The 72,089-nt window shown below is 36.7% G+C and overlaps 1 protein-coding gene across 1 annotated transcript; it reads left to right on the top strand.

Annotated features, from left to right (window-relative positions):
- The first annotated feature begins 45,455 nt into the window (after nt 1–45,455).
- On the top strand, nt 45,456–50,167 carry LOC113526198 (complement C1q tumor necrosis factor-related protein 3). Its single transcript, XM_026913032.3, has 4 exons — nt 45,456–45,755; nt 47,698–47,799; nt 48,958–49,092; nt 49,649–50,167. Exons 1-4 carry the CDS (start codon nt 45,551–45,553, stop codon nt 49,927–49,929), a joined length of 723 nt encoding a protein of 240 aa, XP_026768833.3. The 5' UTR covers nt 45,456–45,550; the 3' UTR covers nt 49,930–50,167.
- The last annotated feature ends 21,922 nt before the right edge of the window (nt 50,168–72,089 follow it).

The raw sequence follows: 72,089 nt of genomic DNA, 5'->3' as shown, positions 1-72,089 counted from the left end.
TTAGGCCACAGCGCTCTCATTGCTGTAGCCTGGGTTCGATTCCCGGCCAGGGAACCAACCCCAACCCCAGCCACTGGCTGCGTACAACAGTGCTCTCTCTCAGTGCCGGTCCCAAGCCCAGATAAAATTGGGAAGAGCATCCGGGTTAACAATTGGGCCAAATCAAATACACAGACCAATAATCTGTAGTGGCAACCCCTAAGGGGAGCAGCTGAAAGAGGAACAACAATATAAATGTATAAATAATTAAACAAAAAATATATAACTATGTAAGCAGGCATATAATAAATAGTGGCATTTATTTATTTATTTATTTATTGTAATAAGTAACTTGCATGAGGTTAATGAACAATATTTACTTTTAACCATGTAGTTAGTTGACTAGCTGGATGCAGAGCAGCACACTCACACACGTTATTGATTATTACATCTCACATCTCATAGTGTACAGCAGATGGGAGTAATTACTGCCTGTAAATTTGGAAATTTCTCCCGTGGAATCCTGTTCGGTGTGTCTCTGCTCCTCTGCTCCTCAGCAGCTGTGGAGATTGATGACTCGAGGGCAGATGGAGAGATTTCAGCCATGTTTATGCCTCAGATCAGGCCAGAGACAGAGATACTTAAATCAGAGAATTAAGTCACTGAGGTCTGAAAGGAGGTTCATTCTTCTGTCTGTGTGATTTTCCTCACTGACGTTGTGACTGGGGGAGGCGTGCGGGAACGCGGCCGTGTGCTGTGATGAATTGTGTGTGGATTGTGTGCTGGTCAGACGCCGCTGTACTGGACCGATAAGAGCCGCTGGCAGCAGATGGCATGTATCTGCTCTGGACTCCTGCTTCAGTCAACAAACTGAGGCATCATGGGGGATTTGAAAGTTTGTGCAGGTTTATGTGTGAATGTAACATCTTATTGTAGCTTGTCTTAATGTGCACGCTTTAGTACTTTTACTCGCTCACACGAGCCTCGTTCATGCCACCTGTTAATGACCAACGAGCTAACGAGGACTCTGTGGAGCAGAACTTATGCTGCGTTCAAATACACTTTTGTGTTCACAGGATTTACTAGGGTTTAAAAGTTTGAAAGTCAAAATTTATAAGTTGAAAGTCAAAAGTTTAGCTGTGTCACAATGTTAAGGTTCCTAAATAGAAATTGGTTAGCAGTCGATACTAAGTGTATTCACAATTTCATTTTCACATCTGCAGTGTGGTTCTTCAGGCAGGTGAGAACACAGCAATCGCAATCAAGTGTGGACCAAAACATGCGGTTTGAGAATGTCTGAGCGAGGTGGTCTCGGGCTGCTTACCAATGAAATCTAGCATGATTCCATTTGCAGTGAGAAAGTGATTCAACTCAAGTGCAGCAAATAAATCAAACATGCCATGTTTTTTGCATTATCTCAGCTAATGTTTTTTTTTTTTTTTCTATTTTTTTGTTCATTTAATTATGAGGATTGTGAAACCAACCCAAACAAAACAGCAAATGAAACATGAGTGTCAATTTTGCTCTGATATAGACTCTGACTAATAGGTGTGAAATTACCCTTCGTTGTGCGCAGTCTTTCGAAAGTAATTTACCAATACATTTGTGGAAAATATTTATCTTCCTGAATATTTTGTCTCATTTCTGCTATCACTGTGATTTTACATTGTTTGAATGCAAAAAAGACTTAATGGCTACACGTTAGCTAGCTTATGCTCGGCCTATTGCCTAGCAACACTACTGTTTTTACTTTACTTCACTTGACCTGCAAATGTATAGTGATGTGCTGAAAATTCCACACATAATGTAAAATGTGAAAAGTAAAATAGCAGGCATATCCAAAAAACACATAGACTAATTCTTTTTACTAGAGGAAATCTTTTTTTATGTTTATGATAGTGAGATTATGTTAAGATAATTTTTCTTTTGAAATAAAAGTGTTACAAATGACTAATGTCTGTAAATCTGACACAAAAATGTGATTTTAGTTGCTATCACATCGTCTTCATCTCTTAATTACATTCCCACCTGTGAAACACACACGAGCCATTAGGATGCATACCAAACATGAATTCATGAGATTTACACCAGTTGAATTCTGGATTCTGATTGGTCAGAAGGTGTTGATTCATTTCCTATAACCGCAGCACTGACAGTAGTGTAGCTGCAAATCACACGTTTATATGAATGCGCTCATTCTAATACAATATTGTTTCTATAGTAACAGCTCATTCACAGGGACCTGTACAGCAGATGCTCCATATAACATTAAATTGTTACTTGGTAATTGTTGATATGGTGAGATTTTCTTTAAGGACACGTTTATTTAACATTTATGGAAGGAGTCTCCAGTGTCAGTGCTTTGTAACAGTCAGAAATAAAGCTGTAACTTTAGGGTTTCCTGTTTATAGTCTATAAATTACAAATAGATAATAGTATGATATGTTAGAATTTTATACACAAAATTGTAATCAGTTGTAACCCTGCACAATACCCTGTCGTTTATTTTTTTCCTATAACAGCATGCCTCCAAGTTTTTTATTCCTTAAGTAACCTTTTGCTATAAAATCAGTTGCTGCTAATGAACAAAACATGAAGGCTGAGTTCACGGAGAAAATCATTTAGAAGCAACACATGGCTGGTTTCAGACAGTAAACAGACCGAAATAATAACGATCACTATGGCGTTACATTAGCGCGGTGTGGGAAGCTGCCTCCCCCCACACACACTTATGTCTTCACCCACGATACACTTAGCTCACAGTCCACATGCTAACGCTGTTCTTATTAATGCTCTGTGTGACACTTTCACCACTTCATTCGAGTGTCTCATTGGGGGTTTTTAAGGTTTCAGAGAGTATTGCACTCGATGCCTCGGTTAAGTTTCTGACCACACACACACACACACACACACACACACACACACACACATACACACACTAACTGTTCATCATGTTTCCATGGCGATACGTTAGAGAAGGAACAAAACACCCTGAGCCTTTTCATCTAAGACAAGACAAGCAGGTAATTTAATAACAGCCCAGATGAAGATCAGGCACGAATCAGGAATACGTGAGTTTTCAGGACGCAGGCAAACAAACATAGCGAGGAAAAAAGCCTGAAGTTTGTTTATTAATAATGTGATATGAATTTGACTGAATCAGAAAAGAGTGTCATGGTTGTTCACAGCAGCAGCAGGGGGCAGAGTTACAATAAATATTTAAAAATAACATAAATGTGAGCCCTACTGTATCCTCTATTACTTTGATTGTGTTCTCAAAATTTTCATAGTATTAGGAGGAGATATTAGGAGATATACATAGTAGGAGATTTTAAAAAAAGAATTATTGTAATGAAACTGACTTTTTCATCATCTGTTGTTTTTCTGTCCTCATAAAATTCTACGTGGAATACGTGGACATTTTGTCACCATCCACTTATATTCTAAGGACCGTATACAGAGTCTGCAACTTAAATACAAATGTTGTGTCAATACTTACATGGGGAAAGTTATGTGTATTCAGACTCAGGTTATGCAGTAAGTTAAGCAGTAACTTGATTTTCTGGGCTCCCTGTTTTTTTATTATTAAAATCACTTGCATGTATTTCATCAGTGGCTGTTTTTTATTGGTAGATCTCCCCATAAATAGATCATGATGTCCATCAGCTGTTAATGCAAATGGAGCTTTATGAAGAGGCAATCGGAGCTGTTCTTTAAATACAACAGGCTTGTGAACCCCCCCTTCCCCTTACCAGCACCTTATTATAGATATTAAAGCATGTAAGTTTCTTTAAGAAGCTTATGATCACAATAACAGTCTTATGTTGTAGTATAAAACATCACTTAAAGCCTCTTTAAGGCACTGAATGGATGAATTTTATTGGATATGAATTATTGTAATTCCACTGATTCTACTGGTGACATGTCATAATTATGTCTTGACAACTCTGTCATCATGATGTGATTTTTTTCCAGGCATGTCAGGTTGATTCGAGTTAAGCTGCCTTTCTAATCGAACACTGCTAACTCCTCCATCTCTGAATGTGTAACTGGATGATTCATCAAAGATCAAATGTGAAAGTGGGTGGGAATGAAGCAGTCAATAATAATATAGTGCACAGAATAAGAAACTATCTTCCATTTAACCAGCAAATCTGTTCTTTTCTCCTTCATGGATGGAGCTCTTGTCATGCTGAAGTGGCTTGTGTACTTCAGTAAAATGGAAGGCTTTGTCACCGGAAGCTTCATGCCCCCAGTAGGGTCACCCTTGGTAAACAGATCTGTTGGGAGAAGTCAGATCCTAAAAACCTCTGGGAAAGATACAGAAAAAAAGATTAGCCTGCTTTGGCTCAGCTGGATATGGTGATGTGGAGCCATCTTGTGGGCTCACCACCTGCTAGATGACACGTGGGGCTCAGGTGATTAGGTCAAATTCCTTACTTGGTCAATACAATTTTAAAACAGGTCTCATGAAATAAACAAGTCCCAGCATCCCTCAACAACCACCCCACCCTCAGAAGTGTGTGTCCAGAGCTCTGTCTTGCCTGAAAATTAACAAGCCATTTCCCAGACAATTAAGGACTCTTTAAATGCTAATAAATGCTTTTGTTATTTGATTGCCTGTTCTGTGTTCTTGTTGGTTTCTGTTCAGTTTTACCTCCTTTTCTGTAAACTGTCTTGTTGTGGTTGTTGAAGAAAACTGCTAAATCATCTCTTGTTTGTCTTTTCTACAGAATGTTGCACAATCCAACAGACGCTGAGGGAAACCAGACTGCTCAACAGTTGGAAGCAATCAGCTTGGAGGCTGTTCTCAGTAACCAACAACACCAAATCCAACAGTGACAACAACAAAAAGAGCAACTTGCATCTATGCTCATGAAGAGAACTGACTAACCCACCTGTGAGTTCAGGCATGGTACAGGAAGTCGAAGCCAGAAAAAAAACCAAGAAGACAATACCTGTAGAGATTCTAATACATGCTGTGTTCCTTGTTCATCACTCACACCACATGCAGTTTCACTACGGAAACTTTCAAGGTGGCTTTCGGGTACATTTCTGTCCTAATGGTATAACTGTCCAGATATCACAACCCTGCACTCGTTGTCCCATCCCCACTCAGCGACCCATGGACTAAGTGACAAACCACCTGAGAAGGATCCTCAGTGCACACACATCTGTCACTACTGGACATCCAGGTTGGCCTAGTCTGCAAGACAATGTTCGGACATCTGTCTACATGCCTAGTTGTCATTATAATGTTCAGAAAATATTGGCCCTGGAGATACCTCTAAGTGTGTTTTCCTCCCAGAGTCAGAAGGTATAATCACCATACTGGTTGTGGCCATTCATTTGTCTAAAGCATCTTGACAGATTCCTGAGGAACACTGAAGGTCCTATTGATATGTCAGAGTGTGATATGTCACTTTGGCCCCCTGAAAAACACTGTTTCTGCCTGCCACCCTCAGTTTACCTCACCAGTCAGGAGAGCATTCATGAAAATCTTAGTTGTTAACATTAACCTCCAGCCATCACTCAGAGTCCAACAGACAGGTTTAGCGGCTAAACTGAGAATCTAACCTGCTATTGTGGAGACCACCAGGGTTATTGGTGTAGATTTCTCCCTTGGGCTGAATATGCCCATAATTCCCTCGTTCTCACATCACAGGGTGTCACACCATTCCAGGGTTACCTCAGCTTCCAACCACCCTTGTTTCCATGGAACCCAGCTCATCGGCTGTTTTTGTACAATGGGATGTATAGGATCCTGATCATTTCCAGCTGGAGAGAGGCATAATGCTGATCACTATACTAATGCCATTATTGTTTTGTGGTTTTTATCCAAGCAGAAAGCTACTCCAAAGGAATCGCATAACAGTTATATGACCCTGTGATATTGCTCCATGTGTTTTATTAGAAGCAGCCCAGGCAAGGTTTTATTGACACTGTAGTTTGATAGTTTGAACCCTAATCTGTAGGAAATAAACTAACACGAAGTGAGTAACTATTTACCCGAGGGAGACACTGTGTATAATCTGAGGAGTCAAGTGTAGGCTTCGTCATTGACAGACAAGGACATGGCACGCCAGGAGGAAGTGGCTTTGTTCCTCCCTCAGCTGTCTGGTGTCAGGGTGGATGTTAAGAGGCTTTATTCCAGCATGATGTGGTTTGTTTAGTGTCATTTTGTTGACATATCAGTCAGGCAGGGCAGCTTTTGACAGTAGGCACAGGCACTGAGACTCATCCTGACAGAGTGTCTGTGTACCAAGTGCCAGCCACTGACTGGTGGAGAAAAACACAGGCTTGGCTTGAAATCCTGGTGCCTGGATACTGTACATGCTGAAAAGTGTTGCAGTGGAAAACCAATGTTTCTGAAGGTTTCTATCATCCTACATGTGTGAACATCAGGAGAGGTTCAGTGCTAATGGACCATAGAAAACCCTACATGACTTTAAAACACAGTAACAGCACTGTGGCAAAGGTTTCAGTAAACGAGTAAACAAGAAAATAAATAGACATGGAAAGCAAGGACTCACTCTTTGATACACTGCAAGGAATAAATTTGCAAAGGAAATCTGGTCCTCATGGTTGTGTAGGCACTAATCCTCCCTCCACACACTTGTGCAATTATCTACCAATCACAATCTACCTACTTTCCAAAAAAGTCCTTACATCTGTTAGAGTTAAGTGCATATACATTCATACATACGTATTGTGATTTTTGGCTTAATATCAATTTCTTGCATTTTTGTTTGTATAATCTAAAAAAAAGACAAATTTTATGACTATAGTCATCACACAGTTTGGTTTTCTGGGCAGATATTTCATGTAGGAAGTGACAAAGTGATACCCTATGTATCATAGACGTTGCCATTTGTCAAGTCACATCTGGATGCAAGCATGCATTCATCATGAGGCATGATCTAGAATGGAAAATGAAGCAGATCCAGATGGGTTCATGGGTGTAGAAATCAATCAATAGCACTGACAGGCTATTGCAAGCCAAAACACTATAGGCAGGGGAAATGGAGCATACATTGGCATGCACTATAAGAAGTCATGTGTGTTTCACCCAGAGAGGTGGAAGGATGCTGTTTTGTGCCCTTGCAAAAGTATCTACATGGTCTTATATTTACAGATTAATAATTAATATGTGATATGTGACAATGCAATTTAAGTTGTATAGTTACATTTGGGATGAGATTAGGGTTTATACCCATTCACAGGATTTCCCTGGTATGAAATTAATTTCATTTACATTTGACACCTGCCTTCACTGTGAGTACTGAATGATGCTGTATGGCCTGACCAATGCCTGCACTGCATTCCATTCACTTTTGAATGAGGTCGATTCATTAATATGAAATTAAATACTATTCCAATCCATTTGTTCGAATTTGTCTGAATTACTTATGAGAGGTTCAAATGCATAATATGGCCTGTGGACTAGCATACTATAATGAAGTATTTTCCTCTGATCCTGCTCACGAAGCATCTCTACACTGTACACCTGAATCAATCTGCTCATTAATAAGCCCCTTTTTGAGGTTTAACCTTTAAAAATCCAGCTTAGTTTTCAGTTATTCATCTTAAAATGACTATCAGGGAACTAATATGAATTATTCAACTACTGAATTATAACTAATAGGAAAAGTGTGTATTTATGAGACTGAGTAATATATGTCCGGATGCATTGATGGCTCCTGGGAGATTGAGGGGTAAAAGTGGGTTTGATAGAGCACCTCCGGGTGAATTAAAGCTCTAGGGTGACAATTTTTCCTACATGGATTCCTGAGATAACTGGGTTGTTGAATTTTTCTTATTCTACAGCACTGTTCAATTTTCAAATCTGATTGGTGTTGAATAATTTTCTATAACAGCAGCTTTGGCAGCAGTATGTTATATTTTCTATAGTAACAGCTCATTCACAGAGACGTGCATAGCAGATGCTCCAATTTAAACCTAATAATAAATTAATTAAAAATATGTTATTTAGCAATAAAAAATGTGTAATCGATGATATGGTGAAGTTTTTTGTAAGGAGACGTTTAATTTAATGTTCATGGAAGGAGTCTCCATTGTCAGCGATTTGTAACATTCAGTAAGTTTTCTGATAAAGGAAAGTTGTCAGGGCAGAGAAGTTTACACTTTCAAGGTTTTCGTTAAAAAAAAAAAACAAGCTGAGTTTTTTGTTTCATTAACAAGAGTGATGAGATCTGTTTATAGGCTGCTATATTGTAAGTAGTAACAGGAACTAACTTGTCTTGTGGAAGTTCCGCAACATTAAATGTAACTATAAGCGGTTAAATAATCAACTTTTGGGTGCTAACAGCAAGGCCACTTCCTTACACCACTCAGAAGTTGATTATTTTTCTATAACAGCATGTCCATAAGTGTTTTATTCCTTACGTAACTGTTGTCATGTCAACAAGTCCTTACGGCATAAATTTGACATAATATAACAAGAAATTAATGTTAGTGAAAGAAATTTGGGATGAAATCTGATTTCAAAGTCCCAGACCCATTCAGCTAATCCACAGTGATGTTTATTGGAAGTATTTCAAGTAGATCACCTTAAAATTTGCGTTAGGCTAGGACGCTAACAAAATTAATAAGTAGAGTTGTCTAGTAGAGTTACATCACCTCACCAGAGCTGTCAGCTCAGCTTCATTTTGCCGTTCTGATCAAGGTGATTATGATTATGAATCAATATCGCAACATTATTTCCAATATGAATGCATCAAATTAAGCTAATCATCACTGCTTGATGAACATCTGCTTGTTTGTAGTTGTGGCCAAACCAATTTCTATCTGCAACAACAGCATGTGACCTTCCTGTACTCCCACTAGAGAGCTCCTATTGAAAGACTGTTGAAAAAAAAAATCTCTCATCCTAGAGTTTTCTGAATCTGCACCGCACCTGCAGAGCTTGGAGAGGAGGGACGATACAGCAGCAGGTGGGGAAGAGACTCCATGTGTAGTGAGGATTCCTCTTTTTGCCAAAAAATTGTATTTCACAGCCAAATCGGAAAACCAAAAAGTTTCACGGTGGCACTATGCCAGTGTAATCATAACTGCTGTGTTAACAACTCTGCAGCTGAAACCTGGACATTATTGTACTTTTTTTTTTTAAATGAAAAATATGTTACTGGTCTTTTTATAGAGCGTATGTGGACAAATATTGGATAGTGATGTCTGTCTGGTGCAAATCTTTCACAGTGAGGTGGAAATACTTCTCTCTTTTGTTTGTTCCCAAATACTTGAGGTTTTATGTAAATTCATGATCTTGCATGGATAGAAATTGTATAAATCCACTCACTGTTAAATTGACACAAGGCCTGCAATCAATTTATGTGTATGATGCACTTCATAACACAGTTATGCATTGACAAAAAAGTCATAAAATTTTATGTATTTGTTATTTCTGTGACAAAATAATGATGTACATATAATTAAATTGTGTTTTGTAATGTATAGTTTAATATACTTTTTTTATATTGCATTTTACCTGGCTATACAATTAATTATTATTATAGTAATAAACAAAGTTGATGAGTTGATGGAAAACCAAGTAGCAAACACTGTGATGGATTTTACTTTATTATAGTTATTCAAATTTATCCTAAATAAATGTGGTAACAATGAAGTTGCATCATTAATAATGAATACTGTACAGTACATACTTCTGAGATACAGTACTGTGCATTTGTCTTAGACACATGCAAAGAAATGCTGTAGAGCAAAGATGCCTTCATAAATAATGAAACTAAATGTTTCTACATTAAAAAAAATACTATAAAGAGCAGTAAACAGTAATAAATGAAACAAAGTCAATATTTGGTGTGACGATCCTTTGCTTTAAAATAAAAATAGCAGTCTCAGGTGCAGTGTGTGCAGTTTTCTAAGGAAATGAGCTGGAAGTGTTACTGAGCATCTTGCAGAAGCAGCCACAGTTCTTCTGGAGACTTTGACTGTCGACTCGCTTCTTATTTCTGCAGCGAAACCCAGCAGCCTTCATTATGTTTTTATCTGAAAAGTGTCTCTTATGGAATTAGCTGCTTTCTTTACTGATATACAAACATTTTTCTGTAACATTTAATTTTGTGCTGGAAAACTAATGTTTGGAATCTAAAATGTTTTTGTGCTGAATCAATAATGTAGAAGTCAGAAAATAAAAAGCTATAACAAAGTTTGTACTAAAAGAATAGGGTGCCTTTTGCACAGTACTGTATAAACGTGTGGAAGTCTCAGTACTACTTGAAAATGCGAAGGACAACACCTCTTGGACAGTGCCATGCGTCCTCGTGTCCTCACGCTTGCACTGAATGACCTTACACCACTCTCAACAAAATGACTAGTGCATTTATATAATCAGGTTGATCAATTAGACACAGAGTTCAAATGCATTACAGATGAAGAGAGCGCTAAGAGCTCAGTCCACTCTCCTCTCTCAGTGTGAATATAGCCTGGATAACCCCTTTCATTTCTCCTCAATTTGGGCTTTGAACACATCTGTATTTCCACTCCACTCCGTTTCCTCCACGTCTTGCCTTTTAAGTCGAGCTGCTCAATTCATGAGACATGTTAACTCTTTCTGCTCTGATTCACTTCTGAAATCAAATTATACGCCCAGGCCTGCTTCGGTTTGACTCTCATCATCTTTAAATTTGATCCTCTATGAACTCTTCCATACCACCTCAATATTTTCAATCCTTACTGATAATGATACAGTATAATTAGCTGCTTTCTCCAGTAACTTTAACTCTTATCATTAGAAATAATTATCAGGAGGACGGGTTTCCATGTTTTTTTTTTTCCTGAGTTCATGATTTGAACTCACTTTCTTAGGACGCTGCTGAGGTGAAATAGTGCTTATGCAATAAACAAAACAGTCCATGTTGTGCTTTTATAGGAAAACAATCAACGACTGGGTGGTGTGATGAAGTGGAATTATTTCCCCGAAGTTGATTATTTTCCAGTAACAGACTACCACAAAATGATTCTTTCTTTTCATACAGCAGTAATTTGTCAACACTTACAAATTTTAATTCATTAAAGAACAACACATCATATTTTTAACCATTTATAGTTACATTTAGTTAAGTGGAACAGCCATGAAACAAGTTAGTTCCTGTTCTCACTTATGCTATAGCAGCTATAAACATTCGTCCCTTCACCAGCCTTTCTTTTTTCTCTCTTCCAGAGTTAATAAGACAAAAAAACAGCTGGTCATGTTACAGAGAAATAGTAACTCCACCTAACATCTCCACCCCACCCTGTTGTCGATTATTTTTGTCTAACTGAAAATAGTCTAATGTGTAACTGAAGCCACTGCATGTCTTAGTCCTTACATATCTTAGGTTAGATAGGTTAGGTAGTGAGTTTAAGTACTTCATGGCCATGACATAGATCCCAAGAAACTGTGGTTTCAATATATTATCTTATGGCTATGTCTTATTAAAAACAACCACCATGTCACCTCAGAGGCGCTCTACATTCTCCATCTACTCAGACTATTTACTCTCCCAGTCTCCTTTTCTGTGCAGATCCTTGGGTTATGTGAGGAGTGTTTGCACCCTCCTCCTCATCAGTTTTTATTCCCCATATGCTCGTGAAAGCATCCCTGTTGGCTGTTTGTTGCTGTTGCGTGTGAAATATGCGTCAAGGCAGAACAGCTGGAAACCAAATTGGTGCATTTCAAAAGATGGAGCTTCCTCTCCTCTCCTCGCAAATCCAGTAGAGACAGAGACAGAGCCATGGGGGGTGTTATAGGTCTACAATTACATTCAGCTTACTCACATGACCTCTTTTTATGAGCTGTGCCAAAAGCCTGATGCTGGGTTATTTGCAAATGGATGAATTTAGCTGTGCAACATTCAACTATTTGGCTCCGTGAAATGATGCATTATTTAGACTAATGGTGCAAAACAAAATCATGGAACCACTGAAACGTGACCGTTCCTCTTTATTTGAACCTTAGCTGCATGTTGTTACAGAATACAGTGATCATATGAAAGATTTTCTCAATTCCTTAAAGACTTAAATCAATGCAATAGCTATGAATGATGCAAAATATTGTATAGACCATAATGCAAGCATAAAAATACCACTGGAGTATCAGTATGGAAGGATCAATGTTGGTATGAGGACTTTTTACCCTGCTTCATATACAAAAGATTGATCATGTCTAATAAAGAAGAATCCTAAAATACATTAACAAAATAACTTTGATATGTGAGAGAGATGTAAAATTGATGTGCATTGATCAAAACAAGAGGAATAAGCAAAGGGCCTCAATCAGTAAACAATCCTGGAGAATCAGAAACCAAAGAAAGAAAAAAAAAAGAAATACCACAGGGTATATACACTCAGAACTGCAATCAAAATGATGGCAAGACTTCGCAATGAGATGATGAAAACCAGAAATATATGAACTGTGAGTAAACTAGGAGGTAATGAGGGACAGTGAGAGTGAGAGTTCACATGACCCAGAAGTGGCTTAGCACTGTCGTGTCAGGTAGCATTGTGGTGGCTTAGCATTGCGGTGGATTAGCATTGTGGTGGCTTAGCATTGTGGTGTCAGGTAAAACCATGACATCTTCAAAAGCTCTACGTGATTAGCTAAAGGTTTAAACCTAGTAGTGTGGATAAGGGCGTCTGCCAAATGCCATAAATGTAAATGTAAATGTAGTGTGTATGGTTCTATCAAAACACTACAGTTAGAGACTTTTTATTTACATATTTAAAATGGATTCAGACATAGACTATATTCTGTCAATCTGATGATCTATTTTCTACAGTATCAACCATGTTTTTCCTTTCTAAGCACATACCGTAACCCAACTGTGACAATCATTGATTTTGATAATGCTAATAATTAAAAACTTCACACAAAGATTTCAAACTACTTAAAAACATAATTCATTTGCCTAAAATTTATAGACATCAATGCCCAACTTGCTGTGCTGGCAGCATCACCACTGCTGTAAACTGACAAACATGTAGCAAGAATGAGGATGCTCTTCAAGAAAAAATAATCAAGATAAAAAAAAATAATAATAATAAGCATACCCCATTGCTAAAGAGGAACTGTCCTTAAAAAAAAAAAAAAAAAGTCAATCTCTTTCAAACCTGTCAATGTTAATCTACGGAGATCTATGTGTATATAACCATTTAGAGTTTTGTCTTTAGATTTAGATTTCATTTCTCAAAAAAAAAAAAAAAACCAAAAAAAAAAACAAATTTGTTTTGATGAATGGTTTCCAAACTTGTATTTCATTAGTCATTAGCATTTTCTAAATTCTCAGATATATATTTATGGACCTAAATATTTCAACAGGTCATTTATTTTTGAATAATAATAATAATAATAATAATAAAATGCTTTTTTAAATCATTTCTTAAATTTCTTTCATGTTATTGAACCAATGCCTACCACTTTAAAAAGTTACCATACAACCTTGAATTTTTCAGTGTTACATTAACAGAAGTGTCAGCTGTAGTGAATCATCTTTTCACTAAGGTATTGACAGAAAAGCTGAAAAGTTGGAGCATAATCTGTTCACCCAAACATCATCACCCAACTTGCAGATCATGAGAAATGTTCACTTACTTTGTGTAAGTACATCTGTCAGAATTTATTTTTCCAATATTTCAGCTTTTACATCACAGCTTTTTTTTCTCGAAGTGCCCCATGAGAACCACAGTCCTGAATGCATTGTGTTTGAGGAGGATTCCAGCGAAAGGCGAAACAGGATGAAACTTTAAAAGCCATCGTTTTTAATCATTGAGAAACTCTAAAGCAGTGTCTTTATTAAAAAAAAAAAACAAGAATGATGAGTCTTGGGATAGAGTTTTAAAGAGTTAGAGTTTAAAGCACATAGAAGCTACACATGCTGCTCCTGAGATATCAATGATCATGATCCCTTCTGCTCTCCATCCTGCCTGATCCATCGTGACGCCCTGCTTCTGGTTGGAGTTCTCATCACTTGGAAATCACTCGCTGCTGCTGAGGATGGATCCACACAGACAACCTGAAGATCAATGAGATTACTGAGGACTGTATCACTTAAAAACCATGAATATGGCTTTGCACTCAACTCTCCATCAGTGAACAGTTGATAACTTCAACAAAATAGACTTCCTGTGAAATCTATAATGAATTCCCTGATTACACAGTTGAACTTGTTGTCCATGTAGTACACAGTTAGAGAGGGATTTATTTATAATCGCACTATCCGGTGTCACTCAGATGAGGAACGGTTCCCTTTTGAGTCCGGTTCCTCTCAAGGTTTCTTCCTCATATCGTCTCAGGGAGTTTTTTCCTCACCACCATCGCCTCTGGCTTGCTTATTAGCATGTTTAAAATTGATATCCTGAATTTTTATATTTCTATAAAGCTGCTTTGTGAAATTGGAAAAGATGAGGATTTTCTTTTTTTTCCCTTTTTCCCCCCCACTCTCTCCTCAAGGTTTTTCAGGGACGATCAGGGAACAGATTCTCTGACGACTACGCTCCCTTGATCATTTGTCCTGATCCATAGCTGACTTTGGGCCTTATTCCCTCATCACTGTGGCTGTGTATTATTGAATTAAGAGTCTTAATTGATTCTTAGAATTTTTGCCCCAAATTTGATTTAAAGAATATTTAAGATTTTAAGTTTATGAGACTGTAGATCACTGTATGTTTATTATTGTGTTGAAAGATCCATTTTTTGTCAAGTCTTAGCCTTTTGTCTGAAGCAACCAGGAGAATAACCCCAACGTAATAATGATCCAAGGGCAAATTTACTAAATGATTTTGAAACTTGACAGTTGCAAGAATGAAAACTGCAATACTGGGGTTTTCTTTACCTCCTCTATAACCTTCATATCTTTTTCTTTTTCTATGTAAGCATTTTTATGTAAATTCTGTTTTATGTCACTGGACAGTCATAAAAAAAACATTTCCCTGTATGTGATACTGCGTATAGTTGTATGTTTGACCAATACATTTTATTTGATTACTGACCTTTATACTATTCTATATCTATTACCTGCAGTATAACCATCAGTCTCTTTTAGCATTGGAAGCTCTAGTGAGGGTTGATAAGTTGATTTTACATATGTGTAACCTCGTATGTGGTTAAAAGCAACAAGATAGTGTCTGGGCTTGAAGCAGTGACTGAAAGTGGTTTAAAATAATAGATTACTTCAAAGATAATCAACATAAAATCAAGAGAAAATCAAACGGGAAGAGAGCAATGCCATCCTTCCCATCCAGAGAGCAGGGCTTATGCTCTCCTGACCACTGACATTAATGTCTTTATTATGTTTAAATTAAAATTAAATATATTTAATTCCAGGTGCACTATTTCACTCATGTACCAAATTTCAGCATTACAACCAAAGAGGAGGTAAAATTACCCAAATTCTTTACTCAGATAAAAGTACAGTCACTCACCTAAGAAAAAAATCTAATAAAAGGTAAGATACAGCTTCAAGTTCTTCATGTAAGTTAAAGTGGAAAAGTACAAACTTTACTCATGCATTTAAAATAGAAGACAAAGACATCTTCCACAAATCACACTGCTTTTAGTTCCTGATCAAACATTACTGCCTCTTTCACCAAGGAACAGCTGGAAAACATTAGCATTAGCTTTAGAGAAAGCTAACCAATGTTAGCGAGCACGATTTTAACTCTAACCATACAAACTAGCTGAATGGTAATGGTAGCTGTCACAATACAAACTTCTGTGATAAATATAAAGTGTTTGTAGCAGGAGATTACAGTGATGGGTATTGGGTTTCATTCTCGCTGTGACAGCAGTTAAAGTTTAGATTTGTTAGGGATTTAGATCCGAAGTGATTATAATATGTAATTATAATATATGGAATGTAATGAGGGGAAAGCTGAGATTTTTCCTTTGCAGTTTAGTGAGTAAAAGCATGACGTGACAGAAAAGCTACTTTAAAAAAGTATCATCTCATTAGTCATGTACACAGCTCTGGTCTTGCTGCACTGGTCTTGTTTACACCAATATGTTTGAATAAGAACTGTTTTATAATTTCAATCCAATTCTTCACTCTTACATAAAGGCAGCAACTATCAAGCACAACGCAGGTTCACTTTAGTCGTGATTTTTGTTGTAGAGTCCAAACACATTTTCAGGCCAAATGCAGCTCTCAGACCCACACCAGCCTCCTGTTCTCTGAATGTTAGTGATGATTACTGATGGTTGTGGCCTAGCAGAGCCAGATCCATTTAACTGCCAATTCAACAACATGGTGTTTTTGAATTTTAATACAAGCACAGAATGTGAATCCCATCATCTGGCACATGGTGTGGACTTTCAGCACAAAATAGTCTTAGTAGTAGCCAGACTTCTCCGTTAAAAAGCATCCCATGCTGACATGTCCTCAGGCTCTCACGGATTCTGGTGTAACTGCTCCAGGTTAAAGAGCTAGAGGTCACCAACCTCCATGACGTCTGATCAAGTTCAACCCAGCTAACAGTGAGTGGCTTATATTCAGAGTTGAGCTGTGTATGAACTGTGACTGGACTTGTGACCATCATTATTCAGATTTCAGATAGAACTGCATATATCAGTAATATACTGGACTTATATTAGATATTTATTTCAGTGCTTGCCATCTACTCATTCATATCATCTGAGTCGTTTTTTAATTTTTATTTAAAAATTTTATTTAATTTATTTAAAATTTATTATTTTATTTTTATTTATTTAAGCTTTTATGTTACATTTTATTACAATTGACACCAAATAATAATAATAATAATAATAATAATAAAAACGCAATTCCTTGATTCAGTTCGCATTTTCTATTACTGTTTTTTGGTCTTAAAAATGCGCACTCATGTTTAAAGGTGGTGTCTTGAAAACCCTTCTGAGGCATGAACTATGCATAAGTAATTTTAATAATCTGAATGGAAAGCCAAGAAAATAACTTTAGCAGGTGCATAACCAGATTCTGAATACAAGAAACTTTCCCTGCATGAATATTGACATAGATGATTACATTGATAAAGTCGCTGATTCTGAATACGGCCCTAATTCTGAATTTGACTAAGCTGAATGAAAAAAAAAAAAAAGACTAATGAAAAAAGGTTACAAATCAGCAATGGGGAGTCACATGACTTCCCGATTCTGCCATTTGATATCTGTAGTGTATTCACAATTACCATTAGATCCCACATATTTCATTTTTATGGATGGCCATGCTGTTTTTGATTTTCAAAATTCGAAATGGTCCAAACTAGACTTCCAAAAAAAATTCTAAATACACTGAACTTAATGGCATACGACAATCTGAATCCAGGTCTGTTTGTCTGCATCAGATTTGTAAAAAAACGTCAAGCTAGTAAGGAAAAAAAATTAGCACGGATTAGCTAGAAGCAGCATCAGTGTTCACGTTCATGGCGTTCCTGAGGGTAGTGAAGGATTGAAAACATGTCAGTTCATCTCTGTCCTATTTCCTTTCTTTGGTCAAAGAGAGTTTCAGAGTTATAAGATCTCACAGTACGAAGGCCAGACCCAGACCAAGGACACAAAACTTTCCAAACTGCTAGCCATGGAGACCATTTAGACTTAGCTGAGACTCTTCAGGTTGGTAACAGATTAGAGTACGGCTAGAGCATAGCTACAGCTAAAGTACAGAAATGTAGTGTCATGATTAACTATACATGTATCCTGCATTCATTTTTTAAGGGAAGGGTGAGAATGACTGTAGCTGGCCTTAACCCTTCCCTTAACCTCTCTCTCTCTCTCTCTCACACACACACACACACACACAATAGGCTGTAACTATGCTCTATAATTAAAGTTTAGCTCACAATGAAGAATGAACCCATTCAAGAAGAACTCTACGCATGATTGAAACTCCATGGAATCATATAGTGAGATAGAGAGAGAGAGAGAGAGAGAGAGAGAGAGAGGGTGTAATGTACTGGGCTTAGAGTGCTTCCTGAGGGCTTGTGGGTGTTGAAGCAGCCTTGGGAGCTTCAGGAGACTGGAAGAGTGAACTCCCACCACTGCCTTGAGGTTTCTCAAGCCTTTCATGATGAGACCTGTGTCCATCGGTGGTAAAATCTTCTGTAACATGATTGGAGGCGGGAATCGTTGTAGCAGGGGTCAACACACAGTCAGGCAGAGTAAAACAGGGATAATCCATAAACAGGCAGGAATCAAAAATCAGGAAAGCAACAAAATAGTCACAAGGTGATGCTCAGAAATGCAGAATACAGTGAATACCTCTTTGCACACACAGGGTTTAAATGCTCAACTGGGAAACAAGCAACAGATGAACAAAGTCAGGGAAACACCAGTGACAAGACGGGGCGGAGACCAGACCAAAAACAGGAAGCATAACAAAATGTACATGGGATTTATCACCATGGAAACCGCCATAGGTAGCGGTTAAGTTTTAAGTCATATCTTCCTAAGGTTGCATTGATGTTACCTGTGTGACTGTTAATTTTCCGTTATTATTTAGTGGTTCGTGAAACTGAAACTTATGTTCAAGCTATGCTATCATAGATCCACCGGTTGCTGGACTTTATTTGTTAGAAATGCTTTTAGATGCTGCAGTAAACACAGTGCAGATGGTGTGTGCTTGAAACAGGAGACCTGGAGCGAAGCAAAGCCATAAGTAGAGCAGTGTGTATATGTGTGTGTGCTTGCTTCTGTTATCCTCCAAATCCACATTCTAATTACCTGCTTTTAACTCAGTGCCACTAGCAGTAAGCTTAAATATGGCAGGAATCTGATCTCCAGCAGCTACAATCCGCTCTGGGCGTGAGGATTCAGAAAAACTCCGATGGTGTTGGAGATTAAACTTGTCAGCAGCATGGGGCATGTAAAGACACAAGCTTACAATAAATGCATTTAATGTTTATGTTAAGCTGATGATATCGGAGGAGCAAACTGTTTTTGCCTGGGGAAGATACATGCTGATGAATGAGCACTAAAACACAAAGATCAGCAGGAAACTGTGGTACTTTTCAGCTTGGTTTATCAGTTCTGACTGTGATTAAACCAGAAGTGGTCCATGGTTACACCAATTCTACTTAATTTATACTTAAGTTAATGTTCCCCTGAACTCAAAAAAATAGATTGAAGTCTGGGTTATATGTGTTTTAGCAAAAACGTCATTTAGCAAAAACATTTAAAAAAGAGACTTTCTCAATACTTCAGTATAACATAATTTTCTACAGGGGCGCCATATGAGCCAAGTTATTAATGTCAATAAATAAACTCCAATGTTTGTCCAAATTTGTAAGAAATTAGAAGATTTCATAATGCCTGGAGAACCTTTAACAGCAAACCTTTAGTCTAAGCTACTGGGCCTGATAGCTATCTTAGCTAGCCTTAATGATGACCATAATAGTTTTGGTTATTATGGTAATTTTATAGATACATGTTTGGGTGCCATTAAAAAATAATTTTAAAAAATGGTAAAAAAAATTATAATGGATATTGAGACTCAGATCCCATGTTGAAATTTCACCCATATCAACCTATGACTAGTACAAGCTAGCTTGCTAACAGCGATCTATCTGGCTAACTAAGTTTATATTAGAACATTACACTATTAAGGATGGCAAGACAACTTTACCTATTAAAATAGTTTCAAAATTATATTATTTTCACTGTATGAAATATTTCAAAGTCACATGTTCAACGGGAAGCTGAATTTCCTGAAGATCAAGCAAAGAAGTAAAGTTCATTTGTTCTTTTTTCTTTATTAAAAATAAACTATTAAATTTAAGTCAATAATTAGAAATTTCTTAATGTCCTCATGTCATTAGCATGAAAGCTAGTTAACCACAATTTGTGTATTTGCTAATTCTATGCTAAAAAAAAACCCTCAATCCTGTTACTTATTTAAGAGCAAGACGCAGCAAAGAAACCTTAACAAATGAGATACTATGCCTGAGATAGAGTAACACACTGTTTGAAAGGTTAAACTAAAGTTTATATTTTTAAGAGTTACAAGGGCTAAATGCTAGGACAATTGTGGACTCACTCATGTATGTATATTCATAAATCCTGATATTTTGGGGTAAAGTTGTAGAAATATCACTAGTCCACGTTTAGTAGTTCATTTTTGGTATTGAACATAATAACAAATTTATTATTCTACTTTCTACTAATTCTTAATAGTCTAAAAAATCAGGGCTTAAGTAGCGACTAGTCAGTTTATAACTTTCTAAGTTCCACATTAGCACCTTAGTAAGATGTAGAATAACATCATTGTAATGCAGTATGTACAGTATGTACACTTAATATCATGTCCCAGTTGGTTAGTTTAAGGAGCAGCCTTTAAATATTATAGACAAGATATAATATATAGATTTTGCCAATGTGCGTCTCAAGCTGCATAATTATAGCTTTATAATGACTGATAACAAGCACTACCACCTTAGTTCATCTTACAATATTCAGATCATCACATATATACAGTATAACAAAATGCAATTTAGCCTCAAAGTAGTGTTACTGCAAAATAGCATAAGGCAGAGAACATCTGAGTAGCATACACACGGTAACAGTAACACAGTAACAGAAACAATTTAACAGTTTTTAATGGTTAGTGCAGTAACATAATCAATTTAATAGTTTTTAACTGTTAACGCAGCAACAGAAACAGAAACTAGCTCAGGTTCACAGTGTTTAGCAGCGTTGTGGACTCGAGTCACATGACTTGATGACATGATACATTTTCAAAACCAAAGATAACAAATTATACAATTTTAAAAGTTTGCATTGAATCAATGGTCAATGTTCAAGCAGTCTGACAGCCCATCACCTTCCACTAGATAACGACAAAGCTGAAAGAGCGCTCATTCCTTGATGGCAGAGGCACTTTGTGGTAGTCATGTTCCCAAAGATCATAGCCTTCAACTACAAAGATTATGTTGTTTGCAACAACAAAAGGGTTGTAGAACGTGTGGTTCAAGAATATCAGACACAAACGCAACAATTTCAAATTTCGTTTGGCATTTGAAGTTGCACAAAAAGCAAATCCCAAAGCAAAACCAAGCTGAACTGAGATAGATGGGTGGTGAAAACAGTCTCCACCTCATCTCATGTGAAACTGAACTGAAACTGATGCATATATTTCCATTGAGTTATAAAGTTTAACTAGAAAGTGACAAAGACCAATTTTAAAAAGCCTGCAATATTTGTGTAAATTTATTGTACTAATTATTACTCTTGCCTTAAATTTGGTCAAGAACATAAGATAAGATAAGATAATAGATATAGTATGACTATAAATAATTGATCACAAAAAAGAGCATATTATGACTAATTTAGGACTCGAAACTTAAACTTAGACTTGTAACTTGGTTTGGACTTACCAGTCTTGACTTGGGACATGAATGCCAAGACCTGAGACTTACGTGTGACTTAAAAAATGACTTGGTGTTTAGGTGTGAAAAGTGCAGAATAGATGCATTATATGAGCTTAAAGTGACTGTGTCAATTGTAATAAAGTTCAGAGTTGTAGATAGATAGATAGATAGATATATTGGCTGAAATTGTCAGTACTAAAATATGTAACTAAAGATTGTGAGTTCATCATTATCTTAACTGTGAGGTGGTTAGATTAGTGTGACATTGTATTTTACTCTCATTAATTCAGGTCTAATTCAGCTTTACATGATGTTACTTAATATCCACTTATATACTATGCTACAGCTAGCCTCAGAAAATATACACATCTCAACACAATACAGCAGCTGGGACTCGTGCAGGCATCGGTTTCAGAAAAGGCCTGGTTTTTATTTTCCTCCCCATCACCTCCTGGCTCTCCAGATGGACTTGAATAAAAATGGCCTCCCCTTCGGCTCCCGGCAGCTCTCCACACTCCACGTCCTGCTTCCTGATGGCTTCCTGCTCCATCTTGCTTGTAATTACTAACTGAGCGGATAAATAGATGGTTCCATTATCAGGTTTATTATCACGCACATGGGCCAAAGGCTCTGGGCAATTTCATGCCCCCTGGTATTTATCAGCTTTGCCCTCAGGCGTGGAGAGTGTGGCTATGGCTGTAAGAGGAGCAGTGAGATATTTTTTTGTCTGTTTTTGTCTGAAAGGATGTCGAGTTGGTGCTGATGTAAAGTACTGCAGCTCTTTTCATCATTTACTGTGGAAGATGTGGAAGCTGAACTTCTAATGGATAATAAATGGATTGAAAAATGTGTGTAATTGTTGAAATGGTGAAGGAAGGATGCATTTATGGAAGGAGTCTCCAGTGTCGGCGCTTTTTAACAATCGGATGTAAATTTAATTTTTAAACTTTAAGTTCTCAGGCATCATCAGAATAGAGAAGGTTACACTTTGGGTTTTTCTGTAACTCGATAAGCTGCATTTTTTTAAGAGGCTGGTAAGACAGCAACTCTTTCTAGCTGCTATAGTATAAGTGAGAACAGGAACTAACTTTTTTCATGGATGTTACACAACATTAATGGACACAAAGAATGATGTATCATTCTTTAATTATTATTGGCAAACTCTTGTGGTATAAGAAGAATAAAACAATTCAGGACTTGCTGAAAATAATGGACTTCAGGATGGTTCAGGAACTCTGGATCATGGATGGATCATTTTCCTATAACAGCACTCCCCCATGTGTTTTAATCTTTACCTGAAAACATTGAGTTTAGCCATTATTCTACCAGAAGGAGTTTTGCTGATACCAGGAGCTAATGTGGTATCTGTATTTCCATTTATTTTCGAAAATAGAATAAAAATGTGCATATGCAGTATACATACTCTATACAGTATAAGTGCATGCACCTAAAGGCACCACAAACATTTAATACAGTTAATTTAATGACAATATGCTTTATCGAGTCATGTTCAACAACAGTATTTCAACTTGTATTAAAACCTGCGTAACTGTAATATGAGTTGATATTAAAATGATTATTTATAGGCGCCTAGATAACTGAACTAAAACCAAACAGCAATGTTTTTGTTTCTGGATTCCTACAACAACAAAGACATTTAAAAAATCCTTATTAATCCCCTTGACTTGATCTTATTATAATTCCACACAGTGTGAGGAACATGTCAGTCTCAGTTTGAGATCTTGGCAGATTTCTCCTTTTGAACAAAGATAAAAGAATAAAGAGCATTCTCAGCACTTTGCTTAATTGCATTTGACAAACATGTCCATCCTCGGCGTCTGGTTTCTCCTCTGAGACAGTATGCACTGAGACAGAACAAAGCGAAAGACTCACAGACTCGTGAAAAGAGAAAATCTCAATAACGCTGAAAGGCGCCACAGTCGTGTTCTGATGCTGGAAGAGAACGGAGCTGACGTGTCCGTGTCTTTTATCTCTGAAATTACTTGGAAGGTTGACCGATCCCAGAGTGTGTTAAAAGTTCTCAGGAGATGGTGATGACACAACAGTCCATAGGGTCAGTATGAAACAGGAAATTACATTATATACAGTCCATAGCTTCTAAATAATTAGTGCTGCTTTCATACATAAGTGTATTTTATTACATGATTAATGACTAATTCAAGAGCTACTATATAGTATATATATATATATATACATTTCCCACACCATTATACCAGCAATAATAGCATCATCCATAAATTAGCTGAAAATCTTATTAATGGCTCATCTAATTCACTGGAAGTCAAGCAGCTAAAAACTCAAAGGCGAGGCATTAAGCCCCGAGTTAAGTCTCCAAGGCAAATCACAGCTTTAAATTAATGCACTCTTTCTAATATGTTATTGTTTCTATAGCAACAACTTATACAGGGACTTACACAGCGGACGCTCGACATAAACGGATTTAAAAAGGTGTGTAATCAATGATATGGTGCCATTTTCTGTTTAGGTAACAGAAGAGAAAATAGAGGCTTGTGAGTGACTGACTGCTTATAGCTGCTATAACATAAGCGAGAACAGGAACTAACGCCAGCCCACAAGAGTAAACAGCTATAACTATAAACAGATAAAAAGTATGACGTGTCATTATTTAATAAAGTAAAGATTGTAATCTTTGGCAAATTGATGTGTAGTAAGAGGAATAAAACACTTCCGGACATGCTTTAATAGGAAAATAATCAACTTCATTGAGGTACCAGTGACTCCGCTTCATCACACCACCCCATCGCTGATTAGTTTCCTGTAATAGCACAACACCAAGTGTTTCATCTCTTTCTTTTTTGTAATAAAGTGTGTGTACCGATTAGCCACATTTATTAGTTATAACCATCTACTCCTAATAAACTAAAGTTTCATTCAAACCCCCCTAAAAAATGCCACCATTTCTTTCAACTTTAATAAAGTATCATTAGTTATCGTAACCTGGTCATGTGACCTGTAATAACATGTCGGTAAACAAATCTAGATTTACTTCCTGTAAACTCATCATCATTACACCTCCACAAATCATGTCTTCATACATAATTACGCCTCCTCGCTAATATCCTGCAAAGAGCAGAATTAATATTTGTTTACGTTTATTAATTCATGAATCGCCTGAGTATTTCTCACTCTCGGTGAGTGGATGCTGGAGTGTGTGTGTGTGTGTGTGTGTGTGTGTGTGTGAGAGAGATGTGGAAGCCTGTTGGGAAGTGAGAAACAGAAGCTGGGAGCAGAATGATCTTGTGCGAGCGAGTCAGTAAACACTACAGCAGTGAGCTGCAATGACAGCTTCAGTTTTATACACGACGTGAGGAGAAACAGAGGAGACGTGATTGATTCAGACTCTTCGCTGTCATCTGCAGACACGGCGCACGATCCAGCTTGGTCCAGATATTGTCACCATGTAATGCTAAAGTGTCAGTTAGCAAGATATGACTTGCAAGATAGCAAGATTCTCATTGATCAAAGAGTGAGATATAAAGGCTGTGTGTGTAATGCCGACCTGTTATAATGCCTTCATAATGTACAGTATTATACACACATGGTTAGAATTAGTTATGAAAATGAATTTTTTAGGACGACAGAGTTTTAGGGTCAAAAAAATGCAAGATTTCAAGAATAAATTCGTAATATTTTGTGAGAAAAGAAAAGTTATATCATGAAAAATGCAAAAGAAACAATAAATTCACATATATACCATTCTATAATACTATTATAATTTTATTATTACATATTGTGACTTAATTCTTATAATATTGTAACTTTATTTTCATAAAGTAATGATTTTATTCTAATAATATTGTGATTTTATTCTCATAATGTTTTGACTTTATTCTAATAATATTATGGTTTTATTCTCATGATATTGTGACTTTATTCTAATAATATTATGGTTTTATTCTCATAATATTATGATTTTATTATTGAAATATTATGGTTTTATTCTCATAATATTATGATTTTATTCTCATAATATTATGATTTTATTATTGAAATATTATGACTTTATTCTCATAATATTGTGACTTTATTCTCCTATCATTGTGATTTTATTCTTGAAATACTATATTTTTATTTTTTATACAGTGGCATTAAACCATCGTCATATTCTAGCTGTCATTAATATGCATATAAACTGGTAATCTGATGTACAGTAGTATATACAGTAAGTGATGTTCATAACATATCACCAATACCAAAGCCCTTAATCACCTTTGTATCGTACAACATGAACTCGCATGATGTTTTTCAGGAAATATGCATTCTGTTAACTATTTATAAATGTCCTTTTTATGGCCTTCATTGTAAGTGTTCAGGCCTCAATGTACATCATGTATTGTTTATAAATACATTATAACCAGTGTATGGAACTTCAGCCCCAGTTTGCTTTGTGCATTGTGTTTACTCACACACACACACACTGAAACCTGCCCAGAGTGTTTGTTTAATCATGCAGCAGAACTTCTTTACTTTTCATTTCTGAGTGTAATTTATTGACAGACATGATTGAAAAATAGCACATGAATAATGTGTGTGTGTGTGTGTGTGTTTGTGTGAGTGTTTTTTTTTTTTAATATTGTTTCCTCCCGCGACTGCACATGACATTCATGCAAGTTTTCTTTGTAAATCATCCACAACACACCCACTGACTTGTTAATGTCTCACTGCAATAAATTACATTTCTTAGCCTTTTCATTTTGTTCTACGGCTGTCATGCAAATTAATCATGCAAATCAATTTTATGCTTCCTAATACAACATATTCACAGAAAAAAGACACTTGAAGTTAAAGGATATGGCATACTTATTATAAAGTTTTTTTTTTTTTTAAACTAAAATTATGGAAGGAATAAAACACTTGGGGATGTGCTGTTACAGGGAACTAATCAACAGCGGGGTGCTGTAATGTGACCCCAATGCACAGCAGTTTGCTAAAGATTGCTTTTTTATTGATTAAAGAACAACACGTCATACTTTTTATCCATTTATAGTCACATTTAAGGTTGTGGCACAAGTTCGTTCCTGTGCAGACAATTTTTTCCCCCCAAAACACTGAAGAATAAGAAGATCACTCAAGAAAACAAACACAGTTCATATATCAGGAATGGTACAATAAAAAGTCATTAAACAAGCAAACAAACCCCGCCCCCAGCTCACACACACACACACACACACACACACAATGCTTGTGAGGACCTTCTGTACCAGTCAGTGCTACTCTACTCTAAACCTCAATAAATAAAAGAAATTTTTTTTTTTTTAAATGCAAGCTACAGTTTTTGAAAAACAAAGCAGTTTCCCATGTGGTAAAAATTATCAGATATTCCTATCTTTCTGGGCTCGTTTGGTCCCCACCAAGATATAAAAACATGCTCACACACACATTCACAAACTCTGTTAGGGTTAGAAACAAACCCATTCACTCAACTCTACATTATTCCACCTGCAATCATTTGAAGTCTTTTTAAAACACTTTGTTTATTAAAACAGAGAGAAGAAGTGCACAGAGCCTGACATTACCTGATCAGTGTGTGTGTGTGTGTGTGTGTGTGTGTGTGGATATAAACCTGTCAGAGCTCTGTAAATGGACATGTGAGCAGGTTGGCAGGTTGGGAAATGAACTGAGACGTGATGTGAAGTGTGTACATCCTCCCTGCAGCCATCCTGCCCTCGTCCTTCCCTGTGCTCTCTCTCTCTCTCTCTCTCTCTCTCTCTCTCTCTCTCTCTCTCTCGCTCTCTCTCTCTCTCGCTCTCTCGCTCTCTCTTTCTCAGCAGCGTTGTGTTCCTCACCCCCGGCCCTTTAAAGGTCCAGTTAAAGCACTAACATGGCCAACCATTTACATGCAAATGAGGCCTGGTCCGCTGATCATGCGGCACGGCTCGGGGAATGAACCACAATCCCACATTTCAATGTTGTTTTCAGCTCTAAGTGAGTTATAATGTAAAGTAGCAGCAGTGCACCGGGGCGGAGCTAGGGATGTGGGCGGAGCTAGGCATAGCACAGACCATGAGTGTGATAACGTTTCATTTTTCTAATCTCATTTTTCTGACAAAAATATCAATAACATCTGCTCTGTTTCTGTGGCCTGTAAGTCTGGTAATAATTTCTATTATATATATAAACTATTTACTTTTTGTCTATTTATTTATTTGTTTGTTTGTTTGTTTGTTTGTTTATTCATCGATTTTTTTGTCTGTATTCTTTCATTCATCCATACATTCATTCTTTTATTATACATCTTTCATTTATTCATTCTTTTAATTGTTATTCATTTAATGGCAGAACATTTTGGGAATTATTTGTTTGCTTGTTCATTCATTTTTTAAAAATTTATTTATACATATATTTATGGTATTTGTTTATTTATTTGTTTGTTATTTGTTCATTCATTCTTTGCTTTATACATTTGTTTATTTATTCATCCACTGTATTTAATTTATTTATTGATTTGTTTGTTTTGTGTTTATTTGTTTGTTTGGCTGGTTGGTTGAAAACTGATTTGTTTAGTCAGGTTAAGTTCACACTAGCAGCTAAATCTGCATCTTTCTAATCTGCTTTTCTTTTCCATCCACACTAAAACATCTAATATATTTTCAAATCCACTCTCCAGAGTCATCACTTTTTAAAAATGTAGAATTATGTGAACTCCATATTGGCACATGACAGAAGGTATTGCAATGTGTTACAACCCTAAGATGAGCCCAGGGGAGACTCAGGGTCAGAAACAGGTGGTTTATCAGAGTGAGTGGGAAATGCCTAGCTAGCCTCGCAAACAAACAAACAAACAAACAAACAAACAAATACGAATGAATGTCCACAACAACACTGTCGTGTAACAGAGTTTACTGTGTTTTCTTTCTTTTCTATTAGTGCAGTAAATTTAGGAACATTTTCAATATTCATTGTTTAACTCCATATTTGAGTGCTCTTTTTTTCTAAGTGTGTACGTAAGTGACAGTTGGAGTGGAGTGTAAGACAATGTTTTACGTTCATGCTGACAAAACAAAAATGGCAGAATTGACACCTAGCATGCACAACCAGAATGCGATTTTATTTCATTTTTGCTAATGCCAAACATTCTGTATCCTTTTATTTATTAAATGTTTGTTAAGCGTTTATGGAAGGAGTCTCCAGTGTCAGAGGAAGCCTTCAGAAAGACTTCTTGCTTTGCACTATTTATTAAGCATAAAGTAGAGAGAAAAGAAGAGAGGTTGCTGAAGGAATGACTGCTATAACATAAGTAATAACAGAACCATTAATTCCACAACATTAAATGTAACTGTAAAAGGACAAAAAGCATGACATGTCTTTCTTTAATAAATTTTTTAAAAATGTAATAGTTGGCAAATTGCTGTGACTTAAGATGAATAAAACACCTCAGGATGCTCTGTTACATCACGCCACCCTGTTGTTGATTATTTTCCTATAACAGCACACACCCAAAGGATCTAACGTTATTTTTGAATATGCATTGTCACAAAGCAGTTTTAGGGAAAATATCATAAATATTATGCTATACAAATCAATCTGAATTGAAAAAAAGAACTTCAAAATAAGCCTTTAGAGGCACAAACATTCACTGAACTGGCTCCAAAGTTTCTGACATTCATCACTCAGAGGTCTCATGAACAGTACGGTTTCTCTTTAATGTTCTTGTGCTGGCCTTGAGATATCAACACCATTTTATTTCATCCTCTATTTGTATTCTGGGTTTGTACGCATCTAATATGTAATCATCAGGTTCTGTTAGCATCATGATGTTTTCATCACCTTTTTAATCCCACGCCTGCTTTGTAAGCACAGCACGATCAGGTGAGGAGAAACCGCACAGTAAATCTCTTTGAGGTTCCTTTTTTTGGTGGCCAGGATTAAAGATTTTGCACTTGAAGGTTTAGAAAGACCTTGTTTCAGCTACAGAGGACAAAAACAATAATGTTTGATCGACACACGGGCAAACTTGAACAGCAGATCAGCAGGCTTCTGTCAGAGATCTAAGCTTAGGAGGTTATTCATGATGATTAAAACACTGGCAATGATTCATTATTTATAATGCCAGAAAGTATAGAGTTTTTTTTTTTCTGGAATGAAATTCTGTCTAGGACGGATAATAAAAGGCACATACATGACAAGTCAATAAAACACATGCAGATATGTGTGGTGTCCTGGGAAAACCCTTCACATGGTCAAATTTTCTACGTTATACAGTTCTGAAAACTGCAGACTGTCCTGAATTACTGTGTGTTTCTCTTATATACAAATCTCAATCACAAGTTCTAGCATTTTAAAAATCCTCCAAGAGTGCAAAGTGAAGAAATCACATTTAAAGATTTCTGTCCTGTTCCACTGAAAGACACTATGCCTAAGTCTATATATATACATGTATAAGCTGAGCTACTGCTGAAAAAACATTACTGTTCATGCTAACATAGATGAGAAAATAATCTCTGAGTCATTCACTCGCTTCCTCTTCTTTTGGATCAATTTCTTGTTATTAATATCTTTTTATTCTCTCATATATACAGAGTGCGTAAGTGCTCTTCTCTGTTTTGATGATGACCTGATGACACAGAAGCATCGCAGACACTTTAATAGTCAGGTATCTAAATACAAACTGAATTGATTAAGAATATGTTCATTTCACTACAGCATATAACAACTTGATCAAATCCTGACATTCAGTACGTGAGGAAATCACACTTAGCTAGCAATAGCTAGCAAACTGATTCTATTTACCGCTAAACTGTCTCCTCACACCGCATGATCTTTGCAGGTAGATGCCAAGACGAGGTTAGAAAGTAGCTTAAATAAAAACTTTTCTACATCGGTTTGGGTAAACTAGTTTTAAAAGCATGTTTGGTTGCTGTAATTTGTGTATAATTTGGGAAATAGAGGCAACTGAAGTAAGAAAATGTCGCAGGCAGGTACAAACAAAAATAATATCTGCACAAACAGGATAAAAAAATACAAGAAAACAGCAACAACAAAATCCTTCTACTTCAGGTTTAATGTTGCATTTGACTAAAGTTCGTAACTCATAATTTCCGACCTCTGACTAGCGAATTCCTACTTGGGAATTCGGGACTCTGAACTCCACAACCCTGAGTTCAGCAAGTGACATCAAATCAACATGGCGGCTCACAGCATCAGCAGTAAACACAGCAGCACTTCTTACCTTTAAATGAATTATACTGTAAATACAAGTATTAGCTTCAGATCAATCAACATACAGACATTTTGGCTTGTTAAATATATAACACTGACTCTACAGTTCACTGTTCTGAGGAAAATATACATCACCAGCCATAACAGTTAGCTGGCTAGCTTGTTGCTAACAAAGACAAACATGGAGGTGTCCATGTTTTGTTTTGTTTTTTTCCCCACTTTGTAGCTCATGTATGGACGTCAATAATTACTTAATTCTTAGCTCTGGCTTCACTTCTCAATTACAAAGCAACATAAATAACACACTGTGTTTAAGTTTTCTTAAAGTAGATATATTATTATTTAACTGGCTATTTTTCTATATTTTTTTAGCTGTTTTCCAGAATTCTGCCACAGCCATATCTGACAGATTTTCCCAGTCCAGTCCAGTCCAGTCCAATCAACTGGCCCTTAATGGACGAAAGGCTGCTGCTGAACCAATGTCAACAGTAATAATCAGAATATCAGAAAGACAAATTTGCGGAGTTTATCCGTGTCTTTGGCCAGTGATCATGATGCAAATCCCTGACTCTGAATCTCTCAGTCTGGATTTATTAATCAATCCCTTTATCGACACAAACATGGCTCAGGAATTACAACCAAGTCTTTCATCATCAAATAGTCATTAGTAAAGAGATAGAAATTTATTGCTGAGAGAAATCCATCATATTTTATTTGCGCATGGAATAAAAAGGGATTTGGGTCATCGGTTATTAAACAGATATTTTAGACATGTATTTTTTTTTCTGCATGTGATTTCTTTCGCCCATATGCTAATTTATTTTCACATATCGTTTTTACATAATTCATTTTGGTCATTATTTTTTTTTAAACAATTCATTTTATTTTCATGTGATTTCTTTCTTTCTTCCTTCCTTTCTTTCTTTTTTTTACCAAATGATTCATTTATTTTTGTGATTTTTTAAAAAACTAATTATTCATTTATTACAGTTATATGATTTTTTTACACATTCATTTTTCATGTAATTAAAAAAAAGTTATTTTCTCAAGATTTTCTTTTTCTTACATGACATTTATTTTGATTCAATTTTTTTTTTGCACATGATTCATTTATTTCAAGACTTTTTTTAAACACGATTCATTATCTTCGCATGTGATTTTCCCCCATGCCATTCATTTATATCCTCATGATTTTTACACGCGATTTTTTCAGATGCTTCATTTCTACTTCACACACACATTTTTTTCATATGACCTGTGGTTTTATTTATCACACATTTTCGCTCATTTTTGACATGAAATCACAATCATATGTGGAAAAACATAAGACTCCATGTAAAATGTGCATGATTTTTCTCTGTAAGGTTTGACGTCCATGTTATAACAGGTTCTCCTTACAGGTTCTTCAGGAGAACCTCTGTTACATCTGTTACATCTGTTCTTTCTCTCTGTGCTCATCTAACATTGACTGCATCACCTCCCGCTCTTATCCGTCTACACACCAACTGTCATTGACCTGAATTACTTATTGATCAAAGTGTTCACTGCTCTGATGGAGTGAATGTAAAGAACAGTGATGAGAGGCGACGACCGGAGAGCCACTTTGGTGAAACAGAGAAAAGGGCATCTCGCCTCTCTCAGCCGAGCTTTTTAATCGCGTGTACTGATGTGTGTCTGATATGGATTGCTTTTGAGGGGCCACTTAACACTCAGATTGAGGTTGAGAGCCATGAATTGAGAGGAGACTGTACAAATGTTAAATACACCATGGCTGACAGTGAAACAAGGTAGGCATGACATGTAAAGTCATGCCCTGCTTACTTGATTCAAAAAAAACTTTATTTATTTATTTATTTTTTGCATTACACCATCTGCAAGGGTACTAAAGTATCATGTGATTTATTTTGATATATCATCAAATCCTCTCTAAAGTTATGATAATGCTGGAAATGTTCGAAATTAATGTAATGAGCAAAGGTTCACTGATTAACTAACCATGTGTCAGGCTCAAACCTGGAAAGCTGTGGCATGAGGGAAAGGTCAAAAAGCAGGAAATGATTTTGTCTGACAGACACCATCCAGGAAGCGCCTGGCTTTTTGCCCCTAATCATCACACCTGCACATGTTTTATTCATTTTTCCCCCCAGACCTATAAATAATGATGGGCTCAGCTAAACGCTTGTGCATTTTCATTAGATCCTTGACAGGGTCATCATTGGACCTATGTGAAAAAAAAAACACATGAGTTTAAAATATATTACCTCAAAGTACTTGAGCTATGAGTTCACCTCACGTGTGGTGGATAAAGTCTTGTAAAGATTTAACATAAGTTATCTAAAAGAGATGTGTGTTCATGCTCCTCAGTCATTCAAAGGAGGAAAATGTCATGAAGTCCCAAAGATAAGTTTGCAGAAGATTGTGGACCTAAGGATGTCAGACATACATAGGCCTCAGTATGGAAGGAAACTGAAACTTGTGGACCTCAGAATGGCAGAAGAATGGCAGAAGTTTGGAAGCCTTAGAGTGGCAGATGTATCCACTTGTGATTCACAATGCTAGAAGCAGGATCTGTTGGCTTCAGGATGGTATATGCAGGAGCTTTTGGGCCCCAAGATGGAACTTTTAGTCTTCAGGATGGTAGACATATGAGCTTTTAGGCCTTGGCATGGCAGAAGAAGGAACTTGTGAGCATTAGAAAGGCATAACTATCCACTTGTGAGCTTCAGGATGGCAGGAGATAGGAAAGTATGGCCCTCAGGATGGCAGAAGTAGGAGTTTTCAGGCTTCATGATGAGATAAGCAGTAAAACGGAGCTGAAAGTTGCTGAAGGTGCTGTGCTGACTGATAAATCATGGAGGGGATGTGATACATTGTCCCAACACATTGCTGCAAAGAAGACAGCAGTCCAGCCTGTTGTCAAGATGGACACCAAGTTATTTGTTTATCTGTTCTTATCCTTATGCCTGAAGGTCTGCTTCTTCTTATTCAGCAGTTCCTTCAGATCTTTGGTAATCCAGGGCTTACTGTTGGGAAAACAGCTTACCCTCCTGACTGGAACAATGGTGTCTGTGCAGAAGTTAATATAGTCTGTGATGTGATGCAGTGTCTCATGCTGGTAATGTCTTCTCCAGCTGGCTCACACAACGCCTCCCAGTCTGTTGTCTCAAAGCAGACCTCCAGAGCTTCCTCTGCTTCCTGTGACACCTGCTAATGGTCTTCTATATCACAGACTGGACAACAGGCATGTGGGTGTCAGTAGAAACAGGTTGTGGTCAGACCTTCCAAGTGGAGGCAGAGCAGATGATCTCAATGCATCCTTTACATTTGCATACAGAAGGTCCAGTGTCCTGTTCTCTCTGGTTGCACTGTCAAAAATCTGATTAAACTTTAGCAGTGTGGTGGAGAGTGATACATGGTTGAAATCACTGGAAACTGCAAGAAAAGCATTTGGATGTTGAGTCTGAAGTCTTGTGATAGATGAGTGTGTGACATCACACGCAACTTCCTCATCAGCTGCAGAATGTAAATAATTACCACAGTGGCGACCATGAATTCCCTTGGCAGATAATATGGATGTAGACCAACAGCCAACAGTTCAACATTTGGTCACATCTGCTGCTTAAGGTCAAGTTAATTTCAGCCTAAACATTTACTTTTATTTTGAAACTTCTCACCTCTGTTCTCATTTCAGATAGCTTCACTTCTTCCCGTGTGACTACGGCCCCACCCTGATGTGGTTCACCTGTGTGTGATTGTCTCCTTATGTATTTAAGCCCTGTGTTCCCTGTCCTAGTTGCTAGTTCGTCTAAGCGCCTTACTGCCTAGCGTTCCACCCTTTTCAGTGAATCTCTGGTGACTTTTGTTGAGTTAATTTCCTGTTTAGCTTTGCCTTTGCCTTTTTTTTTTTTAATCCTGATTCAGTGTTTGTTATGTGGAAAAATCTGCCTGAATTTTTGAGATTTTTTGTACCTTTGGGACCTTAATCTTCAGTAAAGCCTTTTAAACCACCAGCTGTGTACTGAGTGCATTTGGGTCCAGTTATCTGCTCCAAGTTGTGATACATTCAGGCAGCAGTGCCATATTCCCACATTGCAATCTCTCCACCTTTTCTCTTAACACTCAGTCGCATGCTTCTGTCGATCCTTATTGTATAATATTATATTATAATATAATATATACATAATATTGTCTTTAAAGATGGGAGCTGTTGTAACCAGTTTTCTTGAAAAGATGAATGGCATCTTGAATGGCAGGAGTAGGTGCTTTCAGGACTCAGGATGGCAGACGTAGGAGCTTGTGGACCTCGGGATGGAAGACTTAAGGGCTTTGAGGTCTCAGTGTGGTAGAAATAATAGCTTGTTGACCTCAGAAAGGGCAGAATTAGGAGCTTGTAGGCTTCAGGATGGGATGAGCAGAAGTCTTTGCGCTTAAGCATGGTAGAAGTAGGAGCTTGCCAGCCTTAGAATGGCTCAACTTCAGGGTGGTAACAGTAACGCCAGTTCATCCCAGCAACCCGACTGATTATTTTCCTATAACAGCACACCCCCAAGCATTTCATTCCTTACAATATTTTATTACTCAAAATGAATAAGGCATCTAATCAGAGTTATGAATAAAATGAAAAAAATCGATTATAATAACAAAGGTCAGTGAGTCAAGCACAAAATATTGAAGATCTTTATGAAATTCTAGTGAGTCTTTAAGCGAAGATTAATTACCTTCATTACACTGCAGGACTCATGATCAATAGCTGGATATGTGCCTATATTTCAGCATTCTGGCAATGTCTGGAAAGATGCTTAATGGATCTGCATCTTCATTACTTACGTCAGAATCTGCAGCTTCTGAAAGCCCAGTTTATTAGCAGGAGACCATGTGAGCTAGCAAAGTTTTAGCACTATTGTTTTTTTTTTTTGTTTTTGTAATAACTGATGGTGCACTTTGTAGGCAGAAGGAGAAGCATGGAGGTTTCAGAGGGGAATATTGAACAGATGAGATTAATGTGATGCACTCCAGCACATTTCCTGTCATATCTGAAAAAGGACAGACGTCATATTTTAAAAGCTGGAGATACTGTAGGTGAGGGAATGGAATAAATACAATATATTTATTATTGCATATGTTAGGAAATGATTAGAGATGCCAGTTAGACTAATTAAACATGGGACACAGTGCATACGGTATACAAATGAACACTAATGCACAGCAGGTTATTAAGGTTATTAATATACGTCTGAGCATGGCATTTGTGGTAAGGTTGTGATTAAAGTGGTTAATCAGAAAGAGACACATTAATGTATGGGATCCATCTTTCACCTATACTGAACAACAGTGATGCCCCGATACACACCAAAATTCCTCACAAAAGATGTTGCTTCTTCTTTCTTTAACAGGTTCATGTGTCATAATCAATACGCCATGCATATGGTATTTTCTCATCTTCATTTATTCTGGAAATCTCGTTTCCTCTGTTTCTCTTTGCTACATATAATATCACGCTGATAAGTATAATGCACACTGTATCTCTGTTACAACCTTAAAGAAAATCTCCACCCTGAAAACTGTTTAATAGAAGAGAAGAATGAAACGATCTCAAACACTAGGGAAAATGATCAGGTTTTGCTGTTAGCTTCTCAAAGCAAAAGAGCAACAGATTGTTTTCTCACTTACCATTTCCCATCGATGTTATAACGTTAACTCAGTGTCATGTTAATGAGAAATCCAGTGCCAAAGTAGTGGAAACATTCCTGCTAACATTAGATTCAAAAACCCAGGATGCAATGCAGCTATACGATATTTCAGCAACAGATGCTAAAAAGTGAGATCCAAATTGTGCGGTTAATGTACTTTATATCACAGCACTGTTGGTTCTGATTGGTCAGAAGGTGTTGATTAATTCTCTATAACAGCAGGTCTGACAGTAGTGCCGCTGCAAATCACAGGTTTATATAAACTCATTTGTTGTAATACATTATTGTTTCAGTAACACTTTACAATAACAGTACATGAATAATCATGCGCTAATACCTGAATTAATACTTATAATTAGCCCTAATAATTTAATCTCAACCCGTTTTGCGTCATTCTCCATCCATTTCTTTTCAAATCCCACTGTAGTATTAGTACGTGCTCTGAGTGGAAATGGACAAATGGATGGAGAATGACACCCCCCCCCCCCCCCCCCACACCCACACACACACACACACACACACACACACACACACACACACACACACTTTATTCATCCAGAATATGGAAAAATACGCAAATCACCATAAAATCTCACTAACTGACCTACAATTGGAAAGAAATATCTTTTTGGCTTTTTAAAGGCTTTATATTATTTCTAAGTACAGATTTTTGTTATTTATAACATTTGGAAAGAAGAACAATTTCTGTTATCAAGGATAGTAACATGTATTATGTCCGGGGTCAAATTGAAAAGGCTGCTATAGTGACTGCTGTTGTATAGTAAATATTGTTTCTGAGGGCTTGCTTCTAATTTATTAAGGATTTTTAATATTAATGTTTTTCAGGTAAGAAATATTTTATTATAAATAACACCACCATATATATTTTTATAAATATATATAAAATATATCATTTAAATACAACATTCACTGTAAAGTTCAATCCAAGTCTTACAGCAGAAGAAACATGTCTCCTTCACGAGCAGTGCTGCACTCAGCCATCCATCTCTGATCCAGGAGATTTCAACTCCTCCGAGACTGCAGTCACTGTTTTGCAGGAGGATCTGCCGCAGAGCACTGCCTCACGCCTGTAAAGTATTTCCAGAAGGATACCGCCAGGGGATGTTAAATGTTCATCGATTACTTTAAAGACTTTGAACAAAGGATTTACATGAAAACAAATAAAAGATGCAGGGATTCCACTGTAGGCTGTATATTTATTCTCCTAGCTTTAAAACAGATAATACGAGGCTCCATGTGCTCCCCGTTACCGCAGACACTCAACCCAGTGCAGCATCACGGAAAGCCAAAGGTTAATTAAAAAGGCACCAAATATCACTTGTGTCTGTTTTTTTTTTTTTTTTTTTTTTGGTTTGGTGAAAGGATGTGAGACAATGATAGGGTTTTATATGGGTCTTAGTAGTCTCTGATCTAATTTAGTCAAGGTCAGAGAGCATGCCACATCCACGCCATGCTGTCAGATTTCCCAAAACCTCTCCCTTTTGGTATGAACTTATCTCTTCACTGCAGGAGGCGACTCAGCTCAAGGAAAAAAAAGATAACTCCAATTCTCTACTCTTATATTATTTAGTTGGATAGCTGGATGGCATTAGCAGTCAAGGTTATAAACATTTATAAATATGATTTAAAAAGAGAAAAAAATCATTCCGGTTAGCTAAAAAAAAAAAAAAAATCTTTCAGGTTATCTCATGTCAACTAGCAATCTATTGTTAGCAGTACAAGATTGTAAATATATTTGAAAACAACTTTCTAAAAATCCTAATGGTTTAGCTCTGTTAGCTCTGTTAGCTATTGCTATCCTAAGCAGTGAAGATGATGAACATATATAATGCTATATAAATAGCAATATTGCTAGCATATGTTAAAAATTCTGTCAAGTTGATTTATATTAGCTACGTAGAGTAGCAATAGCAATGAAGATTATGAAGATTTATGAATATGATCTGGAATCATGTCAGTAAATTAGCAAGCTACCTATCATTACCAGTGAAATTAATGAAACCTTTTTTTTTAAACAATTAAAAACCATCCCAAAAATCATGTCAGGTTAGCTTAGCTAGCTAGTCAGACTTACATCTAAATGGCCAGATGGAAAGAACAGCTTTATTTATTTATTTATTTATTTATTGCAATTTCAGCATACTTTCATCATCGTTATTTCCACACACCAGTATGATTCTGCGCTGTGTTACAGCTACCGCTGGATCAGGACACAATGCTGCTAACCAGGTTGAGCCCTTTGGCTTCTCTGGTTTGCGTCTCAGCAGAGAAAGTTGGCCTCAGGCAAATACTGAGATTGATGGTTTTGCCCCAGTGAAAGCAAATATGTAATCCAGCAGAAATCTGTAGGGAGTGAAGGGTGATGCATTCTCTGAGGACGAGAATAACATTCAAACTCAATAATAAAGAGTTTCAATTGCTAGTAGCGATCGTAAGTAGAAATGTAAGAGCCATATAGTAATCAATGTGCAGTTATATCTACTGAACTAATTAGTATGAGTAATTAGTAGCTGAGCCATATGACATTTGAAAAATGGTCATCTTAATAGAACAAGAAAAAAATTAAAACAATAGATTTTGCAAAACAATAGATTCCATTTGATGGGTGTGTTTAACCTCTTATATATATATATATATATATATATATATATATATATATATATATATATAAGAAAAGAACTGTGGATGTACAGTTGTCCTCTCCCCAGGAATTAATTTGTATACTCCTTTGTATCTCTCACTCTCTATTAATGCACTTGACTGCTAATTAATTAAGCATTTGGCCCTACAATATTACATTATGTTAACAGCCACAACCCCATTTTAGCCTTGTCAGTTAGTTTTCTTGGCAGCCAAATCATGACCCCGGGCAGCAGTAGAGTTTCCACATGCTCAGTGGCCAGCTAATGAATTCATCATTTGACCACACCTGTAGTATCAGTAAATATGGTTCCTGACACTACAGGGTGACCCATGGAAGAACTCAACTGTAATTAGGAACACGTTAGTTCATCAGAATGACCTGAATGATCTGAGTAGTGATACTACCCAACATTTCAATGTGGAATGGATGAAGAACCCATAAGTGTGCTAGAGGAAACCTTTTTTAAAGAATGTACTCTTAAATGAGGCATCTGATTACAGGTCTATTTGTGATATTTCTTAGAGATCTGTGGAATCACCTTTTATTTATAACACCTTACACTCCCTTTCCTGAACTGCTCCAGTGTGCCTCCTGTGAAAATATACTTTCTTGTCACATCTATATTCAATATAATTTATGTGTTCTCATTTATAGCTGTTCTGAAGCTCTCATGTCAAAGGGCTGCCAGGGAGGTTTGATGTCTTGGTTTTATGGGGGAAGAAGGAAAGTGAGAGAGAGAGAGAGAGAGAGGGAGAGAGAGAGAGGTGATGGAGAAAGCTGAGTGGTTAAATCTCTAGCAGAGCTGTTGGATGCTGAGTGACATGGAGACAGACAGCACAGAAAAAAAGAAGAAGATTGCAATCCTTTCAAGGGCCAGGGAAATGAAAGTGTAACTTTGCTCTGTCAGTCACACAGGCCGGGCTCTAATAACCAGTCCACAGGTTTCTCTTCCACATCAACAACACAGTCTGTCTCCCCATTCAGGACACACTGTTACTGTGAGCTGAATGTCGATGGAGCAAGGATCAGCCTCCAGAGGAGGAGTGTTACTGAGCCTCAACAGTACAGGGGAAAGAACAGTTCTTGTAGCATGGGTCTATAAGTAAGAGGTGATTATATTTTTAACAGGTGCTACATTCTTTACAAAAGGCCCTGGTGAAGAACAACAGATACATTTGCAGTCTAAATGGACAGTGATATCATATTGGTTGTGGTGGATTTCTTTTTCTTTGTTTTTTTTCCCCTGTAAGGTTCTGTATTAATGAGCAGAAGGGTGTGACTTTATAAAACAAGACAAAACCCACTGTTGTTCACTAGCATTAGCAGTGAGTATGAACATTAAAGAATATTACTTAAAATTACTCCCGGAAATCCTGCCAGGATAGATTATATTAGCCAGATAGATAGAATTAGCAGTCATGATCATAAGCATTTTACTCAGAAATCATGTCAAGCTAGCTAATATTAAGATCATTAGCCGTTAAGAATATGAAGATTTTTTTTAAAAAATTAAAAATCCTCACAAATATCCTGCTAGGTTAGCCTATGTTATCTAGCTAATTATCACTAGCAGTCAATATTATGTGCATTAAAATTCCACCAAAGATATTCGGTCAATCCTGTTTATTGTTAGGAGTACAGATTAAAAAATCCTCCCCAACATTTTTTCTGGTTAACCCTGCCAGAAAACCCACTCTTGAGTCCTTGAGCAATGGCCTATAACAATAGCAGCCTCCTCTTTATCTCCAAGGTGCAAGAAAAGCTATGCTCATACTTGCATAGGAATCAAATTCATGAAATCTTTCAGCCAGGATTTAGGCCCTATCACAGTAGAAATAGCGCTGGTTAAAGTAGTAAATGACCTACTACTGGCCTCTGATGTTGAATTACATTTACATTCACACTGATGGGATTTGGCAGGCACTCTTATCCAGAGTGTATTACAGAAGTGCTTTGAAGTCTCTATCAATAAATACATTCTGATACTGGTTCGCTAGGTCATGGACTAAGCATACCATCAGCCCGAAAACTCTGTTGGGGAGGTAATATGGTAAAAATCACACAGAAAACACAAAGTGGTTTTTTTTTTGTGCTAATTTAAGTACTTTAGGAAGAGGTAGGTCTTTAGCGACTCAGCTGTTTGGACATCTAGGGGCAGTTCATTCCACCACCTAGGTGCCAGAACAGAGAAGAGTCTTGATGCATGCCTTCCTTGTACCCTGAGTGATGGTGGGACCAGTCAAGCAAGCAATGTGAATTAATATCTTGGGCATTGGTCTGCCTTTTCAGTTAAACTCTCCTCATAAGTATGGGCATCAAAATATAGACAAGTAGACAAGTCAACATTAGCAGTGTCTGCCATTTCGTGGCAAAAAGCATTTAGCTGCTAGCTGAAGAAGGAAGTGACAACTAGCTAGCTAAACTTAGAAACAGCAAATTTCTTTATACTTACAGTTTATTTACAATATTGACAAATGACAGATAAAATAACCAGATATACTAGTGTGTAAAACTATTTTGGATTAGGCTACTCAACTACTCAACGATTCCGACTGGTGCCAATGTGTTTTAGTTTGAGATGTCAGTCATGTTCATTACCGTTTCAGTTATTTGGCAGTTGTTTATGAGGTTCTGCCCCTTTGAGAGATCAACCCACTCATCATAAGGAGAAGTAGCTCAAAATGACAGGTTAAAAGCCTGTTGTCCAGTAAATGTTAATCGTTTATCCCTTTAAAACATTAAAACAAGTGCACTTGAATCTGCCATAGACACCCAAAGACACATGGGTTTCTTTGAGTGTTTATTAGAGCTGTTTCAGGGCCTCAAAGGAGATTTTGATCAGTTGATATGCTAAAATAAAGAATTTTACCATAGACACTTTGCATTAAAATAGGCATTAAAATAGTCATTGCCACATTTTATAATAATTTTATGTAATTTTAGAGGAAGCCAGGCTTCCTATGTAGATTTAAAGCAATCACCTGTAGTCACCTGTAGTTGGAGTTAAGGGAATGGATCTTTCCTGACTTAGATTTTATCTGACTGACTGTTATCAGTTTGTAAATGTTCATGGTGATTTCTATATGCATAGAAAAGTGAGGTTTGGTGTTCTACAAGGCTCTGATCTAGGCCCACTCCTTTTCCCCATGTATGCTACCTCTAGGTACGATTATTCATAAGCACACTGCTATGCTGATGACACGGTTTCAACAAAGCCAGGTGACACTATCTTAATAAAGTTGAGGAATGTGTAAAGAACCTTACACAATTACCTTAATTGCTTAATTGCTTAATTACCCCCTGCTGCTGAATTCTGAGAAGACAGAAGTTCTTGTACTAAGAACACAGGGAGCAAGTAGTAAGTTTCTGGTTATATAACATCCCTTGATGGCTATTCAGTTGCACAGTGCAGCAGTGATTAGGTGGTTATTGATGCCAGTCTCTCATTTGAAGCTCATGTAGATAATATTACATCAATACCAACCTCAGAAACAATACTGTTACATGATACATGTTACCTCTATGTTGGACTTTGTAATGCCTTTCTATCTGGATATTCCAGTAAGTCCAGAACACACCAGCCAGAGTCCTTACCAGAAGCAGAAAGTGTGACAACAATACTGTAATGATTTACAATCTGAACTGGTGTCACCCTAAAGAGATCAGGTTCCCTTTTGAGTCTGGTTTCTCTCAATGTTTCTTCCTGTATACATCTCAGGGAGTTTTTTCCTCACCACTGTCACCTCTGGCTTGTTCATTAGGGATCTAACTCTTCATCTCATAATTCTGTGAAGCCGATTTGTGACAACGTCGATTGTTAAAAGCGCTATACAAATAAAATTGAAGTGAACTGAATTGAAGTAGTTGTAGAGTGGCACCAGACTTTCACAAAATACAATAAACTACTTATTGAATACCATGCCAGGATTTGAATCAGTGTCTCAATAGTCAAATTTTTATCAGTGGAGGTCACTTGATGGGGAAGTGAAAGAAAGAAAGAAAGAAAGAATGCAGGCATTAAAATAGTCAAAACTTTGAAGGCATTTGTTGGCTGCTTCTAAATGAAAACTGCTTATTTGGGATTTTTTTTTTAATTTCAAGTAAAAGTTTATATTTTTATACAAGGTCACTGTTTATAAGCCTTTATCAAAATGTCTTGGTAGAGTATGATTGCTGGCTTTGGACTTTTTAATTGTACTCATTATTTTATACAAAAGACCAGAAGGAGGCAAAATCATAATTGTCCTAAATTATAGCTCCTTGCCCATTTACATGCAATGGCACAGAGTCTTACCTCCTCATGTTCTTCTTTCAGCCTGCACACAAAAGGCTACACTGTTAGTTCATTCTTTTCTACTGCAATGTATTCAAAATAGGATACTTAAAGTGGAAAAGTGGCTTACACAATGGGAATGATTAAGGCAGTAATATTGTGCTAATTGTACAAGAAGACTATTACTCTGTGTGAGGCTTGTTGGATGGACATGATTAATAGAAAGTGTATCTGACACTTTTCCTTAATTAACCTGCTTTAAAATTTTAGACTTTGTTTTGATATGGTTTCCTAGTCCTTTGTCAGAAAAGCTGGTCCAACCAGAATGTACATTGCTAATGTATAAAATGATAAGTAATCAATTTTAGAAATGACATAACATCTACATGTAGAAACATACAGAACTGAATGTAGTCTTGCTGCTAATTGAACTGGGAGTGTGTGTATTTTGCAACTGTATGGTTCAGTCATCAGTTAATATAAATATGACTACAGTCTGTAGTTCAAGAGTGATTCAGTGATTCTGGTGCCATTTCACCCTTGTAACTCAGGGAACAATCTCATTTTTTTGACAAAGAAACAAACTGATGGAAAAAAATTGCACCAAGCATGTTCACAGCACAGCTGACTTACATTTAGTGACATCTACAAATAACGCTTACCATTGTCAAGTCCAAGACCAGGACTAGCTGAGATTGTTTCAAGACCAAGTCCTAAGATGTGTCAAGGGCAAGTCAAGGTTGAGTCCAAATGAAAGTGAGTCAAGATCAAGACCAAAAACTATTAAATTGTTTTCAAGGCCAAGCCTTTACTTTAGAACCATACTTGATAATAGATTTAGGCATATAATGGGTTTCCCACTGGAAGACAACAGAAACAAACAACTCTGGGTTTGAGACCAAGAACATATTTAGCGACCAGTGCCCAAGACTGAGACAAATCCAAAAACAAATGACAACCTTCAAAACTCCATAAAATGCAAAGCTCACAGAAAGCTGAAAACAACAGAGTGTGATAAATCTTCCAGCAATGCAGCTCAGCCACTGCAGCGTGCAGGCTACCACAGACAAAAACTAACTATTCCACCCTTTATAGGGCTGCATTACTTTAGTCCTAGTCAAGTGGCTAGTCTTATTTGTCTTAATTTTTGGGTTTGTTTTGGATTACTTTTTTTCCCACCACTAATAGGCTGAATATCACTATTGTTGATTAAATTGGTGTATGTAATTGGAATAAATAAGCGAATTATACTTAATAATATAATTATACTTAATTATAGCGTAATCTGTATATGAAATCACAGTAACTCATTAACAATTATGCGATTTGAAGCCAATCAATCGAGGTTCGCCTTAGTGAGTCCTTATACGTAAATTTCTACAAACTCCGGAGCTCTCATAGGATATGAACATTTTTCTAAACTACCACATTTCTGGTGGCCTGAGAATAATTTACAAATAAATTTGATCGTGTCCAGGCCTAATGGCTGCCGTTTGCTTTTGATTGAGAAATAGGTATTTATTTATTTATTTATTTATTTATTTAGCATAGAATTCAGCAAATTAAAAAAAAGTGGTTAACTGTCATTAATGCTAATGGCACAGCACCATTTAGGGCCTCCTAATGATTTACTTAAAATTTAGATTTTCAAATTAATCATGTATTTTCACTCTGTATTTTGGGTAACAGTGCTGTACTTTCAAAGTCACCTTGTCTGTCAATATCACAATATATCTGAAAATAAAGAAAAGAGAATGAGAACTTTTGTTCCTCTTGGGATCTTCAGAAAATTCAGATGATGCAACTTTCTGTTGAACATGTGACTTTTGGACTAGGACAAATATTTCATAGGGGTGAATGTGTTCAGGTAACAGGGTTGAGTGAAAGTTAAATGTAGTAAAGTATAGTTATTGTGGGCTAAGACATGTGAAACTGCCTTTTTCGAATTTCTGTCAGTTGTGTAGGTTTATTAATGTTTTAAATTATTTATCTGCAACATGCACATCGTATTTAAAAATCTGTATCATTACTTTTCACCCTTTAAATACAATTATACTCCTTAAAGCTGCCTGGCTGCTGGACAAAAGCATAAACATAAGCAGCTACAATGCAACTTGAAGCCTTTTCATAAGGTTTTGTAATATAAAATGCAAATTAATGATTACCAGATATAGCCAAATTCTTTCGCAAGAACTGATCTGCACTTGATTTCCCTGAACTAATACTGTGGTTAATAAATCACAGCAAGGAAAAAAAGTTCTATGGAAAAAGAATCCCTTTGAAATGAGAAAACAGTACTACGTCATAACTCAAACAGTAAATTCACAATAGGACGGCTCTTGTTTCTCTGATATAAAGGCTGGAACGCTCTGAAGACCTTCACTACTCAGAATGAGAGCACTGGTTTTCCTCGCGTTCTCTCTGTATCAGTGTACTGTGGTACAGGGTGCAGATGTTGATTCTCCAGAGGTACACCTTGGCCCCGGAGACCATTCCTTCATCTCCAGGATTGTCAGTGAGCTCAGAGAAGTAAAATCCATTTTGAAAGACCAGAAAGCTCTTTTGGAAGAACTAAAGCAACAAGGGCAAACACATGGTGAGTAGAAAAACATGAAGCAGATAGAAAGCAACTTTAAAAACTATACGTGAATTATAATAAGTAGGAATATAGTGATTAAATATCAATAATGAATCATGGGTATGATATTACAAAAGGAGAGAGAGAGTGAGAGAGAGAGAGAGAGAGAGAGAGAGAGAGGTTTCTTCTGGGATTATTTTCTTTGGTACCCAACTTAAGGGTGAGATTAAAGGCAAGTTAAATTCTTTACTTAAGTAAAAGTGCAATTACTCCAAAATAAATTCTCTGATGTAAGTTGAAGTACATCACAAGCAGAAAATGCTCAAAAAACTGTTGATTCCCTGAAAATATATTTAAAATAGATGATGCTTATAAAAAAGGGTTTGTCATAGACTAAACTTCATTCTCTAGACTCACTCTTACTTAAAAAGAATAACGTACAAAGAAGTTCTGGGCTTTTATTACAGATTTATTATATGGAAAACTTTTGTGCAAAAAAAAAAAAAAAAAAATTGTGCAAAATGGGTAGGTACACTTCCAGAAAATAAAAATGTGATTTATGCATGAATCAGCTAGGGTTTGATAACAAATATAGGTGTAATAACTCTGGACAATCAGAAGTTCAGAGGTCAGTGTTATATATCACATTCCACTGTGAGTGTATGAGCAGCAAGAGGTTAAAGGTCAGTGATCACAGCCAGGTAGGAATGTGTAAACGTGTGTCTAGTAGGCTGAAAGGCAACACCTTATCCGGCTAAACAGTTATAATGTACAATCTCGGCTATTTTGCAATTAACTTAACATTCATTAGCCAAGATTTGACTTTGAAAAATAGTCTCACTGGGTGCTGTTTATTAATTTAATCAACTGATTTAAATTACTGTTTATTAAATGCAACAGAATATAGTCCTATTATATAATTGTTAAATTCAATTCAATTCAATTTTATTTGTACACTTTTAACAAAAGGCATTGTCACAAAGCAGCTTTACAGAAATATATAAATTCCAGATAAATGTATAAATTTGTCTCTAAAGAGCAAGCCAGAGGCAACAGTGGTGAAGAAAACCTCCCTGAGACGACATGAGGAAGAACCGGACTCAAAACTGAACCCATCCTCATCACCGGATAGTGCAATTATAAATAATTCCCTTCTATAACTGTATACTATATAGTCCAAAAGTGCAATTATATAAACAGGAACTTGTGAGCTTATGAGCAAATTATGAGTATGAGCATCCGAGTCATTTCTGAATTCATGCTGCTCAATGATGGAGACTTGAGTGCAAAATTGTTTTTAACAATTGCAGTTCTAAGGCTATCCAAGGAAGAATATATGGTTCTAAGTATAGACTATATACATTTAATTTTCTACATATGAATAACATTTAATTGAATTGAATGATAAACATGCCAATTGGACCAAAGAATAACTTGCAATGGTGTGGGTCATCAAGGGTCACAGATCACACCAACAGGTATCAACATCACTTCTACCATAACTAACCATCTCTCTGTCCTGCCTTGCATCTTTCCTGTTAAACCCACAGTGACGTCACTCAGTTCTGAACAGTATCAGTCCTTCCAGTAAACTCTGTCCACTCTTTGCCATCTTGCTGACAATGTAGAAAAGATATTTTCAGTCATATAACCACAGATAGGAGCTACATGAATAAGGATTCAGGTCATAAAGCTGAAAACAGATTTAAAATGGTGTTGATAATATATGGTCTGTTTCTGCAAACCTAACATAGTCAAGTGCTCTATATCTGTGAATGCATGAGTGTAAGAATCTGGTAGGTGAGGAATTTTCTGCGAACATCTTCACCCACAAGGCGATTGAATCTTTCTTATGTAATACATGCTGCCTCATTCATATTTAGTATTTAATTAACTGAAGCTTAATCTGATGGGTCATTTCAACTTTCTTAAGATGTTTTTATGTCTTGTTATCTCACAGGAAACACATGCAGCGCTGAAATTCGGTATGAGCTCAATGAACTGAAATCCACGGTGGCAGACCAGAAGGTCAAGCTAGAGGCACTCCAGAAACAGCTAGCAGGTAAAGCACAGACAGGTCAGCTGTCAGTTATTTCAGAAGAAATACATAAATAAATGCATACATATATATATATATATATATATATATATATATATATATATGTCAGAAATAAGGTATGTGCAATTTACTTTATTTAAAGCTCTGCTTCGAAATATTATGACTTGCATCTTAATTTACTAACGATTTACTTGATTATCGAGGCACCGCAACATGGAGGTGCCCCTAAAAAGGGGGTGCTGTTTTTGTTAATGATGGTGGAGTACACTCTAATTTATGTAATTGTGTGTCAAATATGAAGCTGTGAGACATGTCAAAGGGCTGTTCAAAATACAGTAAAATTCAACGTAAAAGAGTGTGGAAGGGCATTGTTAAAAAAACAACAACAACAAAAAGGCAGTCAGAGCTGGAGGTCTGTTTAGTGTATATACTATATGTATGCACTAATGTTAAGTCATAATTTCAATAAACTTATCACTATTTTGAGATACTAAGGCACGTTCAAAAGCCTTTGATCAAATTCCACTTTATTTTGTTTCCAAATGATGGAAATGGACTTACACTATAATTTAATATCTGCCCTTCGGTGGTATTAATTTTCATACACCATCTCTGTTCCCGAAGTGACTTTTAAGCTGCAGTAATTCACAGCGCAAGTGCTAAATGCCAGAATTTGCATACACTTCACCCTGTATTGAGTATAAACATCCCAAATTACATATTACTACACAAACACCAACAAACAACATGGACGGTTGAAAGATTAATGGAAAACCCAACATAAAATGTGTTAGAGTTGAGGGTGGACCACCACAGTTTTCCAAAACAGCCTCAATTCTCCTTGGCATCTATTCTACATATCTCTGAGACTGTACTGCAGAACTGAACACCATTCTTCCAAAAGAATGCATATGATTTACATCATTTTACAATGTTCAGTCCTGAGCATTGTGTTTATTTGAAGTGACGCATCACTCTAAGGGGACAAATGGAGACCAAGCACAATAAATAAATGCTCCCGACAGCATGACAGAGCCATCCTTTAATCTTTCATCTGTCTGTACGTACAGTATATAGTATAACTATGTGATAACATCATGTCACTGAATTGCATGAATTGCAATTTGCTAATGTGTTTGTCTGAATTGTTTTTTTCGACAGACAAACCTAATGTTGCATTCTCAGCTTCTCTCTTCGGCCACAGCGGTCAGACTGTGGGAGGATACTCAACTGAGGAGATCCTGAAGTTCCAGAAAGTTTTCACAAACATCGGGGGTGCCTACAGTCCCACGACTGGTACTATGCGTCTCATTCCATAAGTGAAAACAAGTTAGCCATAGCAGCTTTATCATATTCAGAGTCGCTGACATGAGTCCAAATAATACGTCATTATTTCTGTAGGGAAAGTTCCTTGTATTCAGAGTCGAGTTATGCACCTGCTTTAGTCAATTTTCTGAGCCTTTGACATTGCTAGATTTTCAGTAGAAGCATCTTAATTAAGTAGATCTGAGGTAGAAGCACCAGAGATGGGATTTTACAATAGCATCTAGTCTACCACCTTGAAATGTAAGCACTTGCCTTTAAACCAGAAAAAAAAAATCTGGGCAAATAATTTGCACCGAAGAAGGAAATAGCTTTTTTTTCCTTTACTATCAAATGTAAACGCAAGAGACAGTTTAATAATAAAATACAAGATGATGATATGTGAATGAGAAGGTGAAGGATAAGCTGACTGAGCACTCACTTACAGCTCACTGACTCACTTTAAATTAATTCATCATTTTATCCATACAAAAAAAAATCAGTTCTTGAAATAAGCAGTGTCTCTGATTAAGATTCTTTCTTTCTGCAGGAAAGTTCACCGCTCCTGTGAAAGGTGTGTACTACTTTGGCTTTTCCGCTTTTGCAACCGGACAATACAGCATGGGCGTCCATCTGCGTAAAAACGGCGAGCAAGTAGTGGCTACCTACGATTACAACAGCAGCCATAAAGACGTGAACGGAGCGAACCGGGCCGTGCTTATCCTGGAAAAGGGCGATGAAGTGTACATTGGGCTTTGGAGCGGTCTGCACATTTTTGACAGTTACAACAGAGTCAGCACCTTCACCGGGTTCCTGATTTTCCCTATGTAATGAAAACGATTTGCCTATGTTCAGATTAAAGTTAGTGCAAATGCATCGAAAGTATGCAATGAGGAACATACGTCCAAAACAGAGCTCAGCTCATTTTATCCTAATATTAAATAGAACCAGAAAAAAAGAGTGTGTTTGTGCAAATCAGCAGCTGAATAACACATAATTAACACATCAGGATGTGGACTATGTTTGTATCTCAAACTGTATCGCAACAATAAAAATACATAGCTTGTAACTGTGTCTGGCTTTTATTTGAGCTTTAACTACAGTTTTATTTTATTTTGTAAATATTATATAAAATAAATATTATTATTTTTAACCCATTTCATTATTACTACTTTATCTTAATTACTTATTATATTTCACGGTTACCTTATATTACTGATTTTTATTTTTATATATTATATTTAGTTTCCGAATTTCTATTACATTTTTATTTTCTCTATCTTCTTCTCCTTCTTCTTCTTCTTTATTTGCCTTTTTTTCTTTGTAAAGCACTTTGACCTGCTTTTTAATGTAGGTTCTTTATAAACAGATATAGTATAGTTAATAAATAGAATAAATAATGAATAAATAATGAATACATTTATAATAATAATAAAAAAAACAGTGATCATAAAATTAATAATATCTATTATCTATTTTTTATATGGCAAAAAAAATTATATGGCAAAAATCCATATAAAATAATTTGCGCAACAGGTAGCATTGCCATCTCATGGCTCCAGGGTCCCGGCTCCGATCCTGACCAGAGTTTCACATGTCTGCATGTGGATTTCCTCTGGGTTTCCAGTCCAGTTTCCTCCCAAAAACATTCCACTATGTGGATGGATTGCTCTACATTCCCAGTAAGTGTGAATGAGTGTGTGAATGTGTGTGCAAATGGTGCTCTGTGATGAACACTGCTTGTAATGAACATTAAAAAGATCCATGTACTGGCTCAACTTGTGAGTAGTAATGATTTAGGAGTAAATAGATTTCTATGCAATAAGGATAAAGTGAAAGAAATCACTTATAATATACAGACTGATTATAATACTTATTATTAATAATAATCAGCAAGAAGTAAAATTACTAGCTATGTGTATTACAGTTGCTATTCATAGAAATGCCTTGAAAACGATTAATACATCATTTTAATCAGAGCACTAACTTCAATATTGGGCTGACTTCACTGTGGTTTCAGCAGAGCAATAATCAGGTTTAAAACCCATCTGATTCTCTGAGAGTTGATCTTGTGTACTCATGGACTCTGCAGTTTATTTGTGTTTGTAAATGAGTTTGTGTGTACATTCCCCCAGGCACAAATCTGCTCCTCTTCTGGGTTTGAAATCATCCTCATCAGTTTAGCGCTGCTAATCTCCCCAGGTTGAGGATGTAATTAAGCAGCAGTGTGCAGATGGCAGGCGACGAGAGAGAAATGGATAACTCGCATTTACTCAGCACAGTGCACACAGAAAGAGATCATTTTTACTTTTGACATCGTCTGGCGAGAGATCCAGACTGTCACACATTGTTCCTAGGAGCTCTGCGCATTAAAAATGGGGTATGTTATGCTATAAATTATCATTTAAAAATATGCCAAAAGAGCAGTTTTCTAAAAAAAAAAAATAATAATAATAAAAAAAAAAAAGCAGCAGATGAGCCAATCGACATATGAATCTGGAATGATTGACAAGTGAGTAGGTGTTTTGAACTCTCTGATATTAATTGACACCCAGGAAGCCCCGCCCCCTTTCTCATCTCACATTAGTAGGCTAATAAATAAACTCTAGCAATGTATGTTTGACTTAGCTCAATTTAGGGTTGCACCAAAATTTAGCTCAGTGACATTTTTTAGGTGAAAATAATAATAATAATAATAACAATAATAATAAAAAAATATGACAGTTCTGTGTTTTGGGCAAATGAGAAAAAAAAGTCTGAAAAGGTTGATGAAAAAAAAAAGAAAAGATTAATACATAAAAATACAACAAAGTGCCATGTCTATAAATTTCATTCGGATTTGCCTCAATCAGTTTAATGAGGTTTATACATGACTGTTTTTATTCCGAGTCAGCTATCGGTCGCATTATTACCGAAAACGTAGCTGCTACATAGTGTGAAAAAAGCTTGAGTTTATCTTCAGACTGGAAGTTATTTGAAATTCATACGTGGTGAAAACACCATACAGAACGCTACTGCTTTGCTCTGTTAACACCAACTTTGTTTTTCTCTCTTTTTTCTCTCCATTTTTCCCCCCTCACATGTATTCATTCCTGTTTTTCTGTCATTTTTTGTCTTTGTTTTGTTGAGGCACATGTGCATAACATTTTTCTATTTTTTTCTCTTAGTTTTTATTATAAAGATCATGCTATTCTGCTTTTCTTTATCATTTATTTTCCTTCGATCTCTTAGGAGTAGGTTTATTAGTCCAGGAAATGTACCTTTATATATTGCTAACCATCGTTATTGCCTTTGGATTGTCTGCTGAACAAGACAAACAAACAAACAAACAAACAAACAAACAAACAAGACGTTGAACGCTTTAGAACCAGACCGAAGCACCCTACTAAGGGCTGCATGATTTGACCACCATTTTATCTTGGAAATAAAATTTTTATAATCCAAAGTATTTGAGCCACTTAAAATAATTCTTTATTTGTATGATTCCTTTGGTCATCCACGATGGAACGAATATTGCATTTCTTTTCATGTTCAGTGTAGGAGTTTTTCATTTTGAAAACTACTCCTCCAATTTATTTTCATTTTATTAGCAAACTGAGATTTGCTAATGATACTGTATATACTGCTGCTGTAATCATAAAGACTGTCCTGCGCTCATCCCATACTGAACATCCTGCTTATACTGAACATCCTTTCAACACACTCAGTACTGTGTGTCTTCACAGGATACGGTGTAGAAAAGTAATGCTTTTTCCAGGGTCACCCAGAAGACGATGGATTCCCTTTGGAATCTGGTTCCTCTGAAAGCTTCTTAATATTACTTAAAAATGAAGAAGTGATTGATAAGGTAGGAGTTTAAGCGGTTAGTGTGGCGAGATCATCCATATTCAACCATCTAATTACAGTCTAATCGTGATCCATTAGTTCAAGTTTCTTTAGTTCCAGTTTAATACATTTCATTCTCCAACATCAGCACTGCTGACTTTCATCTTCATCTTCAAAGCCTCTCCTCTGGCTTACACCAAATGCGTTTCTTTCACATTTTACACCAGCGGAAAAGTTTAATGCCCCTTCAGTGCCATCTTAGAAGGAAATAACATTAACAATTTATTTTTTACTTCAGAGGAAATTTAAAGGGGATTTAAATGAACACAATCATAAAAAAAACATAAGATTTAAAAACAGGGGAGGAGAAGGAAACGTTATGGTTTTATTTTTTTTTATTTCTTTTTTTTTATTTTATGCAATCACATTTGTGAGATTGTGAACATTATGTAGTTTATCACCCATGTCCTTCCGTATATGCTTGAATGAGCAATGACTTTTTTGTCTGAATTTTTCAGAGAGCTAGAATTACAATAGGAAGACCTCTGACTTTGCGTTAAATCCACTGATGCCAATCCAATCTTGCACAAAATTCATAGAAATTTCAACAACTGGAGGTGATTTCTTACAAATGAACCCCTAAAAGAAGATATGAAACTAAGCCCATACCTTGCTCTAACCTTAACTGTATATTTTGTCATGATTTGGTTGTGGATTTAACCCTCGCGTTGTGTTTGAGTCAGGCTTCCATCTTTGGTGTTTTAGGTAAGAATTGACTGGGCCCCTTAAAACTGCTTATAAAAAATAGTTTATATAATAAATTATCACCTAATGCTGCATTACACCTCTTAAGCAACCCCATTCCTAGTCAATATCATGAGATTTACATTCCTTTTTGAAATTTATGGTGAATAAACCTCACTTACATTAAATTGTACCACTAGTTTTTAAGTAAAGTAAGCACATTTTCTCTTTTATTAGGAGTACTGTAGACCAGAGACAAACCTCGTTGGATGATTATCAAAGACTGGTAGGCTGGACTGTCACAAATGTCACAATTTAGCCAAGATACTTGCTTTAAAAATTGCACTTATGACACCATGTTCCTTACACTGTTTATTCCATGTTCTAGTGTGTGTTGAAATTCAAATTTGCCATGGAAAAGTTAAATCACATTTTTAAAGATTGAGCACATTATCTTGTACCATACCCCAAATTTAGCACTTCCTGATTCTTTTTCATAAAATAAAAGATTAATCTGTGCCTGGTGTTTAAATTTATACTTCCCAGACTCTTCAGTAAATGCATGAATAGTAAAAAAGGGGATGTTTAAAACTCTGGAGCTCCTAAAGGACTACAGGGTAGGAGACTGTTCAGAGATCCTTGAAGAAAGGTCAAGAACCCAGGAACAGAGCAATGCACAGGTTGCAGACAGTAAAGTAAACATCATTTGCAGAACAATTTCCACCTAAGGGCATACATGACCCAATTGCTAGGGGCTCTTTTGTTCAGAAATTTTTCTGGTTTGTTAGATCAGAGTCTTCAGCTGGTGGTTCATTTTGATGGGACAAGCCTGCAAATACAGATGACCTGGTTGGGAATGCTAAATCTCACCGTCCATCTGGGACAGCAGATCTGCTTGGTGTGAAAGCTGCCATGGTACTTAGAAGAAGAAGAAGCCTTTATGGTCACATGTATGCTCTGGAGGCATAGATCTGGAGCCAGGACTTCCGGGGTGAACGCTGGCGCAGTTAGCAGCCGCTGCTCAGAGGAGGATTTTAGTTTATCTGTGTTTACCTCTATTTTTTTATAGTGTTTTATTCACCTGTCTGGACTATTTTATACAAACTTCGTATGCTTGGATGAGATTTTGGTCTACCGCTACTTGCTATCTGGAGATTGTTCCCAGCATTGTTGGATTACTGCTCATCTGGAAATCTGTTTCGGCTGTCGGACTTCTCCTCTAACCTCCTGCTCAGCTGCGGTTAAGATGATTGTCAAACTGCCTTTATGGCTTGCAGTTGTGTGGATTATTCTCTGCTCAATTTTTCATCCTGTGTTTTCCCTCTATCAATACTCGGCAGCGGAATTGTTGCAGCTATGCGTTCATTACGAGGAGTTTCTGCCTGCTTTGTACTTACATCAGGATATTGCTTTTATACCGCGCTGTAAATATGTCCATCGTGGATCTCGCCGGAGTTTTAAAACTGTCTCTGCGAGTGCAATTCCATCCTTTTGGTCTTTTATTCGGACTGTGGAATGTTCGATCACTTTCCAACTAAGGTCCTTTCGTGTATCTCCTACTCTCTGATCGTAAGTTCGATTTTCTTTGTCTAACTGAGACTTTGCAATGAAGTAATCACTTTTTCATTTTAATCATTCTGTTCCTCCGGGATATGTTTTTACCAGCAAACCACGTACTGTTGGTCGGGGTGGGGGGGCTTGCAATATTACATAAGGAAAAATGGAAAGTTACAACTCTTCCTGTAACAGAATGTACATCATTGAATCTATCGCTTTGCAAATCAGTGGATCTGTTGCAACCATTCTTGCTGTGGTGTACAGGCCTCCAAAGGCCAAGCCTGCATTCTTGCAGAAATTTTCTGCATTTTTAACTTCTCTATGTTCCTTGTCCCCCAATGTGGTTTTGGTTGGTGATTATAATATTCATGTAGACAACATAGAAAATTCATGTTCAAATGAGTTTTTATAAAGAATGGATAGTTTTGGATTACTCATTCAAAAGGTCATAGTCTGGATTTGGTCTGCTGTTCAGGTGTGATTCCAGATAATTGCACTACCTCTGATTTATCACTGTCTGATCACTTGTTGGTGTCTTTTAATGTCTCTTTATCTGTATCTAAACCTAATCTGAGTCGTACTATTACTTTTCGTAATATTAAGAATATTGATGCCTCGATCCTCACAGAATGTTTTTCCACACTTCCCTGTAAAGACTATCCATGGACTCTTGATGATTTAGTCCAGCATTACAATGATAATCTTCAAATGATCCTTGACGCTTGTGCTCCATTGAAAACCAGGACTGTTTCGTTTGTCAACTCTGCACCCTGGTTTACATCAGAACTCCGCCAGCTAAAAGTCAAGGGGCGTCGATTAGAACGATTATATGTCAAGACTGGACTCGTAGTACATAAAGATCTGTATGCTGACCATATGAAAGTATACAAGACTGCACTTTCCACTGTGAAATCAGATTATTATGCTAGTTTAATTGGGTCTGGTGTGAGACACACAAAATCTCTTTTCTCTGTGGTTAACACTATTTTAAAGCCACTTGATTTATCAAACTCTCATATATACTCTACTGAGCTGTGTGAAGCATTCATGCTCTTTTTTAATAAGAAAATTGAACTCATTCATCAGCAATTGGTTCTACCAAACTCTGATTGTAACATACTTCATTCTAGCCCAGTGTTATCTCCGTTATCTTCTGTTTCTACTTTTTCTACTTTTAAACTTCCAACAGTTGAGGAAATATATTCCATTGTACAAAAATCTAAATCTGCCACATGTCAACTGGACCCATGACCGACTCACTTGGTTAAAGTTGGTTTACCTTTTCTTTCCTCCTTAATCACAGACATCATGCATGCTTCACTTCTTTCTGGTACAGTCCCTACTGCATTTAAAATTGCAGTGATAACACCCACTTTCAAGAAACTGGGGACTGACTCAAAGAATTTTGATAATTATCGTCCTATTTCGAATCTGCCGTTTTTGTCAAAAATTCTTGAAAAGATTGTTGCTCCCCAGATCCGTGGTCATCTTTCTAGTAATAGTTTATATGAGCAGTTCTAATCAGGGTTTCGTTCCTATCACAGTGTCGAGACTGCACTTGTAAAGATACCCAATGATTTATTACTAGCTGCTGATTCTGGACTTTTATCAATACTTATACTTCTCGATCTTAGTGCAGCATTTTTCACACTCCATACTCTTAAGCAGATTGGAATCTACTGGAATTACTGCTACGGCTTTATGTTGGTTTCGTTCCTATCTCACAGACCACATTCAATTTGTACAACTCAAACCGTTTAAATCAAAACCTACTTATGTTGTCACTGGTGTTCCACAGGGTTCTGTCTTGGGACCTCTTCTGTTTCTTATCTACCTTTTACCAATTGGCACCATTTTTAGGAAATATGGTATTGATTTCCATTGTTATGCTGATGACACCCAACTTTATCTGTCTTCTAAACTCTCCTCAAAGTTTCCTTCTTCTGCTCTTGTCGAGTGCCTTGATGAATTAAAAACTTGGTTTTCAAGTAATTTTCTCAAATTAAATAGTAGTAAAACAGAAATTCTTCTCGTTGGTACAAAAACCACAATAGATATGTCAAATATTTCCTCTGTGGTAATAGACAATTGCCCTGTTCCTCTGTCTAATCAGGTTAAAAGTTTGGGTGTCGTCTTCGATAAAACTTCCCATGCACTCGGACAACTTCCATGGGGTCACGAGCTTTTGGTTATACGGCTCCCCTTTTATGGAACTCACTTCCTGTAGAAGTTCTCAATAGTTCAAGTCTTCCGGTCTTTAAATCGTCTTAAAACTTATTTTTTTAGGCAGGCATTTATGTGATTTTATGTTTGTTTGTTGTATTGACTATTATTGTTCAATGTTATTGTTTCACCCTGTTCTATGGACTTTGTAAGGTGTCCGTTGAGTGCCATGAAAGGCCCCTATAAATAAAATGTATAATAATAATAATAATAATAATAATAATAATAATAATAATAATACACATACAGGACAGTGAAATACTATTTAGCATGTTCCAGTTTGTTAGAAAACTTGGGCCAGAGCACAGGGTGAGCCATGATACGGCGTCCCTGAAGCAGGCAGGGGTAAGGGACTTGCTCAAGGACCCAACACTGGAAGCTTGGCAGGGCTGCATCTTGAACTTAAAACCTCCTGATCAGTAGTCCAGAGCCTTAACCACAGAGCCAATGAAAGCAGCAGTGGAAGGTGAGACCACAAGTAGGGCCTTGTTGCTGAATCCTGTACAGACTGAGAAGAATCAGTGCTAAAGTAAGAAAGGAATATAATATGTGGAGAGGCCAGTCATGAACCAGAGTTTCCTTTCCCAGAGGCCTGTCCAGCTCTGCCAAGGAGAATCCCCACTGGCACTACATTCCCTTGGACATATGCAGAGTCTTGACAGCGCAGTCTGCCACACCATTGGGGTTAGACCCACCTGAGGACAGCCTGTGCATAGCAAAGAGAGCCACTTGACCTTGGATCAGAACACAGAGACATCTCAGAACTGGCAAGAAGGACATCAGAACTTCTCTTGATGTACATTCCTTACACTGGAGGCCACCTGCCCCTAGTACCCTTGTATCTCCGATGGCCTTTAACTCCCTGGGACCTGTTTGATGTTAACATCTGAAGTACAACTGAAAAACAATAGCAGATGCCAGGAACTGTAGAGCACAAGGCTAGAGGATGTTATTTTCAAAGTTGCATTTTAAAATAACCCTTGTAATATCAGAATCAGATTAGAAATACAGTAAGAGCTCTAATAGTCTCTTGCTGGTTGTCAAGAATTCCCCCTCTCAACATGCATCACAGTTACAGTGTGACAAATGCTGTCTTCTTCTCATGTGTTTTGTTTTTAGCTCTCCATGTACTTTTGTTATTGTTTTGGTCTTCTTCCTCTTCCTTGTTCATTGGATTTCATGTGTTCTTCCTATTATCTATGACTCCTGTGTCTTGTTTAGACTTTGAATCATACTGTGTATATATTTCTGGTTTTTGTTCTTGGTCATGGCGTGTTCTTGCTTCTCACCTTCTGAGTTCTTTTATATCTGTTATCACTAGGATAAAATTTCTTGCAAATATCAGTTTAATATTTAAAAGTTTCTGGCTTTTGTATCCTATGACTCTAAGGGTTGGAATTTTTTTTGCTTAGATCTATTCAATGTGGCGGATACATGACTGACTGACTCCAGACCAGTCTGTAACATGTATCATGGTGTCCTATGCTTCCTTGTTTTGAGCTATCACACTGATAAGTGGATAGCACCATACCTTAAAACAGCATGGCCTGTGAGGCCAGGAAAAAGGGAATGATTGCAATATGGCAGTGTTTATTGTCACCTGGTAATCTTGTTGGACCCGTTGTGTTATACAACGCCTGTGGCGGTTAGGAAGGATGAAATAGAAAACTAGTTTTCTGAGATTTTTTTTCTTTCAGAGGGACCTTACTGTTCCCCCATACCAATCCAATTTCACATGAACTCAATATAAATGCAAACTAGAGCAATTTCATTAGATTTTCTACAAATGAAGGCATGGAAATCTGTAAAGCTAACCCCACCCCTTGCTCTATCATTACTAGATTTTTTTCATAGAGTTTTTTTTTTCGTCCTAGTTTTTCATCAACTTCAAAGTTGGAACAACTGTTACCTTTTATGTGACAGTTAAACCACATTTCAAAAGACAAAACACAAGCTTGCACGTACATGTCAAATGAGTAGATCCCAGGACTCTGGTTAAAAGGTCTTTGATTTATATTTTCTGTCAAAACTGGGATGATCTGAGTGGTAGTCTGAGGTTTAATGTATACTTCACATAAGTATTAGGAATAAATAATTAAACCAGGAGCACAAAACGAACATTAATCATGTTCTTTCAGTTATTTCTAATTATATATGTTTTTAGTATGGTTTCAAAATCAATATTCTGTGATAAACTGGGACATACTAGAAAAGAAACAAATCGTACCACACAAAATAGTTTCAACTATAAATGAGAATTTTCTCCAGTCTTTAGCATCCATTTTTCAAAAAATATTTTACTCCTGAACTGTACATCAGTCCACTGGGAAAGTATTATATGCACGTATTATATGCATGAAGCCATGGTAGTGGGGAAAACATTCATAGGATGGGAGAAAAACTAGTTCTTGTATTCTGCAACATGATTTCTGCACTAGCGGTTGAGAAACTGCTCTTTTTATGAGATGAGACATTCTTTTTATTCAGAACTCAGAACACGGGTGGTGAGGTTTTTCTTGCTCCAAAATAAAATCCTTCTTAACACTATTCTAAAGTTTTTTCCTCAAGAGAGGCAACTTTTAGAAAAAGGCAACCACCACAACACCACACCTGCCTTCTATCTTTGTGTCTGCAGTCAATTCTTTGAGTGAAACCCAGCCTGGGGAAAATGCTGAAGTCGTCTCTGATTCCTGTGAAGTTTCTCCAAATACGTTCTGTTTGATTCAGGAGGAGCTGATAGAAAGGAGGAAAAGACACGTGACACGTGAAGACGTGAGCATGTCATTCAGTCAGGCATTCACTTTAAAACAATCATCAAACAGTGAGAATACATACAGTTATTATTTATTGTTACATCTATATTTATACTCTAGTGCAAGAACGTGGACCAAACTGTCAGTTTTATATCACACACAGCTTCGTCAGTGCTGAGATGTTACATGGAGCTCAAAAAGCATTTTGTAAAGGATTAATACTGATTATTTAACTTTGTTGTTCTCTTTAAAAATGCTTTATCTTGGTTCTGACAGTAAACTTGTAAACTTTTACAGGTTTTTTCCAAGTTGGTAAAATGGCCTTGAGCTAATTCATCTCTATTTTTCTCTCTCTGACCAGAGCAGGAACTTTTCACATTACAATGTTGTGAATTATTGATAAATCCTCCCGGTCTTTTTCATTCGTCCTCTCACTGGCTGTAATTGATGACCACACACCAGCTAGAAGCTTTCTTGTAAATGATGTTGATTTAATAGGTTTAATAGTGCATACTTAATGAAAGCCTGAGAGAAGACAGAAAATGATTCCTTAATGTGGGGTCCAAAGTGTGAGACCACTAGTGAAAATGGCACTATTTTGCATTGTTTTCTAATTTGATAATTGTTTTCCATTACAAATTATTTTATCAGCAACAACTTGAGTGAAAAGTGAAATATTTCGATCAATTTCAGAATTTCTTAATATTTGCTGTTTATAAATACACTAACAAGTTACCAGTTTATTTAAATGTCCTTTAACTGTAAATTAAACCTCATTTCCTCATACATAGTATTCTACGAAGCCTTATAAGCTCACTTTACTGTACATGAAGTGACAAAAAGATTTATATGATTATTCACATACAGGACAGACTATGTGGCAGTTTGTGAACTCAATAATGAATAATTTAGTACAAAATCTAAAATAATTATAACAATAAAAGACAATAAACAATTTTTTAACATCCTATTTGAAAAACGAATGAAAGAAACATGTAACATTTTGAAGCTGTATGTTTCAAGCCCCAAACAGTTACAGCTGTAACCATTAAGCAATTATGCATTGTGGAAAAAGAAATTTATAGACGTTACCCAAATAACTTCACTGATTACAGCAAAAAGCTTCTCACCCAGCTTCAGCAAAAATCCCAAATTAACACACCTCTGAGATGCACAGACCTTTTTTTCTTTCCCCTACCAGCAGATGGGCGATTTGCTCCTCTCCATCTGGAAGCATGGCAGTACAACCAGGAGAGATCAGGACACAAGCAGTGGCCACATTTCCCACCAGTCTCTTCTGAGGAGGCGTTCTGTCAGGACAGATGGAGAGGTGAAACCGGGCAAACAGGTGGATGCAAATAAAAAGGAAAAGGTGCTGTTTAAGGGCACTTTCACACTTGGCTTTTCTTTTCATAAAAACACCCTGGATGGAGATCCTTTTTAGCTGATATTAAAAAAAGCAAAATAAACAGTAGGAGTAGTAGGAGGCAGGATACAAGTGTGTAAAATCAATGTGTTCTTTATTATTAGGGGCAATCCATGAATCATAATCAGTGTCAGTAACGTAGATTAAACACAGAATATCCCTATTCATAACTGGGGGAACCAGTAAATGGGAGAAATAGCAGGGGACAAATAGTGTGATTAGACTTTTTTTGTTTGTTTGTTTGTTTATATAGCACAATTTAATACAACTTGCGTTGCCCAAAGTGCTTTACACTCACATACTAAGAAATACAATAAAAATACAATAATAGACACACAAATATCACCTGCACATTCACACACGCAATAACTTCATCCAATGAGCTCCCCATTTGTATTTAAAAGATGGTGTTTTAACATACATTTAAACATAGGTAAAGATTTAATAGATCGAATAGAAAGAGGGAGATCGTTCCACAATTTAGGGCCTGCTCGAGAAAATAGCACATAAGAGATGTCGGTTTTCTGATCTCAGAGATCTAGAGGGAAAGTAGAATGACACCATAATGGACAAATACACAGGAGCTAGATTGTGCAGGGCCTTGAAAACCAGTACGAGAATCTTATAGATAACTCTAAGTCGTACTGGTAGCCGCTTAAATGAAATGAATAACGGAGTTACCGATTCATATTTCTTTGCCGACTTGCTCATTTTTGCTGCTGCATTTTGGATTTTCTGTAAACGCATAAGTGCTTGAGCGTCAACTCCATAATAAAGGGAGTTACAATAATCCATTCGAGAAAAAACAATGGCAGTAATTGCTTTCTCAAAATCTGAACTGGATAGGAATGGTTTAGTTTTGGCTAGCAGACGTAGATTAAAAAAACAAGATCTCACCACAGTATTTATTTGCCTGTCCAACTTTAAATCACTATCCAGAATAAATCCCAGATTTTTTACACTGGATTTAATAAAACCCGACAAAGAAGTTGCATTCAAGCACTGAAGCACTTCATGCTTTCTAGGACCAAACACGATAACTTCAGTTTTACTTTCATTAAGCTTCAAAAAATTTGAAGCCATCCAATCCTTAACATCGTGTAAACATGCAAATAAAGCATCAAATGAATTTGAATTTAACTCTCTCACGGGCAAATAAATCTGAGTATCATCAGCGTAACAATGAAACGATACTTTATGTTTCTGAAAGATTGCCCCCAAAGGTAGCATATAAAGGGGAAAAAAAATTGGAGCAAGAATTGATCCTTGTGGAACTCCCCAGGGAAGATGTAATTTTGATGAATTACAGCCCCCAAAGCTAACAGAGAAAAATCTGTCCCTAAGATAAGATTTGAACCATTTCAGCACATTACCTTTTAGGCCAGTGTTCTAAGCGCTTAATTAAAATCTCATGGTCCACCATATCAAACGCTGCACTGAGATCAAGCAAAATTAAAATAACATTTTCGCCATTGTCCGGTGATACAAAAATATCATTTAACACTTTGACCAACACTGTCTCAGTAATATGACAGGATTTAAAGCCCGACTGAAAGGGCTCACCAATTGAATGCAAAATAACGTGTGCTTGTAGTTGCTTAAAAACCACTTTTTCTAAAACCTTGGCTAAAAAAGGTAAATTTGAGATTGGTCTAACATTATTAGGATGCTCTATTGCCAAATTAGGCCTCTTTAAGAGAGGAAAAACTGTAGCATGCTTAAAATCTTCTGGACAAATGCCCTGACTAAGGCATTTGTTAAGTTTGTAACACCATGGTCCCTACACTAGAAAAAATCTGTTTAAAAAGGTGAGGTGACATAACATCCCCTTTAGATGAAGAAGGTTTAAGATGTGCTACAATATCTGCCAAAACTGGAAGAGTAATATAATGGAATTCTCTCCATTCCATGCTACAAGGCACAGCCAGGTCCACGGAAGAAACCGCCTGCAGTTTCGGAATTTTAGCATGTAAATCAACAATTTTCTTATTAAAAAAATTAAGAAAATCTTCACAATTCAGGATAGAAGGATCTGGGTACCTAGTTTGCAGAGGATTAATAACTGAATTTATGGTCTCAGATAAAATTTTAGGGTTATTTACATGTTGAGTAATAACATCAGAGTAATACTTATGTTTTGCATCTCTAGAGGTCTTCTGGAATGTCAAGAGAGATTCTCTGAAAGTCTCGTAATGGACCTGCAATTTGTTTTTTCCACCTCCTCTCAGCTTGTCGCGCATGTCGTCTAAGCGTCCATATGGACTCATTTACCCATGGCAGATGTTTAGTTTTACCCCTTTTAACTTTAAGAGGAGCAACACTATCCAAAATCTCAGCACATACAGAATTAAACCATTCCAACTGCTCATCAACAATTAAATTCATCAGAGATAATTCAGATACAGAAGATTCATAACAGTCTCTATACAACATAGAGAAGTCTGCACTAGTTGAGGAGCCAATTCTCCGAGACAGTAGTTTTTCAGGCCATGACTTTCTCACATTCTTATAACAACAGACATTAAAAAACACAGATTTATGGTCAGAGAACACTACCTCATCAATCATAATATCCTGAATGGGCAGGTTGTAAGATAAAACCAAGTCCAGTGTATGACCCAACTTATGAGTTGGTGCTTTAACCCACTGTAACAAAATCAAAAGAGTCAATCAGATTCACAAACTCTCTGGAAACCGCATCCTGTCCACAACACAGGTGCACATTAAAATCACCAATAATTAAGAAACAGTCAAATTGTGTAATCAGCCAACTCACAAAATCAGAAAATTCATTTATAAAATCCCTGTTTGACTTTGGAGGGCGATACACAAGTGCAACCAGCACAGGATTAGTCAGCATTATCTGGAACGTTTGTAACTCAAAACTATTATTATATAGTTCAGGAGAAATCATCCGACATCCGATTTCATCTTTAAAAATAGACATAAGACCCCCACCTTGGCCAGTTAACCGAGGAGAGTTATAATAGGAGTAACCCTGTGGTAAAAGTTCAGCTCAACTTTGAGAAGAGTCAAAGAAACTGCATGGTATTCATGGACATACTAATCTAGGTCTTAACACAGAACAGGTGGATACAGTTGTGTAGAAAAAACAATGACAGGACAGGAGTGGAGATAGGATTGGAATAGAAACAAAAGCACATGTTCTAACACAAAGACCACATGGAGTGAACTCAAAACAATGGGGGAATTTGTGACAGTATTTCTCGCTTGCTGCCCGACTTGTGGTCTGATTACTCAAGAAGTAAAAAAAAAAAAAAAGGGGTTGACATTACTCAGTGATTTTGTTTGCTGGACTGTGTGAATGTGTATCCCATTATTTTCTGAGAGTAAGTTATTATTCGGTTTAATGCATTAATCAATATATCCCCTGCAATACCTTGTAGTGTTTATCGAATGCAAAAAAGAATCAGGACAGAAAGAACCTGGTCAGTCTTCACCGAAGAATTTGTGACATGCAGACTGACATGGCATGGAAATAAATCATGCTTAATTTGTGAGCTAAATGGATGTTTGTTAGAGTTAGTAAACAGTGGCTATCCTGCAGGTATCACAGCTCAAGAATCCTCTGTACCTGTTGGGGGAACCATCACACCTGTTGGATATAAGATTATGCATTTTTTTGGGGAAAAAAGTGTGTTGCATTAGTATACCTGTGGCGCTGGCACAGTGACGGTTAAGACACCAGGTGGATGCCCTCTTCATTTTAGACCACAGATTTTTAATAGGGTTCAAACCTGGACACTAAGATTTTAACCCACCACTTGATATGTCTCACAACCATCTCCTGTGTTGATTTGAATGTATGTTTCACGTCACATGTCTTGTTCAGAGAGCCATCCGTATCCAAGTCTGAACCTCCTGGCAGAGGCTGAAAAGGTATAGGCTAAAAGATCATTCACCCAATCATTTATTCATTTTCCTAATGCTTTTATTTTACTGGTGGGGGTCACAGTGGAATCAGAAAGTCAGTCCAGACTTCTCTATCCTCAGCCACAGTTTCCAGCTCCCCCTGGGAGATCCCCAGATAAGCCCAAGCCAACTGTGAGATATAATCACTCCACTAGGTCCTGAGTTTCCTCCTAGGTCTCCATCCAGTGGGGGTGCAATGCCTGGTGTATCTCTACAGGAGCCAACCAGGAGGCATCCTTGTAAGGTGCCCATACCACCTCAACAAACTCCTCTGAATTTGGAGGAGCAACAGTTCTACTCTGAGGGTCAGAGTAAGCCCAACAACCCTGCAAAGGAACTTTTTCACTCTTTTTCTCTCCAAAGTATCAGCAGCGCCAATAGGGAGGAGGGGGTCTTGGGGAGCGGAGACCGCCGGAGGGCTGATACACACTTAGAAAGCACTGTGCAACAGGCTGTGCTGAGCAGATCCCAATTCTCTGATGTTGATTTCTACTTGATCAAATATAGCCGAGGTGGTACAGCAGTGCTGCAGTGTGGGAAAGTGGCTTTTCATATTACATCAGGGGCATATAGTCTTGCAACACCCTTGATATTTTAGATTTTAGGCTTCAGAAGATGCCTCACTTTGTAATGAAAACACACCCCAAGAACAATAGCAGCAGATATAATATGGGTTGACAATATGCCATGAGAAATGCAGCTCTAATAAAAAGCAGCAGTGGCTCAGCAGTTAGCTTTGTAAGTCTTACATTTGCAAGTCACTTTAGATAAAAGCACCTGCCAATTGAATAAATGTATATGTAGCAAAGAACATTTCTCAGTAGGACATTTGCGAAATAGTGCGCTTTTTTTTTTCTTCTTCTTTTTTTCACAGCACATTTTTCTCTCCTTATCTTAAAACAAACATTCAAAGAGTCCAGTCTTCTGAGATCACTTGGGGGGAAAAAGAACATTAAGAGAAGAACTAGGTGGAAATGTGCTATGTGTGTCAAGGAAATAGTGAAGGCTGGCAGGTTCCTGAAAATTACAACCCTGAAAAATAATAATAATAATAATAATAATAATAATAATAATAATAATAATAACTCTGCTTCATCATCCTGATCCATCCATGATTATTTTCCAATATTATTTAAATATTTAAAATAAGTAAATTAATAATAATAATAATAATAATAATAATAATAATAATAATAATAATAAATTACTTATTTGAAATATTTAAATAATATTGGAAAATAATCGTGGATGATGAAGTAGAGTTACTGTTACCACACCAAAGTTGATTATTTTCCCATAACTGCACATCTCAATGTGTTTTATTCCTCTCATATATGTTTCTTTAAATATGTTAAATGACTCAGTGCTAGCGAACTAATGTATACAAATCGAATAAAACAATAAAGAAATCTTATTTACTGGTAATGAATTGGAAAATGTGTGTGTGTGTGTGTGCGTGTGTGTGCGTGTGTGTGTGTGTGTCTGTACATAGAGAATCGATAAAAAAAAAGGAACAATAACTAGTTAGCTCATTGAAACCTTCATACAGTTCTTATACATAACATTGTTCGTGTTCAAGGCCAAAAAGAGGTCAAAGAGCTTGAGTGAAAGGACACAGGAAAAGGAAATAAATGGTGCTACAGTGGTGGATGTAGGACCTCAAGGACCCTTCAGTCTCCTTCTCTTTCTTTTTTTTTTAAACACCATAAATAACCAAAACACCTACGTAAAAAAATAAGCAAGCCTTTTTTAACAAAGAAGTGGAGAAAAAGGACAGATGGAGGGAAGAAAAGCATGCACGATGATACTGAATGTTGTGACAGGGGGCAACATGACCTTCTCAATAAGAGACACTAGAAGGGTCTCTGATTGGAAAGCTCTGATTGCTGTGTAGCCACACTGCTCCAGTGGAGTGTTTTCAGTGAAAGAAACGTAAAGGAAGGACATAGCTGAGCATTTCATACTTTATTTTACTCACAGCTTTTATACATTCTTTCATCTACCACAAACCCACTGAAAACAGTAATGATGGTGATGATACTCAGCTAATGCTCATGATCTGAATGCTCTCTAAGCATCTAAATTTATTATAAAGCTGAAACATTTTGAATACATTTCAAAATGGAAACAGTATTTTCAACATGGTATCATGGCACACTATATGGCTAAAAGTTTGTAGACACCTGACCATCACACCCATATGTGCTTGTTGAACATCTCATTCCAGATGTAGCCCTTCCTTTACTGTTATAATAAACTCCACTCTTCTGGGAAGCTTTCCACTAGATTTTGGGGCGTGGTTGTGGGGATTTGTGTTCATTCAGCTACAAGAGCATTAGTGAGATCAGGCGCTGATGTTGGTGAGGAGGTCTGGGGTGCAGTCGGTGTTCCAGTTCATCCCAAAGGTGTTCAGTGGGGTTGAGGTCAGGGCTCTGTGCAGGACACTCGAGTTCTTCCACTCCAACCTTCACACACCATGTCTTCATGGAGCTCGCTTTGTGCACAGGGGCATTGTCATGCTGGAACAGGTTTGTGCCTATTAGTTCCACTGAAGGGAAATTGTAATGCTACATCATACAGAGACATTCTACACAATTGCCTTGTATACAATTGGAGAAGAGCCACATATGGGTGTGATGGTCAGATGTCCACAAACTTTTGGACATATAGTGTATTTTCAACATGGTAAAATATGTCAACATGGAATTTTCAAGATGGTACCATGGTATTTTTCAAAATCGTAAAATTTTTCAACGTGGTAACATTTTTCAGCATGGTCCTTAGGTAAACTGTCACCTAAAATGCAATATCAGAGCTTTTTTAAATCCTATTCAATTATCCTAGGCTTTTTGCTGTTACATGTATTCAGGTCTCAGTGGATCCTCTTGATATGACTTTGTTTATTATAAAAAAAAAAGAGGGTTTATTCTGGGCAGGGTTTTAATTTAATTTAATTTAATTTAATTTTTTTGATGCTGTGAGGCCAGTGGTGTATTACTGTGATGCAATATGAAGGAAGTGTAAAACCCACTGTCCTCTTCAGTGTCATTAATTAAAATCAGCATTCAGTATTAATTTTTTTTTACCACTGAGTGAATGATGTCCAACAACTGAAATAAACAAAAGCAAAGAGTAGAGTCTGGTTAAACAGGGCTTGCTGTACACTATATAGTGTTAAGTAAGAGATAAACAACATGGAGGCATGCTGTTATAGAAGAATAATCAACAACAGGGTGGTGCAATGCAGTAGAAGTAGAAGTAGAAGTAGAGTTACTGGCACTATCCAAAGATCCTTCTTGTTATCCAACCCTTAACACATTTTTATTAACCAAAGAACATGCTGTGCTTTTTATTCGATTATAATTACATCTAACATTCCTGTTTTCACTTACGTTTGTCACTGTAGCTCCTGTATAAATTTCTGTTTCCTCATATCGTCTTAGTATTTGGACAATGTATATTTAATACATGTTTAAAGGGAATAAATCCACAACCATTTCATTTATAATTGCATTATAGTGTTATTTAGCTTTATTTTTTTTAACCACACTCACATGTGACCACAGCTTTCCCTCTTTGCAGGGTATTTAGTGTGTTAAATTCTATTAACTTTTAGCACCTTTTAATACCTAATTCATATTTTCTTTTTGTCCTGATGCGTATCTTTGCTTGAAATCATTTAATCATATCCAATAATAAGCAGGTACGATGAGGAGTGATGGTGAAACCTTTTTAAACATCTTAAAATGGAAGGAAATGATTGCCAAATCTGAGGTCAGGGTCAGTGCTGTCCTTGTCATCTGCTCTGAATGAGACAGAATGAAGTGCTTGATTGCTTTTTAGCACGATAAACATGAGCAGATCATTAATTCAGCTCAAACGGAACAGCATTGTTTTGGATACTCAAACGACATTGAAAGGATATTACGTGTTGGAGATGCAAAAAATTATTCATTACAAATACAAAGGGTCTGAGAGAAGCATTGATGCTCCCAAACGGTGGGTCATCGAAAATAAAAGCCATAATGCAGTCGCATGGTTTACAACTTGGATCAAGTCCAGGTGACCAGAAGTCTAGCTTTAATGTAAATGAATGTGCTTCCAGCTCTGAAGGACTGAACTGTAGCAGTTGCTCTGTCCATCATGAGGTGATATAGTGACTAGTGTATTGTAGGAAAAGTAACAGTTGGCGCTTTCCCTCAAGCGTATTAATATTAACAGCTTGTGATTCCGAAAGCTGTAGTGTTTTCGAACCCACAGGCCATGCAGGACATAAGACATGCATAATAAATAGTGTAATTTTTATAGTGCTTAGGATATATGTAGGACACACACACCCACCAAAACAACAAAGACAACAACAACAACAATAATAATAATAATAATAATAATAATAATAATAATGAGACATTGCCCATGTTATAAAGAGAATGGTTAACACTCTCCTCTATTATGATAATGTTAAAAGCCTTCCTGCGCAAATGCATTATTAAATTATTAAATATTATTAAATCTGTCTAAAATATAGTAATGAATACATATTAAAGAAAACTGCTGGCTCTCCCCTCCAAGCATATAAATGATAATGTTTGGTTTAAACTCTACAAGTGGGAGCTGGAAGCTAATGTGTCAGAAAAATACACAGATTCATTTGGCACACAGATTCTTTGGCCAGTGACCCCATGTTAAGAACCCAGAATTCTCACAAAGGGGTCGAAGTATTACTCTTACTTTTATAATAGCATTATAAGGGGTTCAAGCATAATTTCCTGCTTTTAAAAAAGGTATTGAGTGGTCCAATTTAAAAAGGTATTGAGTGGCATAATTTCTACTTTCAAAATATTAATATGAGAGGTCCAAGCAGATTTATAAATTTGAAAATATTATGAGTAGTCCAAGCACTATTTTCACTTTTAAAATAGCATTATCAGGGGTCCAAGCATGATTCCTTCTTCTAAAATTATATTATAAGGAAGCATTTTTCCTACTTTCACAGTAGTGAAATTTATTTATTTTTTTAATTTTAGTATTAAAAGGGGTCCTTGGCTGTACATAAGAAGACGAATAGGACGTGTATCTGTTTATTTGGTAGTGACGATGTAACAATATCAACGGTAGGCTTATTAGCAGGAAATAAAGAATTAATCATCAAGCGAATGGGAAATGAGGGATATTTTTATAGGGGATCCACATGAATTCAGGATAAGAAGGTTTGTTTCTTAAAAAAAAACAAAAAAACTTTGTATTGGTATTTGTACTCACTAAAGAAACAAGCACACAGGAAGACTCCACTCATTCTGATAGAGAGAACATTCAGGACATATGGAGAAAAGAAAAACAGCCAGACATTATGTAGATGTCATGAGATGCGAACTGATGAATGGATATAGAATGAGCTGTTTATTAACAATCCAAATCAACAGACAAAGTCGGGTAGGAAATGACAGAATACAACATTCTGATCATTCAGATGTGAAATTTGAATAGTTGCTGAATGTTGAATTTATGTTATTGTGCTTGTGCCAGCTAGAGAGCTGTCTGTATCTAGTGCACTAAATATTATGTCTCCAGATGTTACTTTATATACTGCATGTAGACATTTACTGAGAATGATAATATGAGGGTTGGAGCGCTTCCCGTGGTTTTTTTTTTTTCGTGTTGTATGTTGATTGGCTGTCATGAGCTAGTCACAGAGAGTTATTCAAATGCATCTCGTGTGACACATTTATTTGTGCTGGATGTTAGATTTAACCACAGATTACTCATAATGAGTTATTCTAATGAGTCTCTCGCATGATGTAGATAAATTCAGTGATTTCGAACAGCTTCTAAAAATAGTGAGTCTTTTTTCAGCACTGAACTGAAGAAACTGCACCAAGTACAGAACAACAGTAGCTCATTTTCACAATATAGGCCATTCAAGATGTGGAAAAATTGGTTAGGGCTGGCAGATGGAGTATTTAACATGTCGTTAAGGCTTTAAGTGCAATGGTGGCTCGGCTAAGGCTCTGAGATAACAATTAGACGTTTATGAGCTTAAATCCCAGGACTGGTAGAAAGCCTTTGTTTGACCCTTGAGCAAGACCACTAAACCTTGTTGCTTAGACTGTGTCGTGTCCAACATGGAGAAAAATGTGTGGCAAATAAATAGAAAATGCTTTATTTAATCAGGATATTCAAATCAGATTGACAGAACTTCATAGATAGGCCTTGCTGTATGTCACACACTTGAGGCTGAATGTCTAAAACATTAGAGATTTTCTCTAATTTGTGATTCTGAGGCCCTGATTTACTAAGATCCAAAATTACTGCCAGAAAAGGTGGGCATGTTGCAAGCGGTTTACAAAGAATAATTATGTAAATTACATCACATTCAAAGAACATGAGGTTAATACCTAATATAAAACTTTATATATACAGTAATATTTAGCCCTACATTATAGAAACTTTTTATACTGAGGTCTAATCTTGATAAACCCTTTCGTTATTAAAACGTAGTGAATGATATAATTTTGTCTATGACTGACAGA

Source organism: Pangasianodon hypophthalmus, chromosome 5, assembly GCF_027358585.1.
Source record: "Pangasianodon hypophthalmus isolate fPanHyp1 chromosome 5, fPanHyp1.pri, whole genome shotgun sequence".
Classification (NCBI taxonomy): domain Eukaryota; kingdom Metazoa; phylum Chordata; class Actinopteri; order Siluriformes; family Pangasiidae; genus Pangasianodon; species Pangasianodon hypophthalmus.
This window is presented reverse-complemented; position numbering and strand designations above follow the sequence as displayed.

Coding starts and splice junctions, on each gene's coding strand:
- LOC113526198 (XM_026913032.3), top strand. CDS start 45,551: ATGAGAGCACTGGTTTTCCTCGCGTTCTCTCTGTATCAGTGTACTGTG. Junction 45,756..47,697: donor GCAACAAGGGCAAACACATG/GTGAGTAGAAAA, acceptor GTTATCTCACAG/GAAACACATGCAGCGCTGAA. Junction 49,093..49,648: donor TGCCTACAGTCCCACGACTG/GTACTATGCGTC, acceptor TTCTTTCTGCAG/GAAAGTTCACCGCTCCTGTG.